Here is a 69,030-nt window from a genome sequence, read left to right as displayed (position 1 = left end):
GGGTCCTTGGACTTCCCGGAATCCTCTGACAAGTCCCTCACCAAAGGCGCTTAGCAAAGGAAGTTGTCCTGGGAGAAGAGGGCGGGTCCTCTCCTGGGTCACTTACTGGTGAATGAACAGGAAACAAAGGGCAGGAAGAAATGGTCAGTTTTCACAACGGGGTGAGGTAACAGCAGGGTCCCCCCATGGGTCTGTCCTGGGCTCTCTGCTGTTCCACATGTTCACTAATGAACAGGGAATGCCGGTGGACAGTGAAGTAGCAACATTTGCAGAAGGTAAAAAATATCTTTCAAGACAGGTATATGCGATGCTCAATGGGACCAGTGACAAAGGACCCCCCCCAAACCGAGTGACTGGGAAACACAAGGGCAGATGAAATTCAGTATTGATAACAAATAATCCCAAATGCACCTATAACCACAGAATCCCAGAGCAGGAAGAGGCCTCAGGAGTCACCAAGTCCAGCCCCCTGCCCAACCCCGACTCCATCATCCCAGCAAGGGCTTGGTCAAGCCGGGACTTAAACACCTCTAGGGATGGAGATTCCACCCCTCCCCAGGGAACCCAGCCCTGCGCTTCCCCACCCTCCTAGGGAAAGAGTTTTTCCTAATCTCCAACCTAGACCTGCCCCGCTGCAACTTGAGCCCATCGCTCCTCGTTCTGCATCTGCCACGCCGGAGAACAGCCTCTCTCCAGCGTCTTTGGAAACCACTGTCAGGAATCTGAAAGTTGCTATCCATATATAGAGAGATGATCTAAAGTACCTGGTACCACTGGGATGGATTTCCCCCGCCCCTCAGGGTGCCACCTGGAAGAGGGGTATTGCTGAGCTCACCTGACCCTGGGTTCCCTGTTCCACTGATCTGCTGTGACCAGCCGCCAAGCCCTCCCTAGGCCCCAGCCCCGCCCCCTGCTCACAGGCAGGGACACCCCCAGCTGCTTCTGCTCACAGGCTCACTGCCCAGCCCTTCCACGGGAAGGCCACAGATCTGGCCCCCTCCGCTTCTCAGGCACAGGCCCCCTCAGGAGGGTAAACCCCAGATTGTACCCCCTGGCACAAAGCAGGGTCCTGTACAGTCTAAGATCCCGCAGCTTGGAATAACCTACACAATGTGAGCTACGCAAATTGCGTCACTTATTTCAAGTCAATTTCAAAATAGCTGATTTCAAAATGTGGCGCTGTCTCTAATAACACGATGTTCTGAAATGTCCCTAGGTCCTGGTGGAAAGAGGTTTACAAGGATGTCGGAATAGCGAGCCCGTTAGATTTCGAAAGAACGGGCACATTCCAAAGACGCAGAATAGCTATTTCCTATCCCAAAACTGTGTGCAGTGCAGACGTAGCCTTACTGCATGAAGGGTGGTTGTTGTTGTTGTTCACTGTAATATAAAAGGAAATGTACACGTTTTATTTAAATGACTGTGTTTTCCAAAAATGCAGGTTTATTTTTATGAAGTTAATTTTGGCTTTGGCTTTCTTAACAAAAGGGATAGTTAACACTTCCCATTTCCACTTTTGGTATTTTTTTTCTGAAATGGGAATTCCCTCAAGTGTGTTTTTTCAACCCCGTGTTTTAACAAGAAAAGTCTATAGGTAATTTGGTTTCCAACAACGTTTTCGTCTCGTTTTCTGCATGCTGGATTTGGTGGTCCTAGCTCTTAGGGTTTAGGAGGAGTTTTCAAACCCTAGTCTTTTTTGTCAGAGGCTGGGAATGGCTGACAGGAGAGGGATCATCCCTGTTTCTGTTCCCTCCTTCTGGGGCATCTGGCATTGGCCACTGTCGGCAGACGGGATACTTGGCTAGATGGACTTTTGCTCTGACCCAGTCTGGCTGCTCGTATGTTCTTATTAATTTGACTGTGCCATAACGGAGCCCTACTCCCAATTTCTCTGTATTATCTCTTTTCTGGAAGGTTAATTGAGAAGCGATCCTATTGCAGGGAATTCCTGTTCTAGGGCAATCCTATTCCAGGTTCATCCTATTTTTCTGGCTCAGCTTGGTCCAGCCTCTGTCAACATTTACTCAGTTATGTCAGTTTCGAGGACTTGTACATGCTTTGGAGCAAAGGGAGCTGGACTTGATGACCTTCTGAGGTCTCTTCCAGCTTTATGGTTCTATGATTCTATGGTGCTTCTGTCTCTTTTCTGTTTGGTTTTATGAGAACCAGTCTCATTCCAGGCACATCCCGTTTTCCTGGTACAACTGAACCCACACAGTGCTCTCTCCCTGGGCAATTTTGCTTTTCTTCATTTGTTTGTTCCCTTCAGCTTACAGAAAGACTCACTTGGTCAGGCTGCCTTTGGCAGAGCGGGCAGTGTGATTACAGCCTTGCCAGTCCCAGGAGCTAAGAGACACAGAATGGATGAAGAAATAGCTTCGATTGCAGCAAAATCTGTTGGTGACGGAGGCAAACTTTCAAGCTAACACAGGTGAAGTCTAGTGTAACCACACCCCTGTTGTGCCAATGAAAACCTGGCTTTAATCTCCATCTCCCAAGGCATTTCCTGCTGTCTCCTTTAGTGGTACAGGGAGCTTAACCTGTAGCATCAACAACACAAATTGATCACCCGTTTCAGGATCTCTTTTGTTGTCACCCCATAAATGATGGGGTTTAACATGGGGGGAAGGAGAACATGGCTGTTGGCCAGGAGGTTGAGAATATAACCTGGGACAATGTGTCCAAACTGGTTTGTGAAATAAGAGAAAAAAGACGACATGTAGAATATCAGGATGACACAGACGTGGGAGCCGCAGGTGCGCAGAGCCTTGAGCCGGGGGCCCTTAGATGGGAGCTTGAAGACGGCCCTGAGGATCAGCACGTAAGACACAGCAATGAGCACAGCGTCCAAGCCAAATGCAAAAATCCCCACCGCTCTGCTGTACCACATGTTGACTGTGATGTCGTCACTGGCCAGCCGGGCCATGGCCAATTCCTGACAATAGGTGTGAGGCAGGAGGTTGGTTCTGCTGAACCTCAGCCACTTCACGAGAAAGATGTGAGGGACAAAGACGCTGACGCTCCTTGTGAGAACCGCCAGCCCGATCTTCCCGATCACAGGCTTGGAGAGCAGGGTGGTGTATCTCAGGGGGTTGCAGATGGCAACGTACCGATCAAACGCCATGGCCACCAGGATGCCTGACTCGGCGGTAAGACTGACATGGATGAAGAATGCCTGAGTGAGGCAGGCAGCAAAAGAAATTTCCCCTGCCCTGGACCAGAACAAGGCCAGCATCTTGGGCACTGTGGTGGTGGATAACAGCAGATCAGCAGCAGCCAGCATGGAGAGGAAAAGGTACATGGGCTCATGGAGGCTTCGTTCTGTCGCTATGATGAACAGGAGGAGAGAGTTCCCCAGAAGCGCCGCAACGTACATCAGACAGAAGGGGATGGCGAGCCAGACCTGAGACTCTTCAGTACCAGGGATGCCAGTCAGGATGAAGGTGACGGGGGTAAAAACGCTGTGATTGTCGGCTGGCATCATGCACCATCCCTTGGAGCTTCTATTCCGTTTCCAGGAACTAACAGCAGAAGAGAAAATCAGTGAGAACGGGAGGGGCAGCCGGGACTGGACTGTGTTTGGGGACAGAACCAGAGACCCCAGCAAACCTCCCTGGTGTGAGCAGCCTGTCGGGTGGGACCCTGGACCAGACTCACTCTCCTGCTACAGAACATCCCACCCCACCGGGAGGAGATGGGGAGGGGGGCTCTGGCCCTGGGGTAAGCAGGGGGCTCTCCTGGTGTTGGTGTCACAGCAGAGTCTCCAGCTGCTCCTTGCACCAAAGCAGCCGCACGCCACCTGCCCACAGGCAGCCACTCTGACATGCTGCACTGAGTGCAAGAGAAAACCTCCTCTCCGTCTTCCCCGCACCCTGCCCCAGCTCTGGGCTCTTGTATCATCCTCTGCCCTCCGGGAGCTCCTGCCTGTGCTGGGTTTGGTTGCTATCAGAGCAGGATGCTGGTGCCCAGGTTAAAGAAGTTTGCAGGCAGTGAAGTGCCTCCCTCCACATCGCTCTGCACCCCTCACAGCCCCCACCCCCTTTTAGCTTCTTCCGTTCGTTAGCCCAGGCCTCAAGCGGCGACTCCGGGAGTGAGTCGGGGCAGCCCCAGGACTGGCTCCTCGTGCCCTGGCCCCCGTGTCACACTCACGGCTGCGGAGTCACACCCAGGTGTTACAGGTGTGAGAGCAAAGCCCTTTGACTGGCAGCCCCCTGCTGGCTCCCACAGGTGCTGAGGCCTTGGCCCGCCCAACCCTCCCTCCTGCACCCAATAAACTCCCTCGCAAGCTGCTCCCACTGGCTGTATGAAAGGACTGGGTGTGCTGGTGACATTCCTAGTGTGTCTGGGGCTGTATTCAGAGCATGTGTGTGTGTGGGACTCCCCTGCAAGGCCAAGCACAACTGGTGTTTAACTCCAGTCTGGCCCTGCTGTCTGGCCATTTTACTCTCTTGTAGCCGATCGAAACGCTCTCCTGGGAGGGCCACTGCAGTGATCACCTGCACCACCATGAGCAGGAGGCTGCGTGTGTTTGAAATCCTGGTGCAGACACTGCTGCAGGGTGCCCCACAGCGCTGGGTGTGTAGAAGTCAAACAGGGTATGTCTACACTACCCCGCTAGTTCGAACTAGCGGGGTAATGTATGCATACTGCACTTGCTAATGAAGCCCGGGATTTGAATTTCCCAGGCTTCATTAGCATAAGCGGGGAGCCGCCATTTTTAAATCCCCGCTGCTTCGAACCCTGTGCAGCGCGGCTACACGGGGCTCGAACTAGGTAGTTCGGACTAGGTTCCTATTCCGAACTACCGTTACTCCTTGTGAAACGAGGTGTACCGGTAGTTCGGAATAGGCACCCTAGTCCGAACTACCTAGTTCGAGCCCCGTTTAGCCGTGCTGCACGGGGTTCGAAGCAGCGGGGATTTAAAAATGGCGGCTCCCCGCTTATGCTAATGAAGCCCGGGAAATTCAAATCCCGGGCTTCATTAGCAAGTGCAGTATGCCTACATTACCCCGCTAGTTCGAACTAGCGGGGTAGTGTAGACATACCCTTAGTGTGTTTACAATGGAATAGGGACCATGTCTCTTAAACACAAGTTATACTTTTGCAATTCTTGTACAGACATTCATCTTCACTTGCGGTGCAGTATTAGTATTTTGTACTAAATGGGATTCGTTACTTCTGAAAGAGATGCTCAATATCTAATACAAGAAGGTGGATTGCTTTTCCCGGCTCGGAACTATTTTTAATACAGAGGGAGGTAAATAGAGCCAAAGCGCGGTGGGGTGGATGAAAAGCAACATAGGACAGTAGCAAGACCTGAGCCAAGAGAGATTAGCTCTATAAAATTATCTATATAGTACAAGCAGCACCAGGGAGTTTAGCAAACTGAGAAAAGCGATAAAGGAACCAAGAACCAGTCTGTAGAAATGTTTGAGACAGAAGGCAGCTGAGAACGCAGCGGGTGGTTCCATGGGTGAAAGCAGTTGGGATCCTGCACCCTGGCTTTTTACTTACATTTGATTTTTCACTGTGAAATTCTTTTTTATTCTCTCCCCTGCAACAGTCCCCAACTGCACTCTGGTGAATATTCCTCTGATCTACCAGTTCAGTGCAGTGCTGTTTGCTACTTCTTCCTTCTGTTCCCTTGCGTGTCCTGCTCTGACAGGCACCAATGTAGGTCCCAATTTACATGTAACCAGAACTTGCTGTTTCTACCGGGGTGGCGGTTGCACTGCAGTGGGCCTTTTTCAACTTTTCACTTTGCTTCTCCAGACACATGCTGGCTACCTGCAGCCTGCTGGTGAGCACAAATATTTATAACAGGGGAGGGAACATCTATTTTCTGTAGCTTCTGACAGCTGTTTCCAATGCTTGATTCTGTCCCTGTGCAATAGGGCTCTCTCCTTTCTTCTGCTTCTTTCAATTTTTTCTCTGTTTCTGTTCCTTGCCCTGCCATTTCTCTGGCATTTTATGTTAACCATTTAACAGCCAGGGATGTAGTTTGCAATACCCCATGTTACGAAGTTACATTCACTGTCCCAGCCTTACAAATTCCATGACATGTTTCTTCCTCACTATATATATTTTTAATTATATGTGTCTCTTCCGCTAGCAACCCAGCATGTCCATTTTTTATTAAATGCTGAGGGGTTTTTTTAGGGAATGGTTTATGGGGGTTCTCTAACATATAGTTTTCTTAAAAAACAACAAATAGTCTGGTAGCACTTTAAAGGCTAACGAAACATGTTGGCTACCGCTACATTGGCAAGATTTGGCGCAAATACTTTTAACGCAAGAGTTTTTGCATTCAAGTATTTGCACAAGAGAGCGTCTACACTGGCATGTGCTTTTCCGCAAGAGATGTGCTTTTGCGCAAAAGCATCTGTGCCAGTGTAGATGGTTTCATGAGCAGGAAAGCTCCAATGGCCATTTTAGCCTTCGGGCTTTCTGGCGCAAGAAATTCATGTTGCCTGTCTACACTGGCCTCTTGCGCAAGAACAGTTCCTCCAGAGGGCTTATTCCTGAGCGGGAGCATCATAGTCCTTGCGCAAGAAGCCCTGATTTCACACATTAGAACGTCAGTGTTGTTGCACAAGAACTCCCCACCAGTGTAGAGAGGCAGCATGTTTTTGCGCAAAACCGGCCGCTTTTGCGCAAAATCATGCCAATGAAGACACAGCCATAGATGGTCTCATGAGCTTTCGTGGGCACAGCCCACTTCTTCAGATGACTGGAGTGTTGTATGTCCAGAACCAAAATGAATAGGGGAGAAGGAAGGGGGGGCAGGAAAAAATGGTAGGGAGGAACCAAAGGAGGCAGTAGGTGTATAAATATTAAAGGGAAAACTGAGCTGGTATGTAACAGGCAAAACTGTCTATAAGCACCTGCCATGTTAGACCATGAGTCCTACACACAGCGACATTCCTCAAGCAAAGTCCAGGGCTGAACACTCCCGGGCCCATCAGCAGGGCCGAGACATGGCAGGACGATACAATCTGCCCCTCAGCGCTACACGGGAAGGCCCAGCCCACGGCCCAGACGGGGTGTGGACGGCTGCAGGGCAAAGTGAGGTCACCACATCACAGTGTTTCGCCCACTGGCCCATCCACAGCTCGTGGGGGACACCTGCCCATGAAGGACAAGGTGCGAAGGCAGCCGGGAGAGGGCCTGGATCACGGGCGCTGGTGTCAGGGGCCTGGCAGGAGGCCTGGCCAAAGCAGGGTCCAAACAGGGCGAATACGAGGCAGAACCAGGCCATGCCCCAGAGGCCGGCTCTGCTCCCAGGCTGGGGCAGGAAAGGGGCGGCTGTTGCTGACACGCCCATGGCGAAGGGGCGCTGGGCGCAGAGTCTCACACACACACATCGCTGTGGGGCCGTACCAGAGCATCTCGCTACCCGCACATTCCCCAGAGATACAGGTGGGATGGGAGTGCGCAAGGTAGAGCCCTGGTCGGGCGCCGTCGTACCCTGACAGACCCTGAGCTTCCTGGGCTGGCTGGGGGTGCAGAGCGGGGGCAGCACAGGGAGAGCCCCACCCCCACCACCGAACATCACTCAGCATCTCGCCCCGCGCACCACTGACCTACCCTCCACCGTGCAGCTGCACCAAGGCAGCGTGTGCAGCCCAGCCCTGCCCGTCGCCTGCCACAGGGAACTGCAGCTGCAGGAGGGGAGCATCGGGCACAGGGCAGCCCTGGCTCTGAGGTGACTGGGACAGTCCCAGCTCTGTGCCTTGGCCCGGATAATTCCTGCACCCGCACTAGGCCCAGCCCTGAGCCCCAGTGACTGACGGGCCGTATCCCTGCGTGAAGCCCTGGGAGGGAGTGAGGGGATGACAGGGCCGGAGGGGATCCCAAAGGAGGTTCCCTCTGACCAGCCCCGTTAGCCGAGACTGGCCCAGCCCAGCGCCGCTGAGCCCCACAGCCAGCGCCCCCCTGACTCCTGTGGGCGAGGGTCAGCGTCACCCGCACCCGCGGCCTGACACTGCCCCTCCGCGCCGGGCCAGGGGCGTTTGCTCAGGGCCAGGGGCTGCCGTGCTGCCCTGCAGTGCGAGGGAGGCAGCCCCGTTCCAGCCAACCCCCCTTCCCACATTCCCTAGGGGCCAGGGGTTTCCAGCCGCCCCGGGGCAGATCCCTGCCCTGCCCAGGACTCACCAGGCTCCTGCCCCGGCCGGGATGAGCGGTCGCTGCCTGGACACAGGGAGCTGCAGGGCTGGGGAAGCCGCACTGCGCAGGGCGGAGGGACAGGGGTGTTTATACAGCAGCCCTGGGAATCCCAGCGGGGGCTCGGAGCCAGCAGGGAGCCCCCAGGACCTGGCCTCTGAGACTGACTCAGGTGGGAAACAGCAGCCGAGAATTAACCCTTTCCCCTCCCTGGCTGTGTCTGAGCTGGTCTCTGGTTGTACGTTATTCAGAAAGACGGATTTGTTCTCTCACACCCCCAGCCAAGAGTTTTCAGGTCTTTGCAAAGAACTTTCATTTCCCACCTGACAAGTGCACGGCCCCATCCCCAAGCTTTGGAGAATGTTTACCCCCAAAGAGCAGCATGGAAGGGGCGCTCAGATGGTTCCCAGGTCGCTGAGTTTCAGAACAGACGCAATCAAGTAATAGTTAGGACCTGGTTAGCCAGGCTCGTAGCACCAGACTCAGTCATCCAGCCTGGCTCCATCCCAGCGTAATCCATGGAACAGTCTCCATGAGAGTTGGAACCAGCTGGCCCCACTTAGAGGTCGCTGCAGGAGCCTGACAGCTGATGCCCTGCCCTGCCTGCTAGTTCAGACAACAGGCCGTGCTAGGGGCACACAGAGAGGGTTTGAAATATCAAAATCAAGAAAGGAAATACTTTCCCTCGGGTCACAGAATGAGCCTGTGGAACTCACTGCTGCAGGGTGTGTTGATGCTGTTTCATTGCATCCTGTATCCTTTATGAGAATAGGAATGAATAGGAATGTGCATAACTGGAATATGCTTGATTCATAATACATCTGGTATCAGATCATTAGTGAACTTACCATGTGCATGTTCCATTGGTGTGTGTGTACCAGTCCAGTGTTGGAGGTTAGAAATATGAAAGATGTACCTGTTTACTAATTTAGATGTGCTAAATGAAGGCCAGCAGCAGTACTCAGGGAACTTAATGGCATGGTGACCAAGACACTGATCTGTGAATACTCTTGTTTTTCCTGTAAACTTGGATTCTGTTTGGTCTTGCCAAGATATGGGGCCAGGTCATCTGATGCTCAAACCCATTTTGGATGTGGTACTTTTCACTGGACATTTGAGAAGATGGGAAACCAAACAATAGGGGCTGCCAGACTAGGACACCTCTGAAAAAGAACATTAAGAAAGATCAGGCCCAGGTTGGGAGGCTTCCCAGCTTGTGAGAGTAAAAAATACTAGAACTACTGTTAGGGTAAGAAATTGCATGCAACAAATTTCTTTGAGTGTTGTGCTGAGCTGGCAAGATTTGTTTTATTTTGCTTAGTAACTTTCTTTGATCTGAAACAAAAGACAGGACTATGCCTGAAAACTGGCATGACCATATATACCAGAGGGATACAATCAAAAAAAGTGAACACATATAAATTTGATTGTATCCTTTGGTATATATGGTCATGCCAATTTTCTTCCACAATTTGATCTGAGGAAGTGGGTCTGGCCCACGAAAGCTCATCACATAATAAACCATCTTGTTAGTCTTTAAAGTGCTACATAGTCCTGTCTTTTGTTTCAGCAAGACCAGACTAACACGGCTACATCTCTATTACTATTTTACTTTGATCTGTCTGCTATAACATGCAACCCCTTAAATCCTACTTTTTATACTTTTGTTTATTAATAAACCCCGTGTAATTAATAGACCTGACTGTGAAGGTGTGCAAACATTTGTGTGTGTCTCTCTCATTGATGAAGAGCAAGCAATGTCTGAGAGTGAGCAGTATAAAACTTTATAGAGAATAGGATGGATTTATCTGGGGTTCTGGTCCCATTGGGTGCCGAGACAAGTCCCCGTGACTGAGCTGTTCCGGAACGGAGCCAATTTCAGGTCTGTGTTGCTCCGCTGTAAGTTGTGACCCACCTCTGCCCTCGCTGGAGGAGAACGGAGGATCTGGCCCAATAGGACAGGGTAGTGGGACACCCCAGAAGACAGGGAGGTGGGCCCAGTGGAATGATCAGCCCTTCGGGTGACAGTCTCAAGGGGATCGCTGTGACTCAACCCATTTCAGAAGCCAAGACCTTAGTAAGAGGCAATAATGCTTTGAAAATACACATGGCTATCAAAGGGACCATAAGTTACCGCAATTAATGACAACACATATCTCAGAAGCCAGTCCCTGTTAGAGAAAAGGGCGGGGCGCAGAGTGGGGGGAGAGCTGATCCCATTTCTCCCTAATGAGAAATTCTCACAGCTTCTCCTGTAGCATCTGGCTCTAGCCACTTCTGGGGGGCGAGCTGCTGGGCTAGATGGATCCAGCTCTGATCCAGTTGGGTGGGTCCCAGGCTCCTCTGGTTAGGTGCAAAGCTGCTCATCTCCTACGCCCTGTGAGCGCTGACATTTCACCCTCGATGGAGCTGGCTGTGATGGCACTGGACTGTGATAGGACCGTATAGACCAGGGCTACTCAACATGCGGCCCATGTGCCCCGTTTGTTTGCGGCCCACGGTGCTGTTTGGGTTTACGTGGGGCTCACCACGCGGCCTGTGGGTGGAAGCCAAAACAAAAAAGTAATCAATAGAATAGTCTTATGTCGATAGGCATTTTCGCACTTAAATTCCTGGACTGTCATTGCTCATTAAAAGTGCTGTCAAATGGGTGGAAATCGGGTAAATATTGCATTGTTATTAATATCAGCAGAACGGTCTTAAATGGGGCCTGTGTGTTGTGTATTTTGCCGTAATCTTTGTATTCATACCCGTCATTGTGAAAGAAAGTATTTGCATATATATTTGCCTGTATAAGCAATCACACTTAAGTTGTGGCCCTCAGCATGTGCTGTATCATTGTGGCCTTCGGGGCTTCCAAAGTTGAGTAGCCCTGTTTTAGACCATTGTTGCAACCACAGTTCTGCATTTGCCACAAATCTCGTAGCGGTGCCGTCGAGTGAACTAGCGCTAGGGAAGTTGGGGTTTGCTGGTGGTGATTACGCCAGTGGTGGGCAGGTGTCACCTCTGTGCTTGGAGATCTGAACATTCGCTGGTCCCTGTATTTCAAACGTCAGACCCTGACGTGACGCCCACAGAGCAGCAGCCGGCATGTCTGGGACAGGCTACTTGGGTGGATTGTGCCGTGAAAAGGACGGAAGGAACGTTCAACGGGCAATGAAGCCTGGGAGGCGCCAACTAGACCGAATGGACTTTGCTGCAAACCTTCAACCTGGCCACCTGCAAAGAACTGAGTCGTGCATGGACAGGGGACTTGGTCACTTGTCAAAGTCCATCTTGGGACGCACTTTTAACCAGGAGAGCAATGGGAGCCCGGCACTTAGCAAAGGATGGAAAAAGGGCCCTTGAGGTTCCTCCATTTAGTCTTCACTCCTGCTTTTAACTTCAGGAGGATCTTCACTACAAACTGAAGCGCTAAACAAAGGACTGAACTGCCCATCCTAGCGGTGGATGTACTCCAGAGATTGGACTTATATCAGCAGCTTATTGCATGACTGCTACAAGCTGGCACTAAGAACTTTGCAACTGGTCTTTCTTTCTTTCTTTCTTTCTTTCTTTCTTTCTTTCTTTCTTTCTTTCTTTCTTTCTTTCTTTCTTTCTTTCTTTCTTTCTTTCTTTCTTTCTTTCTTTCCCTTCAGTATTGGCAATGCTGCTCTTTGAGTAGTATTCTAGGTTATAAATTGACTTTGGAATATGGTCTTTTGAGATCAGAAGAACATGAAATTGGTTTTCATACCCTCTTTTCTGCACAAGTAGTGGTGCTGGTGGGGACACAGGAGAAATGGAGGGTCTGAAGGAACTGCTTATGTGACTTCTTGCTGGACAGTGGAGTGAACAAACTTAAAAAACGTTTCAGAGGTGTAGCCATGTCAGTCTGTAACGGGAAAAACTTAAAAAACAAGGGATAGTCCTGCAGCACGTAAGGTTACGTTTAGACTACAAGCCTCTTTCAAAAAAGGCTTTTTTAAAAGTATCTTTTGAAAAAGCCTCTTTCGATAGAGAGCGTCTAGACTGCAACCACTTCTTTCGAAAAAGTGATCCGCTTTTTCGAAAGAGTGCTCCCAAGCAGTCCGGATGCTCTCTTTTGAAGAAGCCCTGTTTGGATTCAAGAACACCTTTTTTTGAAAGAGCACTTTTGAAAAAAGAAGTTCTTCCCATAAAATGAGGTTTACTGTGGTCGAAAAAACCACTGAATTCTTTCGATTTAATTTCGAAAGAACGCAGTGGCAGTCTAGATGCAGGGGAAGTTTTTTTGAAAAAAGGCCACTTTTTTTCGAAAAATCCCTGTAGTCTAGAAACAGCCTAAGGGTATGTCTACACTACAGCACTAATTCGAACTAACTTAATTCGAATTAGTTAATTCCAACTAAGCTAATTCGAATTAGTGCATCTAGACCTAAAAACTAATTTGAATTAGCGTTTTGCTAATTCAAAATAGCATGTCCACACTGAGTGGACCCTGAACCAAAGTTAAGGCTGGCCGGAAGCAGTGCCGGCAGGGCATCAGGTTAGGACTTAGAGCGTGGAGCTGCTGCCTCAGGCTAGCCAAGGTCTGTGCTTAAAGGGACCCAAACCCCAACCTGGACAGACAGTTCTCAGGGTTCCCCACTTGCTTGTTTACCTCCATGAGGGACAGCAAAGCAGTCCTGGCTTGGAGTGCCCTGAGTGTCTTCACTCGGCGCATCACAGCACTCGGCCATCAGCCCGGCTGCACTTTCTGAAGGCTGCCATCTGGAGGGGTCAATCGGGGGGCTGTCAGGATCCAGGAGGCCCTGCAGGAGAGCTTCCACCCCGAGGAGCCCGCAGAGCCACCCCAGTCCTCCCCATCGGGGGTTCGTGCCCCATTCCTCCCTCACCTCCTTCCACTTACCCCTCCCTAGGCCCCCTTCCTGATGTACAAAATAAAGGACACGTGTGTTCAAAAATAAAAACTCTCTTTATTTAACAAAACTGGGAGTTAGGGGGGGATTAACCTCTGGGGAGACTGGGAAAAGAAGGTGGGAGAGGGGAAGAGAAAGGGTGGGAGAGGCGAGGGGGAAACCTGGGAGGAGGGAGCTGAAAGGGGGAAGCCAGGGGAAGAAGGAGGGGGGGAAGTATAAAACTATGGTCCGCCATATCTTCAGTACTGTGTACAGATGTGGTCTCCTCACCTCAAAAAAGATGTTTTGGCCTTGGAAAGGGTTCAGAAAAGGGCAACTAAAATGATCAGGGGTTTGGAACAGGTCCCATATGAAGAGAGGCTAAAGAGACTGGGACTTTTCAGCTTAGAAAAGAGGAGACTGAGGGGGGATACGATAGAGGTCTGTAAAATCATGAGTGGTGTGGAGAGGGTGAATAAAGAAAAGTTCTTCATTACTTCCCATAATAGAAGGACTAGAGGACACCAAATGAAATGAATGGACAGCAGGTTTAAAACTAATAAGCGAGCATTCTTCTTCACACAGCACATAGTCAACCTGTGGAACTCCTTGCCACAGGAGGCTGTGAAGGCTAGAACTGTAACAGAGTTTAAAGAGAAGTGAGATAAAGTCATGTAGGTTGGGTCCATGGAGTGCTATTAGCCAGGGGGTAGGAACGGTGTCCCTGGTCTCTGTTTGTGGAAGGCTGGAGATGGATGGCACGAGACAAATCGCTTGGTCATTGTCTCCAGTCCATCTCCTCCGGGGTAGCTGGTGTTGGTCGCTGTCGGCAGACAGGTTACTGGGCTAGATGGACCTTTGGTCTGACCCAGTACGGCCGTTCTTATGTTCTTATGTTCTAAGCTCAGGGCTCAGGGTCGGGGGTCTCACTGGACCAACTTGATTTTCATGCAAATCTGCTCCTGGGTTTGCATGTGGCCTTTGGTGGCCAGGCTGGCAGCTCTCCTGCCCTAGACGGCCAATTTCCTGTGCCTAGTGCGGAGATTGTGGACGTTGGAGGCCTCCTCCAAATCTTGGATGAGGTCCACGATCTCCGCACTAGACCAGGTGGGTGCCCGCCTCTTGCGGCCCCGGGCAGGCTCCTGGGAGCCGCCAGCCTGGTCCTGGGAAGAGGCGGAGGGCTGGGTGGCAGCGGGTGGCTGGCTCATGCCGTGCCAGGTGCAGGGTCTGGTGGCTGGGTGCCGGCAGGCTTGCACCTGGCACGGGCACCATAGCCAGACCATGCCCCTTTAAGGGCTCCGGAGCAGGGACAGGGGCAGAAAAGTTTCCCTGGTGTTGGCCAGAGTGGCCACCATGGCAAGCTGGGGAGGGCTAGCCTCCCACTAGTTCGAATTAAGTGGCTACACAGCCCTTAATTCGAACTAGTTAATTCGAACTAGGCTTAGTCCTCGTAGAATGAGGTTTACCTAGTTCAAATTAAGCGCTCCGCTAGTTCGAATTAAGTTTGAACTAGCGGTTTGTATGTGTAGCGCCTATGGAAGTTAATTCGAACTAACGGCTGTTAGCTTGAATTAACTTTGTAGTGTAGACATACCCAGATGTACTGGAGTAGAAGCTTTCCTGGGCAAAGACCCACTTCCTCAGATGAAAGCTTATGCGCCAATACATCTGTTAGTCTCTAAGGTGCCACAGGACTCCTCGTTGTTCTTGCAGATTCAGACTAACACGGCTCCCCCTCTGTTTCTTATGCTGGCCACACTGGTGCAGGCAGAGAAGGAGTTTTCCCACCCTAGGGCAAGGGCCAGCTCCCACCAACACTTCTGTGTGGGAGTGACATTACACACGTGAGCAGCCCCACTGGACTTGCAGAAACTGCTGCAGAAATCTTACAACATGACACCTGTGGGATGTTATACGGTGCCTCCTTCAAACATCTCAGTTTGTGTATTTCTGTGTGTGTGTGTGTGTGTATTTCTAGGTGTGTGCTGTACGTGTCTGTGTGTTCGAGTTAAGTTTGAACTAGCGGTTTGTATGTCCAGTGCCTATGGAAGTTAATTCAAACTAACAGCTGTTAGTTCAAATTAACTTTGTAGTGTAGACATACCATAAGAGACTAACAAAAAATGTAGATAGTATCATAGGATACGTCTACACTACAGCACTAATTCGAAGTAACTTAGTTAATTCGAACTACGCTAATTCAAACTCACGCATCTAGAACTAAAAACTAGTTCGAATTAGCGTTTTGCTAATTCGAACTAGCGCGTCCACACTGATTGGACGCAGGGGGGCATTTAAGGGCAGCTGAAACCGGTTCTGGCAGGGCATCAGGTCAGTAGTTGCTTTGTGTGGCTGCTGTCTGAGGCTATCTGAGGCTCGTGCTTAAAGGGACCCCCCTGGACAGCCGGTTCTCAGCTTTTCCTGCTTGCTTGCCAACCTCGCCGAGGGACAGCAAAGCGTCGGTCTCTGTGCCCGTCTGTGTCGGTGCTTCCCTTCGGGGGGGCCGCCGCAGGTGGCAACATGGAGCCAGAGCTCGCCCTGCACCTTCTGGTGCACGTTCTGGACTTGCTGCTGCAAGCCTGCCAGCAATGGCTCGAGGCTGCCTGGCACCACCTGGGGAACGTCAGCCCCCTGCCTCTCCGCCTGGCCGCCCTGGGGGCCGTGGAGGAGCCGCGGTGGCGCCCTGGCACCGGCGTGCCCCGCCGTGTCTGGCGTCTGGACACCAGCACCGACTGGTGGGACCGCATCGTCCTGGAGCGCTGGGAGGACCGACAGTGGACCCAGAACTTCAGGATGAGGAGGGACACCTTCCTGGAGCTCTGCGAGTGGCTCGCCCCTGCCCTGCGCAGAAGGGACACTCGCATGAGACCTGCCATCCCCCTCCAGAAGCGGGTGGCCTTTGCCCTCTGGAAGCTCTCCACGCCGGACAGCTACCGATCCGTCGGGAACCAGTTCGGCGTGGGGAGATCCACCGTCGGAGCGGTGCTCATGCAGGTATGGCACTCGTCGGCCACTGCGCCGGGGGAGAGGGGGGCTGCAAGGAGGGGATGGGACGCCCCAGGGACAAAGGGGGGGCGGGAAGAGGCGAACGTGCCCCGCACCGGAGGGGTCGGGCTGTCCTGGCCGTACTACACGCCGCCAAGGGGGTTGCTTCCGGGAGTGGGGCGCGGGGCACTGCCAGGGCACGCACGCTCCCAGCCACCCGGGCGCCCCACTGATTGGCACTTTGCTGTGTCTCTCTCCGCAGGTGGTCAAGGCCATCAACCGGGTGCTGCTCCGCAGGGTGGTCCGCCTCGCCGACCCGGATGCTGTTGGCTTCCCCAACTGCGGGGGGGCCATCGACGGGACGCACATCCCCATCTGTTGCCCGGAACACCAGGCATCCCGTTATGTGAACCGCAAGGGGTACTTCTCCGTGATCCTGCAGGCCGTGTGTGACCACCAGGGAAAGTTCACGGACATTAATGTGGGCTGGTCCGGCAAAGCACACGACGCACGGGTGTACCGCAACTCCTCCGTGTGCCAGCGGCTGCAGGATGGGACCTTCTTCCCCGACCGCCACATCAGGGTCGGGGACGTGGACATGCCCGTGTGCCTGGTGGGGGATGCCGCCTACCCACTGCAGCCGTGGCTGATGAAGCCCTACACGGGGCACCTCAACCCCTCCCGCCAGGCCTTCAATGCCAGGCTGACCAGGGCCCGCATCGTGGTGGAGGGGGCCTTCGGACGACTGAAAGCCCGCTTTCGATGCCTCCTCACCCGTCTGGACCTGGCCGAGCACAACATCCCTCCTGTGGTGGCAGCATGTTTTGTGCTCCACAATTTATGAGAGCGAAAGGAAGAGGCTTTCCTGCCAGCCTGGATGGCTGAGGCTGACCACATGGCTGGACACTACGGTCAGCCCCGCACCGCCGCCATCCGGGAAGCCCAGCGGGGGGCCGTCCGGATCTGGGAAGCCCTGCGGGAGAGCTTCCAGGTGGAGGAGGAGGACTGACCTCTCCCTGCATGCCCCACTGGGGCCTTCTTCCACCCTACCCTCCTTCCCCTTTCCCCTCCCTACCTACTGTAAAATAAAGACACCTGTTTTTCAACCAAAAAGGTCTGTTTATTTCACATAACTGGGGTGGGGGAAGGGAGGAATGAGGGTGGAAGAGGGGAGGGTGAAACCTGGGACGAGGGAGCTGGAAGGGGAGCAGGGGGAGCAGCAGGGGGAGCAGTAGGGGGAGCAGGGAGAGCAGGGGGAGCAGCAGGAGGAGGAATTGGGAAGCGGTCCAGCAGGCTCTGGAGGTGGCCTCGCAAGGCACGGCCCTGCTCCTCCAGGGCCTCCAAACTCCTCCGGTGCAGCCTCAGGTCCTCCAGGACCCAGTGGTCCTGGAGACGGAGCTGTCGATCCAGGAACTGGAGGTGCCGCCTCTGGTAGTCCTCCTGGTTCCTGGCTGTCCTGCTTGCCCGGGCGCAGGCGGCTGCTGCAGGCGGGGTGGTGCGCCCTGCAGGCCCAGGTGCTGCAGCTGTGGTGCAAGAAGACCAGCGGTCAATTTCCCCAGGGGCCCAGGTGTATGAAACCCAGCTCCCCTCTGCAAGGCCAGGGCCCCTGCAGGATCCCCAGCTGCTGCTCCGTGGTGGGCAAGGCCCAGGCGCACGGTCCCGGGGCTCCCTCTCGCCCCAGCTCCCCATACACATAAGGGGAACACGAGGGTACTCACAGGTGGACGCCTCCCTGGCCTCGGACGACACAGGCGAGCGGCTCTGTGGGGTGCCTCGGGGGTCCCGGGTCCTGGGGAGGCTGCTCCCAGGCTCCTGGCTCTCAGAGCCCTCCTCCTCCTCCTCCGTCTCCTGGAGCGGTCCCTCTGCCCTGGGGTCTATCACGTCCCGGGGGGCAGGGACAGCATGAGCCCCCAGGAGGCGGTCCAGAGCCTGGAAGTGGGGGCAGGCCTCCGGGTCGGCCCCTGGCAGGCAGGCCCGGGAGTAGGACTGCCGCAGGTCTTTGATTTTGCAGCGGACCTGCTCCCGGCTGCGCTGGTGGCCCCTGGCGGCCAGGCTGGCAGCCATGCAGCCATAGACGGCCGCGTTCCTGTGGCTAGTGCGGAGATCGTGGATGTTGGAGGCTTCCCCCCAAACCTGGATGAGGTCCACGATCTCCGCACTTGACCAGGCGGGCGCCCGCCTCTTGCGGTCCCAGGCAGGCTCCTGGGAGCCACCAGGCTGGTCCTGGGGAGCAGTGGAGGGCTGGATGTCCTCGGGCGGCTGGCTCATTTCGTGGCAGGTGCCAGGTCTGCTGGCTGGGTGCTGGCACCCTTGCAACTGGCACAAACTGTGTAGCCAGCCCGTGGCCCTTTAAGGTCTCCGTGGCCAGGAGGGGGGCAGACAAGTTTCCCTGGTGTTGCCCAGAGTGGCCACCAGGGCAAGCTGGGGAGGGCTAGCCTCCCACTAGTTCGAATTAAGTGGCTACACAGCCCTTAATTCGAACTACCTAGTTCGAAGTAGGCTTAATCCTCGTAAAATGAGGATTACCTAGTTCGAACTAAGCGCTCCGCTAGTTCGAATTACATTTGAACTAACGGAGCGCTAGTGTAGCGCCTAGGAAAGTTAGTTCGAACTAACGTATTTTTTTTAAACCATCTGGCAACGCTACAGGTGAGCAGGGCGGTCGCCCAGGGCTGCCAATTGGTTAGGACCGGCCCTGTGTGCAGTTCTATAAGCCTCTGATGGGCTTAGGTCCTGTGATGATGTTGCTTATGCAGACAGAGTTGGCACCAGAGATGACTGCAGGTTTGGATTCCTGGGTGACTATGATGGAGGAGTGCTGCGTGGTTGTCCTCTCATCCCAGATTAAGGGGAGTCATTTTTCTCCCTCCTCCTTGGAACGCCCTTTCAGGTCCTTGTTACTTTTCTCTGGACTTTCGCCAATTTGTCTACACCCAGAACTGGACACAAGACCCCCTCTGAGGCCTAATCAGCGCAAAGTAGAGCGGAAGAATCCCTGTTCCACAGTCCAGTCCATAGACCCCTTCCTGGCAGCAGGGGGCGGAAGAGAGGAGGGGGGGGCTGCAGAAGCTCACCCCAAGGACTGTCGGTGCTGCCCATTCCCTGGCGGGAGCAGGACGTGGTGGGGCGACTCAAGCGGGGGGGGATCCTTTCCTCCAGGCTGTTTGTTGCAGGGGAATGTTGTGCAGGACACAAGTGCAACGTGGCGCAGCAAAGATTTAGATACGATCCTGCAGGACGGACCCTGCAAGGCGATTAGCCAGGGAGGCCCCTGCCGGCTCCGGGTGCTGCTGGCTCTGAGGACCAGAGCTGGGGCTGGACGAAGTCAATAATGAACTAGATCAATTCTCCGGTTCTGCTCATTCCCTGTGAAGCACCAGGCCCTGGCCCCTGGCAGACAACGGATCCTGGGCTAGATGGACCCTGGGTCGGACTCACGCCGGCCGGGACTCTGTCCCTGGGCAGGCTCCAGGCCGGGGGCAATTAGCTCTTGCTGCTGTACGAGGCGTCTGTGCCTGATTAGCCCCTGGTCACACCTCAGCCTCCGCCTGTGTCCCAGGGGCGGGGGGAGTCCCCGGCGCTGCTGCCAGGATGCTGGATAAATACTCCCGGCGCCTGGCAGGCTGCAGCCTGCGCTCCAGGCAGCCGGGCCCGGGGGCTTGTTCCTTCCACTGAAGATCATTGTCCTGCCCACCCGGTGAGTCGGCTGCGCGGAGAGACGGGGGGTGATTCTCTGACCCCTCTGTGGGGAGACTCCAGGGCAGAGACCAGCCCCACAAAGCTTCTCTAATTCTGCCCATTGCTTGTTAGTGACTCTGGACGATTTTCCTTATGGACAGACAACCCCCTCGCCAGCGTGCGCAGCAAAGCTCCCGTCACGCCCGGGCACAGAACCAGGGAAAGGGGTGGGGGGGGGGGGGATTTTTCCAATGAGTCTTTCAAAGCTGAGACCATCTCTGCTCTGCCTTGTCCCGGGCTCTGTCCTGAGAGGAGGGATTTGTCCCAGGGCCGCTGGCCAGGGTTCCTCTGCCCACTGCTGGGGGGGTTGGTGCAGGGGGTGGGTGGCTCTGGGGGCACTGGGCCATGGCAGGAGTGGGGAATCTCATCCAGCTCTCACTGTTCTCCCTGGTGTTCCCTGCTATCCCACCACCCCCCTCCGACTGCATCTCCCCTCTCTGGGAACATCTCAGCATGTCACATTCAGACAGACACACACACACACTCAGTCACTCATATTGACACTGACACAAACAGAGAAACAGACACAGACTGACACTCACACAGACACACATTCACTCACCCTGACACTGCCACACTAAGACTCACGCAGACAAAGTGTGATGCAGAAACACACAGAGACACAGGGACGCTCGCTCACACTCACGCGCTCACACCCTGCTGCAAGGGGCAGTAAAACCCAGGAGTGCCCAGGGAAGAGACACACAGGCCAGCACATTCCCCACCGGCTTCTTCCTTCCCATCTCCGCCTCCTGCCGCTGGCTTCTCCCCCGGCTTCACTCTGGCTCCCTCGGGTTCCCACACTAGGAGCTGGGCCCGTCCCTGGCCAGCGCTCGCAGAGACAGACTAGCTCCCAGCAAGCCGGGCGCGTCTCCATGGCAGGGTCTCTGGGCTCGCTCTGGCCGGTCACAGAGGCAGGGCTGATCCGTGTCCAGCCTAGAATCACAGGGGCAGGTCGGTTTGTACCCATCCCGGCTCAGCCCTGCCCTCCTGCCCGCCACACACCATGCTCTGGTTGGGCGAGAGCTGGCAGGGGAATCACACCCCAGCTCCTAGCGCCACCAGAGCCAGAGTGAGAAACCCTGCTGCCGTCCAGCCCCACTGAACCCTGCTCAGCCTGGGCCTTGTGAGTGCGCGTTGCTGGGCCTGTCTCGTCCCCCGTCCGTGCTGATGTGCCCCTGCGCCTGGGCCCGTCCCATGGGCCGTGAGAAATCTGTACTCCCGCTGCGCTCCATGCGCCTGAGAGGGCCAGCAAGTGCCCGGGCACTGCAGGGCTCAGGGACACTTTTCTGGCCCTTCCAGGCGTTCAATCTCCCGGCCGGTTACAATGTGACCTGAGGTCTGGCCTGACTGTGACTAGTGTGGGGCCAAGGTATCAACTTCCTCCCTAGCGATCGCTCTGGAGCTGCGGGCAGCAGAGCTGCGGGGGGCAGGATCCCTGGTTCCTTTGAAATGAGCTAGGGCTGGAAATCAGCAACTAAAGGGAGCTCCTTTTCTGGGGAGAGATGCCCCTGAGTTCCTGGAGCCTGGCTCCTCCGGCTCCATTCCAAACAGTCCCCACTGATACTTGTGAGAGCAGCCCCAGGCCGGCAAGAGAGGGCTCTTGTGTGTTGGGATTGGGCAAATCAATGTAGAACTGCACGTCCCTCCCCTGGTGCCAGGGGAACTCACAGGTTCATTTTGCATTGACACAGGGGTTGGGAGCTGGCCGGGACAGCGACTGCTCAGCATGGTGGGTTTCAATAGCACCAGCTTCCACCCTGCGACGTTCCAGCTGACCGGGTTCCCAGGCCAGGAGGCGGCTTACCACTGGATCGCCGTCCCCTTCGTTGTGTTATACGTCACTGCCATGGCGGGGAATTGCCTTGTTCTCTGCATTGTCTGGGTAGACCAGCGTCTCCACCAGCCCATGTATCTGTTCCTTTGCATGTTGGCAGTCAGTGACCTCGGGATGGCTCTGTCAACCCTGCCCACCGTGCTCGGCACCTTCTGCTTCTATTTCATAGACATCGCTTTCGATGCCTGTCTGGTCCAGATGTTTTTCATTCACTTCTTTTCCTTCATGGAGTCGGGGATTTTACTGGCCATGGCGTTCGATCGCTTTGTGGCCATCTGTAACCCGCTGCGCTACGCAGCCATCTTGACCAATCCCAGGATCGTGAGAATCGGGCTGGCTGTTGTATTTAAAAGTACTCTCATGCTCTTCCCTTTCCCCTTTCTGATTAAGAGGCTGCCATACTGCAAAAGCAACGTGCTGTCCCACGCCTACTGCTTGCACTCAGACATGATGAGGCTGGCGTGTGCAGACACCACCCTCAATAACATCTGCGGACTATTTGCCAGTCTCATCACATACGGCTTGGACTCACTGTTCATCACCCTCTCTTATATCATGATTCTGAGGACTGTTTTAAATGTTGCATCCCATGAGCAGCGCCTCACGGCCCTGAACACCTGCATCTCCCACATCTGTGCCGTCCTACTCTTCTATGTCCCAACACTTGCTGTCCCCATTATCCACAGGTTTTGGAAAAATGCCCCTCTTCTTGTGCATATTCTTATGTCCTATGTCTATATCTTTGTCCCTCCTGTGCTAAACCCAATCGTTTACAGTGTGAAAATGAAAGAGATCCACAAGGGGATTTTGCGACTATTCTCTAGAGGCTGAAAGTGAACTGACAGTTGTGTCAGTAAAGTTGTTATTGGGTAAGTTTTCTGTGCTTTGTTTGATGAGTGTTCAATCTTTCTGAAGAACATTTGAAACTCTCCAACAATAACATATCTGCATGATAGTTCCTGTCCAGTCTGCATGAAAATTGGAATATGAATATGCATAAGTTGGAGATGCTTTAAAGAAAATACCTCATGTAACCTATCAATGTGAATGTTACAGTCTGCTTGATTTGTATATCCTATTTTGGTGCATGTATCATTCTTGTATGTAAAGATAGAAATATGAAGTATATGACTTTATGATTTAATGTGCTAATGAGAGCCGTTACTGGTGCTCCGGAAGCCTGGATGATTGGATGATCAACTTAGCAACTTGTAAACAACCTTGTTTGTCTTGTAAGTCCAAAGGTGATTGGACTAATAAGACATGTGACTGTGCCACCTGGAACTGGGATTCCATTTTTTGACCCAGGTAGTTTTCATGGAAGAGAGAATATAGAACAAAAGATCCCCACCTTGGGGAGAAGACTATTCAAGCAAGGGGAAGCTCTTTGTCTTTGGCTGGTCAAGACAATCCTGGAAGAGTACAAAGAGTTGGGAATCCAGGTCAGAGTAAAATATCATCTTTGTCCTGAAGATTATGCCTAGATCAAGTATAGCTCTTTAGGGAAAGATTCTGATTACAATCTTCTTCTTAAACCATTGTACCCCGAGTAGAGCATAGATCATCTACAAGTCTCCTCCACTTCATTCTGTCTTGAGACAAAACTTCTAGCTGACTCCAGGAATACCCCAGTTGTTGCTGTCCTTCAGTCTCAGTAGATCTTCTCCACATTGTCCGAGGTCTTCCTCTTTTGCATTTTCCTTGTGGGTTCCATGTGAGAGCTTGACAGACTATGCTGGATGATGGTTTTCTCAGAGTGTGGCCTAGCCATCCCCACTTTTTTCTCTTGATTTGAATGTCAAGTGGTTCTTGTCCTGCTCTGTTCCAAAGCTCCTCATTTGTGACAAAGTCTTGCCATTTGATGTGAAGGATGTAACTCAGGCATCTCTTTATGAATGTCTGTAGCTTGTGGTTTGAAGACTTTTTAGTATGCAAGGTCTCACATCCATACAAGAGCACACTCTTCACATTTGTGTTGAGGATCTGCAGTTTCATGTTCACAGATATGATTTGTGAACTCCATATGGGTATGTCTACACTAGCTCATGAGTTCGAGCTAGGTAGGCAACTGAGAGCAACCGGAGTTGCAAATGAAGCCCGGGATTTAAATATCCCAGGCTTCATTTGCATGTTCCCAGACGCTGCCATTTTGAAATCCCCCTTAGTCCAAACTAACTGCCCGCGGCTAGACGCGGCAGTTAAACGTTAATTCGAACTGACTCCTTAGTTCAAATTAACTGTTACTCCTCGTCTAACCGCGGGCAGTTAGTTCGGACTAAGGGGGATTTCAAAATGGCGGCACCCGGGAACATGAAAATGAAGCCCGGGATATTTAAATCCTGGGCTTCATTTGCAACTCCGGCTGCCCTCAATTGCCCACCTAGCTCGAACTAACGAGCTAGTCTAGACATACCCTATGGGATGAAGAGTCTTGAATGCAGCTGCTGCTTTCCCTGTCCTAGCATTGATATCCTTGTGTGTTCCTCCATCGCTGCCCTTAATACTCCCCAAGAAGATGAACTGCTCACATCTTCCAGGTCATCCCCTCTCAGTGTGATGGTGTTGCTGTTGGACTGGTTGGACTCATTGTCTTGATCTTTCCCTTGTTAATGCTCAGTCCAAACATTGAGGCAGTTTTTTCTAGCGTTGGGACCTTTTCTTCCATGCTTTCATGTTGGTGTGAAAGGAGGGAGATATTGTCAGCAAAATCAACGTCCTTTAGCTGTTTGAAAAGTGTCCACTACATGCCCCGTTGATGGTCATTCATTGTGATCAAGAACAGGAAAGGTGACAACAGGCACCCTTGTCACACTCCTGAGAGCATGCTGAAGGATTCTGTCAAGATACCATTGTGGGTGGTCTTGCTTACAATATAGGGTGTTTTTAGTGAATTAGCACTAGCTATGTGTTTTCTTTTGAGCTTAGTAAATGACTTTTGTCTGGGTGCTTTCACTTTCATTGATAAAGAGGGCAAAGACCCTCATGAGTTTCCTTTGGGTAAAACTTTTACTCAGGGAACTACGGATTTATGTGGGGACGTGATCTCTTTTGAAATTTGGTTTCAAGCATACTTTACCCTGGCATTGCATTCTCCCAGGGCTGAAGAGCTTGAGAGTCTGCATTGCTCTTTGGGAGTCTGGTTACCCCAACTCTGTGCCTCGTCTGGGGGAGATCAGAATATCTGGCCCAGCAGAACATGATGGTGGTGTGATGGACACCCCCCATGCTTTATGAAATGGATTTATGGACATGAATATACATAAATCAAAAGTGCTTTGAGCAAATTATGTCGTGTAACCCATTAATCTTCATGTCACAATCTGCTGGTTCTGTTTACCTTACTTTGATGTAGGTATCAATTTTGTGTGCAAAATTAGCCTTCTTGAGTGGGAATACTTTGTGCATTTCAAATGTGTGAATGAGAGACATGGAGGGTGTTACCTTCAAGGTCTTGATGAGCAACTGTTGAACAATCTCTTTTGTCCTTACGTCCTAGCAGTGGTTGAGAGAGAGTGGCCTCGATTCCTTAACAAACGGAATAGGAAAGGAGAGGCCTTGGTCTTTGGGCTGGGCTGCACCTGAAGGAAGGAGCCTGTGACCCCAGGGTGGCAGAGACAGCCCTGGTTTGGAGGGGCAGCTGGAAAAGTGGTTCTAGGGTGAGTTTGAAGAGTTTGTGCTGAGGTTTCAGTGTAGAATTAGCCAAGTGGTTTTGTGTCTTTTGATTTGTAACCTACTTTGCTCTGCCTGTTTTCACTTATCACCACTTCAATCCTACTGCTTGTACTTAATAAAATCACTTTTACTTTCTATCAAACCCAGTGTAGTTGTTACCTCGGGAGGGGAAGGGGGGGGGACAACCAGTGTGCACAATATATTGTTAAAACCCCTAATTCGTTGGGGTCTGATCCCATGTGGGGAGTGCTCTCTCAGGAGGCTGGGCCCCAAACTGCACTCACCTTGGACCTGAAGTGGGTCAGTCTGTACTGCTTCTCGGTGGGGGCAGGGACCTCAGCTTGGGGCCTTGGCTGGGGGAGACCAGAGGAGCTGGCCCAGCAGGACCGGGCAGTGAGGAGCCCCAGACAGCAAGAAGGTGAGTGGCAGTGGCCGTGGCAGCACTCTGAGAGGCCCCCCGAGGGGTCATCTGTGACCCCCCCATTACAGGCGGGGAGCCCCAGAGAGCAAGGTGGCGGTGTCAGTGGCATAATCGACACGAGAGGGAAGAGGGTCTTTTGTTATCGTACCCTGTCACAACCTGCGTAATTAAAACGGTGTAAAGCGAGTGGCCTGCAAAAAGTTCTGCAATTTCCTTCTACATCTTTAAATTGCCGTCTTAGATGTAAAAGGAGATCAAAGCCTTTGGGGGAAGGACTGTGGGGTCCAGAGTCTGTGAGCAGCACCTGACACTTGCTGGCTGCGATCTGACTCCCATGGGCAGCAGGTGACGTTGGCAAGGGATGTAATTTCCCTCTACTCTGCGTGGGCACGAGGGCTGGGCTGCAGTCGGCACAGAAGGGCTGTGTCTACACTCGCGGCTTCTTGCGTGAGTCATATGCAAATGAGGCTAAGCGTGGAATATCGCGGAGCCTCATTTGCATACCTAATGAGCCCCCATTTTTTTCAGAAGAGGCTCTTGAGCCAGAAGGAGCATCCACACGGCCCCTTCTTGCGCAAGAAAACCCCTCTTGTGCAACGCCGTTCTTCCTGAAAAGTAACAGGTGTCACAGCGTTGCACAAGAGGGGTTTTCCTGCGTAAGAAGGGGCCGTGTGGATGCTCCTTCTTGCGCAAGAGCCTCTTCTGAAAAAAATGGGGGCTCATTAGGTATGCAAATGAGGCTCAGCGATATTCCACGCTTAGCCTCATTTGCATATGACTCGCGCAAGAAGCCGCGAGTGTAGACACAGCCAAGGGGCAGAGCCTTGGACAGAAGCAACGGGACTGGGGCTTTGCTCTCCAACCCAGCCTTCCACGCACCGCCCTTGCTGAATATAAACGGGAAATAGGAGGAAGGAAACACACCTGTAAAACAGAGAACTCGCTGGTCTCAGCTGACGTCCGTTCTGCCGCACAGACTCTGTGGTGTGCTCAGTGCCTAGTATGGCAGGGCTGGGTGAGGGGGACGGATAGCACAGTCCTAGTAGCCATGGATCACCAAGTGCTGTGACGGGGGGAGGCCACACGCTTTGTCACGTCTGCCAGCGGAATCCCTTGCGCACAGCAGGGACCGCGGGTGTCCGTCCGTCCCACCGCACACGCTCATTGCGTGTCTCCCTGAAGTCAGGCAACACCCCTTTCTTCCTGCTTCTCCGTTCTCTTCTTCCTACCAGAGACGTCATCCCAAGGGGCGACATTTCTAACTGCTGTGGATGGCCAGAGCTGAGACGGGGTCGTTATGCCGGGAGGTGTGTGTGGTTCGCATCCACTGGCTTCGGCCTATAGCCAATTTCAGAGGTGGCTGAGGCTGCCAGTTTTACAAAGCAGATGCCGAGGACTCTTCCTTGTGTTCCCCTTTGCTGCTCAGCAGTTCGAATTAGGGTGGCAGTGTAGACATACCCCCAGAGACAGCAGCATGGCCTAAGGGACATGGCGTTAGAATGGGCTTCAGGGGACACAGAGACTAGACCTAGTTCTGCCACAGTCTGAGTGTGTGACCTTGGGTTAGTCACTTCACCTTTCCATGCCTCAGTGTCCCCATCTATAAAATAGGGCTCACACTCTGCCCTCGTTAGGTGCTCGCCTTGTGATCTGCTGGTGAAAGGGGCCATGTAAGAGCTCAGGATTGTTAATCGTTAGGTCTGGCGGCCTGTGCCCTACAGAAATCCTGCTTCTGGCCTGGTTATGAAAGGGAGAAACCCCCAAGCCAGGCAAGGGTGAGCAGAGACTGAAATCTGGCCATGGTTGGCAGTGGCCCAGAGCTGGGAAGTGACTGGCAAGGGGCCTTAAAGTAAATCCCTCACACGCTGTACTGGTTTCTCCAGAGCAGGGAGGATTCAGGCTGGTGGGAGGGCAGGTGCCACCCACTGCCCTGCCCGGCAGGGAGGGAGACTCAGGGCAGAGGTGAGATGACAGCTTTTACTCCAGGCTTTTGGCTTGAAGGGCCTGTTGCACAGGCCAAAGCTTGACTGGGTTATCACACGTTCAGAAATGGCCCTGTGGGACGTATCCAGGGAAGGCGATTAGCCAGGGAGGCCCCCGCCTGCTCCGGGTGCTGCTGACTCTGAGGGCCAGAGCTGGGACTGGACGAAGTCAATAATGAACTAGATCAATTGTCCGGTTCTGCTCATTCCCTGTGAAGCACCAGGCCCTGGCCCCTGGCAGAGGATGGATCCTGGGCTAGATGGACCCTGGGTCGGACTCACACTGGCCCTGTCTATATCCCTGGGCAGGCTCCAGGCCGGGGGCAATTAGCTCTTGCTGCTGTACGAGGCGTCTGTGCCTGATTAGCCCCTGGTCACACCTCAGCCTCCGCCTGTGTCCCAAGGGCGGGGGGAGTCCCCGGCGCTGCTGCCAGGATGCTGGATAAATACTCCCCGTGCCTGGCAGGCTGCAGCCTGCGCTCCAGGCAGCCGGGCCCGGGGGCTTGTTCCTTCCACTGAAGATCATTGTCCTGCCCACCCGGTGAGTCGGCTGCGCGGAGAGACGGGGGGTGATTCTCTGACCCCTCTGTGGGGAGAGTCCAGGGCAGAGACCAGCCCCACAAAGCTTCTCTAATTCTGCCCATTGCTTGCTAGTGGTTCTGGACAATTTTCCCTATGGACAGACAACCCCCTCGCCAGCGTGCGCAGCAAAGGTCCCGTCACGCCCGGGCACAGAACCAGGGAAAGGGGTGGGGGGGGGGGGGATTTTTCCAATGAGTCTTTCAAAGCTGAGACCATCTCTGCTCTGCCTTGTCCCGGGCTCTGTCCTGAGAGGAGGGATTTGTCCCAGGGCCGCTGGCCAGGGTTCCTCTGCCCACTGCTGGGGGGGTTGGTGCAGGGGGTGGGTGGCTCTGGGGGCACTGGGCCATGGCAGGAGTGGGGAATCTCATCCAGCTCTCATTGTTCTCCCTGGTGATCCCTGCTACCCCCCAGCCCGGCGCCTCTGCCTGCTGCCCCGACTGCATCTCCCCTCTCTGGGAACATCTCAGCATGTCACATTCAGACAGACACACACACACACTCAGTCACTCATATTGACACTGACACAAACAGAGAAACAGACACAGACTGACACTCACACAGACACACATTCACTCACCCTGACACTGCCACGCTAAGACTCACGCAGACAAAGTGTGATGCAGAAACACACAGAGACACAGGGACGCTCGCTCACACTCACGCGCTCACACCCTGCTGCAAGGGGCAGTAAAACCCAGGAGTGCCCAGGGAAGAGACACACAGGCCAGCACATTCCCCACCGGCTTCTTCCTTCCCATCTCCGCCTCCTGCCGCTGGCTTCTCCCCCGGCTTCACTCTGGCTCCCTCGGGTTCCCACACTAGGAGCTGGGCCCGTCCCTGGCCAGCGCTCGCAGAGACAGACTAGCTCCCAGCAAGCCGGGCGCGTCTCCATGGCAGGGTCTCTGGGCTCGCTCTGGCCGGTCACAGAGGCAGGGCTGATCCGTGTCCAGGCCAGAGTCACAGGGGCAGGTCGGTTTGTACCCGGCACGGGTCAGCCCTGCCCCCATTCTCCCTCTGGTGCCCTGCGCTCTGGCTGGGTGAGAGCTGGCAGGGACCTGCCTACAGGTGCAGGGAATCGAACCCCAGCTCCTAGCGCCACCGGAGCCAGCGGGACAAACTGACCTGCGGTCCAGCCCCCTGAACCCTGCTCAGCCTGGGCCTTGTGAGTGCGCGTTGCTGGGCCTGTCTCGTCCCCCGTCCGTGCTGATGTGCCCCTGCGCCTGGGCCCGTCCCATGGGCCGTGAGAAATCTGTACTCCCGCTGCGCTCCATGCGCCTGAGAGGGCCAGCAAGTGCCCGGGCCCTGCAGGGCTCAGGGACACTTTTCTGGCCCTTCCAGGTGTTCAATCTCCCGGCCGGTAACAATGTGACCTGAGGTCTGGCCTGACTGTGACTAGTGTGGGGCCAAGGTATCAACTTCCTCCCTAGCGATCGCTCTGGAGCGGCGGGCAGCAGAGCTGCGGGGGGCAGGATCCCTGGTTCCTTTGAAATGAGCTAGGGCTGGAAATCAGCAACTAAAGGGAGCTCCTTTTCTGGGGAGAGATGCCCCTGAGTTCCTGGAGCCTGGCTCCTCCGGCTCCGTTCCAAACAGTCCCCACTGATACCTGTGAGAGCAGCCCCAGGCCGGCAAGAGAGGGCTCTTGTGTGTTGGATTCGGCAAATCAGTGTAGAACTGCACGTCCCTCCCCTGGTGCCAGGGGAACTCACAGGTTCATTTTGCATTGACACAGGGGTTGGGAGCTGGCCGGGACAGCGACTGCTCAGCATGGTGGGTTTCAATAGCATCAGCTTCCACCCTGCGACGTTCCAGCTGACCGGGTTCCCAGGCCAGGAGGCGGCTTACCACTGGATCGCCGTCCCCTTCGTTGTGTTATACGTCACTGCCATGGCGGGGAATTGCCTTGTTCTCTGCATTGTCTGGGCAGACCGGCGTCTCCACCAGCCCATGTATCTGTTCCTTTGCATGTTGTCAGTCAATGACCTCGGGATGGCTCTGTCAACCCTGCCCACTGTGCTCGGCACCTTCCTCTTCCATTTCACAGACATCGCTTTCCACGCCTGCCTGGCCCAGATGTTTTTCATTCACTTGTTTTCCCACATGGAGTCGGCGATTTTACTGGCCATGGCGTTCGATCGCTTGGTGGCCATCTGTAACCCGCTGCGCTACGCGGCCATCCTGACCCGCCCCAGGATCATGGGAATCGGGCTGGCTGTTGTGGTTAGAAACTTCAGCGTGATGTTTCCTGTTCCCTTTCTCATTAAACGCTTGCCGTTCTGTCGCTCCAATGCCCTCTCCCACGCCTACTGTCTGCACCCTGACGTGATGAAGCTGGCGTGTGCGGATATCTCAGTCAATAATATCTATGGCTTATTTGCTGTTCTCCTTGTCTTCGGAGTAGACCTATCGCTTATTTCCATCTCCTACGTTGTAATTGTGATGACCATCTTCAATATAGCCTCTGGGCGGGAACGCCTCAAGGCCCTGAACACCTGCGTCTCCCATGTCTGTGCTGTGCTAATCTACTTCATTCCAATGATCACAGTCTCTGTCATACACAGGTATGGCAGGAACACCCCTCACGTGGTCCATGCCCTAATGTCCACTTTTTACCTCTTCGTACCCCCTGTGTTAAACCCCATCATTTATACTATAAAAACCAAGGAGATTCGAAAATGCATCCTCAAAATCTTCTCTAGGTAACTGGGTGTGGGATGGTTTCTTGATGTAACTCTCTTTGGTTTGTAAGTACATGGATGGATGGGTAGATGGGAGAAATAGGGTGATGGATGAGAGATAGCTGGATGGAGGGATGGCTGGCTGGATGGGAGAAATGGGCTGATGGATGGATGGATGTTTTCAAGATACTGAAGTCACTAATAATTCGGGGGTCTTCTGTTCTGGGGCATCTCACTGAAGATACTGCACAGGACCTGGTTTTTTAAAGGGCTGGATTTTGGTTCTCCGAGAACTGGCACATGAAGACATCTCGGTTTAGGCATCTACACACTGAAGCCACCAACATCTCTAGTCCCCTTTCATATGTAGGACATTCCTTGTGTGTCAGGTGTCTGGCTGATCATGCAAAAAGAGACGACACCAACTCTGACATGAGGTGGGTGAACTGTGGCCTTGTGGGAGATGCTTTGTCTCTCATTCATTCTTTATGCACAATTCTTTGTGGGAGGCAGACGGTGCCCAGCGTGAATGTCCTCTGTATCACAGCTGCACACTCTGTCGCTGGAGCGAGGGGAGATTGCAAATGACTGATAAATAAAAGCCATGCAAACCCGACACACGACCTCGAGAGCCGTTCCAGCAGCCGATCATATGTGGGATTTCCTCCAGCAGCTCGGGCGTCAGCTCAGAGTTGCTCCTCCGTGATTTTCCGTCTGCCCCTGGCCGGCTGCCATCTCACCTCCCCCCGGTGTTAATGACACAGCTCTCAGGGCCAGACTGGGGCTGCTCCGTGCGCAAGGATGAACATGGGACCCCGCTCCCCGGAAGGCTCAGTGTGCTGGAGAGCTGGCAGGCCAGTGCCAAGCCCTGCGGGCCCCTTGGGTGCTGCCCTGGTGCAGATCCAAGGGAGGGTGGGAGGCATGTGACAGCGGGGATGTCCAGCCTGGCTGACGGGGTGTGAGAGCGAAGCCCTGCCCGGGGTCGCACTGCCAGGGTCCCTCTCTGGCCCCGCGCTCGCCCCTGGCTCACACGGAGCTCAGAGGGCTAGAAAGGTTAAGGGAGGAACTAGCGGTGCCTCTGGAGAGCTGGGAACGGGGTGGTTTTGGGGCAGTTTCTTTGCCGGAGACGCAGGGCACAGGACAGGGAGCCCAGGGAGCAGGGTTCTGCTCTACCAGTGACGCTTTGTGACTGTAGCAGGGTCTCTCTCTTGCTTGCTCCTGTTTGTGTGTGTGTGTGTGTGTGTGTGTGTGTGTGTGTGTGTGTGTGTGTGTGTGTTGGCGCGAGGTGTGTCTGCTCCGGTGTGTGCGCGTCTCACTGCCCAGCAGCTCGGGCCGAGGGAGGGCAGCGGCACCGTCATTAAACACCAGCACCAACAATGGGGTGTGAGCCGCTACACATCCATGGAACGGGCCAGCTCCCAGCCCGCAGGGGCTGCACGGCCTGGATCTTTTCTTTTCCGTGTGCCGGGCATCAGGCGCTGGGGAGGCTCCATTGCCACAGGCAGCGAATCCCTACGGCCGCCTGCTCAGCCCTTCTCTGAGGTGGGCCTGGGACAGGGCCAGTGAGGGGACATCCCCGTCCCAGAGTGCCCCAGACGCCGGGGACCCTCCCGGCCACTCACACACCCCCTACGGGTGCCACTGGGATTCCCCTCTGCCGCACACACACATACACACACACCATGGGTGGTGCTGGGATTCCCCTCTGCTGCACACCCACAGGGCGCTCACACACACACACACACACCATGGGTGCTTTTGGGATTCCCCTCTACTGCGCACGCACACACACACACACACACACACGCGCTGCTGGAATTGCCCTCTGCCGCACACACGCAGGGCGCTCAAAGCCAAGGCCAGACACAGACAGTCCCTCCCCTGTGACCCATGGTCTGCAAGGTGCCAGCCAAGCCACCCCTGCCTGGTCTCTGGGACTCCTTGTGGGCTCCCCTCCCGCATCCATGGCAGGGCCCTTCCCACCCTGAGGGGACACAAGCTCCCGGGGGGACGTGTGACCCTCCCACCTGTCCCCTCCTCACCCTGCACCCAGCCTGGGGCTCCCGTGCCCTCCCAGGGGTCCTGCCGTGGGGAGGAGCTCTGCCCTCCCGCTGCACCAGCCCCCCGGCGCATTCGCCTGCTCTTCCTGGCAGCCAGAGGGGGCGGGAAGGGGGTCGGAGCTGCCCCGATCCCTGTTCTGCGCAGCGTAGCCCGGTGCCTGGGAGGGAGCCAGGCTGGGGAGGGGCACTAGGGGCAGCCTGTGGGGTGGGGTGGGGGGGAGGCTCTGCCTCATTGGCTGCTGACCCCAAAAGCCGAGTCCGGACAGGCGGCAGCCAGGTGCTCTCCCAGTCCGATTTGACACAAGAGGCTCCAGTCTCACCCTTCCGCTCTGGTCCCGCCTCGGCCCCGTGCGCTGCCCACTCCCACCACCTCAGGGAGGAGGGGGAGTACCGGACCCTACACGTCCCCCCCCGACCCATCTCTGCCCGCCCCCTCACACTCATTGTTCCCACGGGCCGTGTGGGCTCCGGCCTGTTGCACTGGGGAGGATCCAAGGGACGGTGCAGACCTGTGGGCGCTGATGTTTAATTATTCCTTGTCCGGGGAGCCGGTGGGACTCTCGCAAAGGCAGAATTTTCCGGCCCACACCTGGACACATCTTTGGTGAAGCAGCCATGGCCAGATTTCAGTCTCTGCTCACCCTTGCCTGGCTTGGGGGTTTCTCCCTTTCATAACCAGGCCAGAAGCAGGATTTCTGTAGGGCACAGGCCGCCAGACCTAACGATTAACAACCCTGAGCTCTTACATGGCCCCTTTCGCCAGCAGATCACAAGGCGAGCACCTAACGAGGGCAGAGTGTGAGCCCCATTTTATAGATGGGGACACTGAGGCATGGGAAGGTGAAGAGACTCACCCAAGGTCACACACTCAGACTGTGGCAGAACTAGGTCTAGTCTCTGTGTCCCCTGAAGCCCATTCTAACGCCATGTCCCTTAGGCCACGCTGCTGTCTCTGGGGGTATGTCTACACAGCTACCCTATTTCGAACTAGGGTGGCAGTGTAGACATACCCTGAGAGAGGGGCATGATTCAGCTAAATGTGATGCAGAAGGCTGGGTCCCTAAATGACACGCAGGCGTCTCTGTCTGGTTCCCCATTGGAGTTTGGAAAGGCTAAAATCCTGCCTCGCTTTACGAGTGGTGAGCCAGCCCCACTGAGCCAGACGTGTGCATAGCTGCCCCACTCGTGTTCCCCCCCACCTGGGGTAGGTCCTCAGTACCCGCCGTTGGCTCTCCCCCGTCGTCGGGCGCTTGGTTCGACCGTTATTGCCGGGACGTGGGAGTAGGGGGCCCCAGCCCAGGGCCCTAAGGACAGGTTCGCTGGAACCTGCCCAGCCGGCCGGGCTAATGCCCACAACTCACCGGCTCACCGACTCCAAGCCCCGCCCTGGGCTACTTCCTGCCCCCCAGTCTCTCTCTGGTCCTACTGCCGCCCCGTGGGACCGGCTCCCGCCATGTGACTCCCTTCCCGGGTGTTTCCCCTCCCGGGCATCCTCCTTCCTCCCCGGGCGTCCTCTCCTCCCCGGGCGTTCCTTTTCCTGCCTCCCTCCCGGGTTTAAAATGCTGCGCCGCCGTCCTCCCGCCGTGACATCGCCTGCCGCGCACATCGCGAGTGATGTGTAGCTCCGCCCAGCCACGGTGCACCGGCTGGCGCTCCGCTCTGGCCCCTCCCCTGCCTCTAAGTGGGAGGTGGCGGTGGTACAGGGGCCGCACGCCACCCGCACTTCCCGGGCCGCACTGCGGCGGGAAGAACCGTGTGCAACATTGACATTGGTGTCGTTTATAAGAACTGGGTGGTAACGGGGGGTCACTCCCCTGAGGCGAGCAGCCCCCGTGGCCGAGTGCATGTGTCCGCACGCCCTGCTATGGCGGCCCCCCTGCAACCCAGCCCCCTGCCAAGGCTGAGCCCCTGGAGCTCCAAGGAGGAACTGCCTCTCTGTGCCTCAGCAGCTTCCTTTTACCTGGTTTGCTGGGCCCTGATTGGACGCTTCCTTGGCCCTATTCCATCTGCCCGGGGGGTTCTCAGTCTGTGGTTTGCTGGGCCAGTGTGGCAAGGCCAGAAGCCTCCAGCAGGGGGCTCTGTGGCCGGTTCACCCCAGCACGTGGCTGGACACGTGTGTCGGGGCAAACTGTGAAATATTCACGAACCTGGGGGGTACCGTGCCCGAGGCCTTAGGGACGAGTCAGAGCTGCCGTGCGCCCATCCCATGGCCCTGGGCTCGGGAGGGTGCCGGACGCGGGCTGCTCGGGGGGACGGTGCTGTTGGCGACGGGGTAACCAGGAAGGCGTCACAGGGGCTGTTCAGGTCTGGCTGGTGAATCTGAAGAAGGGAACAGCCACCAGCTGCGGGGAGGGGCTGCCCCATCCTGTGCAGCTTGGCCCTGCCTGAGTGCCCTCGGCTGGCTGCCTGGGATCCCTGGGCACACGCCGGCCGGGCCTCTGTTCCTGGACAGGCTCCAGGCCGGGGGCAATTAGCTCTTGCTGCTGTACGAGGCGTCTGTGCCTGATTAGCCCCTGGTCACACCTCAGCATCCGCCTGTGTCCCAGGGGCGGGGGGAGTCTCCGGCGCTGCTGCCAGGATGCTGGATAAATACTCCCGGTGCCTGGCAGGCTGCAGCCTGCGCTCCAGGCAGCCGGGCCCGGGGGCTTGTTCCTTCCACTGAAGATCATTGTCCTGCCCACCCGGTGAGTCGGCTGCGCGGAGAGACGGGGGGTGATTCTCTGACCCCTCTGTGGGGAGACTCCAGGGCAGAGACCAGCCCCACAAAGTGTAAAACGTTTCCTTTTCTCGTCTGTTCTGGGCAAATTCTGCGCCTCGCTGGCCAGTTGGTTCCAGGCAAGTTCCCTCGGGGCAGAGGAGCCCAAACGCCGGGTGCCCAGCAACGCCCCGTCACCCCCAGGGAGGAAACCAGGCAGCTGGGGAAGGGGCAGGGGGGATTTTTTTATGCACGATTTAAACACTCAGATCTCCTCCGCTCTATGTGAGAATCCACGTCCCTCGGCTCTGTCCTGAGAGGAGGGATTTGTCCCAGGGCCGCTGGCCAGGGTTCCTCTGCCCACTGCTGGGGGGGTTGGTGCAGGAGGTGGGTGGATCTGGGGGCACCGGGCCATGGCAGGAGTGGGGAATCTCATCCAGCTCTCACTGTTCTCCCTGGTGTTCCCTGCTACCCCCCAGCCCGGTGCCTCTGTCTGCTGCCCCGACAGCATCTCCTCCAATGCTCCGGCTGGGTGAGAGCTGGCAGGAGTCTGCCTGCAGGTGATGGGAATGACAATCCAGCTCTTTCTGCAGCTGGAGCCATATGGACAAATCCTGCTCCGACTGACCTACCGTCCGGCCCCCTGAACCCCACAGCCCTACTCAGCCTGGGCCTTGTGAGTGTTCGTCATTGGGCCTGTTTCGTTCCCCGTCCGTGCTGTGCTGATGTACCAGCAAGAGAGGGCTCTTGTGTGTTGGGATTCGGCAAATCAATGTAGAACTGCACGTCGCTCCCCTGTCACCTGGTCGCAGGGAAACTCATGGATTCGTTTTGCATGTACACAGGAGTTTGCAGCTGGCTGGTCATGGTGGGTTTCAATAGCACCAGCTTCCAGCCTGCGACATTCCAGCTGACCGGGTTCCCAGGCCAGGAGGCGGTTTACCACTGGATCGCCGTCCCCTTCGTTGTGTTATACGTCACTGCCATGGTGGGGAATTGCCTTGTTCTCTGCATTGTCTGGGCAGACCGGCGTCTCCACCAGCCCATGTATCTGTTCCTTTGCATGTTGGCAGTCAACGACCTCGGGATGGCTCTGTCAACCCTGCCCACCGTGCTCGGCACCTTCTGCTTCCACTTCACAGACATCGCTTTCAACGCCTGCCTGGCCCAGATGTTTTTCATTCAATTCTTTTCCTTCGTGGAGTCGGGGATTTTAGTGGCTATGGCGTTCGATCGCTTGGTGGCCATCTGTAACCCGCTGCGCTACGCAGCCATCCTGACCCACCCCAGGATCGTAAGAATTGGTCTCGTCATTGTGGTTAAATGTACCAGCATGCTCTTCCCTTTCCCCTTTCTGATTAAGAGGCTGCCATACTGCAAAAGTAACGTGCTGTCCCACGCCTACTGCTTGCACTCAGACATGATGAGGCTGGCGTGTGCAGACACCACCCTCAATAACATCTGCGGACTATTTGCCATTCTCATCACATATGGCTTGGACTCTCTGTTCATCATCCTCTCTTATATCATGATTCTGAGGACTGTTTTAAATGTTGCATCCCATGAGCAGCGCCTCACGGCCCTGAACACCTGCATCTCCCACATCTGTGCCGTCCTACTCTTCTATGTCCCAAGACTTGCTGTCCCCATTATCCACAGGTTTTGGAAAAATGCCCCTCTTCTTGTGCATATTCTTATGTCCTATGTCTATATCTTTGTCCCTCCTGTGCTAAACCCAATCGTTTACAGTGTGAAAATGAAAGAGATTCACAAGGGGATTGTGCGACTATTCTCTAGAGGCTGAAAGTGAACTGACAGTTGTGTCAGTAAAGTTGTTATTGGGTAAGTTTTCTGTGTTTTGTTTGATGAGTGTTAAATCTTTCTGAAGAACATTCGAAACCCTCCAACAATAACATATCTGCATGATAGTTCCTGTCCAGTCTGCATGAAAATTGGCTTATGAATATGAATATGCATAAGTTGGAGATGCTTTAAAGAAAATACCTCATGTAACCTATCAATGTGAATGTTACAGACCGCTTGATTTGTATATCCTATTTTGGTGCATGTATCATTCTTGCATGTAAAGATAGAAATATGAAGTATATGACTTTATGATTTAATGTGCTAATGAGCGCTGTTACTGGTGCTCCGGAAGCCTGGATGATTGGATGATCAACTTAGCAACTTGTAAACAACCTTGTTTGTCTTGTAAGTCCAAAGGTGATTGGACTAGTAAGACATGTGACTGTGCCACCTGGAACTGGGATTCCATTTTTTGACCCAGGTAGTTTTCATGGAAGAGAGAATATAGAACAAAAGATCCCCACCTTGGGGAGAAGACTATTCAAGCAAGGGGAAGTTCTTTGTCCTTGGCTGGTCAAGACAATCCTGGAAGGGTACAAAGAGCTGGGGATCCAAGTCAGAGTAAAATATCATCTTTGTCCTGAAGATTATGCCTAGATCAAGTATAGCTCTTTAGGAAAAGAATCTGCTTACAATCGTCTTCTTAAACCCTTGTACTCTGAGTAGAGCATAGATCATCTACAAGTCTCCTCCACTTCATTCTGTCTTGAGACAAAACTTCTAGCTGACTCCAGGAATACCCCAGTTGTTGCTGTCCTTCAGTCTCAGTAGATCTTCTCCACATTGTCCGAGGTCTACCTCTTTTGCATTTTCCTTGTGGGTTCCATGTGAGAGCTTGACAGACTATGCTGGATGATGGTTTTCTCAGAGTGTGGCCTAGCCATCCCCACTTTTTTCTCTTGATTTGAATGTCAAGTGGTTCTTGTCCTGCTCTGTTCCAAAGCTCCTCATTTGTGACAAAGTCTTGCCATTTGATGTGAAGGATGTAACTCAGGCATCTCTTTATGAATGTCTGTAGCTTGTGGTTTGAAGACTTTTTAGTATGCAAGGTCTCACAACCATACAAGAGCACACTCTTCACATTTGTGTTGAAGATCTGCAGTTTCATGTTCACAGATATGATTTGTGAACTCCATATGGGTATGTCTACACTAGCTCATGAGTTCGAGCCAGGTAGGCAACTGAGAGCAACCGGAGTTGCAAATGAAGCCCGGGATTTAAATATCCCGGTGTCACATTACCGAATTGGAGGGAAGCAGCCAGATCGCTGCTGCACCCCTAGGTGGGGGTGTTGGCCCCAGAAATTGATATAAAAGGGAGCCATGTGGGGTATTGAATGGGAGCTTGTTGTTTGCTGATCCTGTGTACACTGTTTATGTGAGTATATAATGTCTGTGTGTGTAGGTAGGAATCTGTAATCTGTGTGGAAGCTGAATATTTCTCTGAATGCGGTTAAGCATGGCTATGGACAGGCTGAGTAGCGAAGCCCTGTGGAACAATGGCACTTGATGGGCCAAAGACACACCTAAAGCAGGAGGGCGGAGACCTAAGAACTGCAAGCAGAGAGAGGCTGAGGACCAGGTGACCGGCTGAGACCAGAAGAGGCCAGGAAGGGGGTATAAAGAGGCCATGTGGTCGGTGCCATTTTGTTCTCAGCTCAGCACTTCATCCCAGAGGCAGCAGTGCAGGGATTGAAGAGCCCGGAAGACCTGTGAACCCATCCTGATCGTTGGATGTGCAATAAGAACTTTTAAACCAGCAGCTGCAACATCTCTGCTAAAGCCTGCATCGAGGACTGGGAGATTCGGTGCATGTAACGTACTGTACTTTAATAACCTTACTCTCTTGCTTTTCTTTATTGTAATAATAAACCTTTAGTTTTAGATTCTAAAGGATTGGCCCAGCGTGATTTGTGGGTAAGATCCAGAGGGTAAATTGACCAGGGATCTGTGGATCCTGCCGACTACGCCACTGTGACGGACCGGGCCGTGTCTGGGCACAGCTGAGGGCGTCCGCTCAGGGCGAATTGCTCCTTACAGCCCCCCTGACTGGTGACCTCTCCAAACAGGCCACAAACCAGTCCCACAGAGCGCTTCAGCAACCTGCCTGAAGCCTCACGAGCAAAACCCCTCTGACACCGCAGCAATATCCGTGCCCCAGATGGCCCCGGGCCTATACAGAGGTGGGGGTTCTTAGCACCCAATCCCACCTACCCCGAACAAGTTCTGTCCGGTTCCAAGAAACCAGCCACAGATCCCTGGTCAATTTACCCTCTGGACCGTACCCACAAATCACGCTGAGCCAATCCTTTAGAATCTATATCTAAAGGTCTCTAACCCAGCCTTTCACGCACCGCCCTTGCTGAATATAAAAGGGAAATAGGAGGAAGGAAACACACCTGTAAAACAGAGAACTCGCTGGTCTCAGCTGACGTCCGTTCTGCCACACAGACTCTGTGGTGTGCTCAGTGCCTAGTATGGCACGGGTGGGTGAGGGGGGACAGATAGCACAGTCCTAACAGCCATGGATCACCAAGTGCTGTGACTGGGGGAGGCCACATGCTTTGTCACATCTGCCAACGGAATCCCTTGCGCACAGCAGGGACCGCGGGTGTCCGTCCGTCCCACCGCACACGCTCATTGCGTGTCTCCCTGAAGTCAGGCAACACCCGTTTCTTCCTGCTTCTCCGTTCTCTTCTTCCTACAAGAGACGTCATCCCAAGGGGCGTGTCACATTGCTGAATTGGAGGGAAGCAGCCAGATCGCTGCTGCACCCCTGGGTGGGGGTGTTGGCCCCAGAAATTGGTATGGGGGGATTGAATGGGGATTGAATTGTTTGCTGATCTTATGTACGCTATTTATGTGAATGTATAATGTCTATGTGTGTAGGTAGGAATCTGTAATTTGTGGGGAAGCTGAATATTTCTGTGAATGTGGTTAAGCATGGCTATGGACAGGCTGGGTAGCAAAGCCCTGTGGAACAATGGCCCTTGATGGCCCAAAGACACACCTAAAGAGGAGGGCGGAGACCCAAGAGCTGCCAGCAGAGAGAGGCTGAGGACCAGGTGACCAGCTGAGACCAGAAGAGGCCAGGAAGGAGTATAAAGAGGCCATGTGGTCGAGGCCATTTTGGTTCTCAGCTCAGCACTTCATCCCAGAGGCAGCACTGCAGGGATTGAAGAGCCCGGAAGACCTGGGAACCCATCCTGATCGTAGGATGTGCAATAAGGACGTTTAACCAGCAGCTGCAACATCTCTGCTAGCGCCTGCATCGAGAACTGGGAGATTCGGTGCATGTAACGTACTGTACTTTAATAACCTTACTCTCAGGCTTTTCTTTCTTGTAATAATAAACCTTTAGATATAGATTCTAAAGGATTGGCCCAGCGTGATTTGTGGTAAGGTCCAGAGGGTAAATTGACCAGGGATCTGTGGCTGGTTTCTTGGAACCGGACAGAACTTGTTCGGGGTAGGTGGGATTGGGTGCTAGGACCCCCCACCTGTGTATAGGCCCGGGGCCATCTGGGGCACGGATATTGCTGGGGTGTCGGAGGGGTTTTGCTCGGGAGGCTTCAGGCAGGCTGCTGAAGCGCTCTGTGAGACTGGTTTGTGGCCTGTTTGGAGAGGTCGCCAGTCAGGGGGACTGTAAAGAGCCCCGGATTTGAGCAATTCGCCCTGAGCGGACGCCCTAAGCTGTGCCCAGACACGGCCCGGTCCGTCACAGGGCGACATTTCTAACTGCTGTGGATGGCCAGAGCTGAGACGGGGGTCGTTATGCCGGGAGGTGTGTGTGGTTCACATCCACTGGCTTCGGCCTATAGCCAATTTCAGAGGTGGCTGAGGCTGCCAGTTTTACAAAGCAGATGCCGAGGACTCTTCCTTGTGTTCCCCTTTGCTGCTCTGCTGTTTTTCTGAGGGCATCAAAATCCACAGGGCTGGGCCCATGGGTGACTAGAACATTCCCGGAAACTTTGGAATGGGTCAGCTGCAGCACTCAAAGGGCACCACCCTAGAGAGAGACAAATAAGCAGAGCCAGGCCATTGGGTCGTGTGTTTGACTCTCCTGCACCTGGCTATTAAGGTTCCCTGTCAATTAAATGGCTTGGAGGTATAAAGCAGAAATTCTGTGCAATAAAAGGACCCCTGCCGGAAATTGTATTAGGCTGTTACTTGCACTGAGAAACTGAAAACAACAGTGGTGAATAGTGTCATCTGTTGAACGCACTGGGCATCGGAAAGGCTGTTCACACAAGAGGGTGGGACAATTTTTCACTAATGGTCGCCAGTCTGAACATACTATTTGCAGAAGCACAGCTCACCAGATGTGTCAATTCTGATGAAATTTCCAATGGAGACGTGTAGAAACGAATTGTTTGTCATTCTGGTTTCATTTATCATCAAAGCCCAGTATTTATACATTTTAGTTATTTCTTACTATACAAAGGACCAGTCGGATGTTTGTCCATGACACATTTCCAGCATTTCCCTTGTGTGATTAAGGCTCAGGCCCGATTCACAGTCAAAGCGCCTGGTGGTGACTCGTCGTTGGTGGGGCCATGATGGAGATTTGTGCAGCACGTTTCCTGGGCATACACAGAGCTGCTCGTCCTGCTCGTCATGTGCCTGGGGTTCTGCTCTTCCTCCCCATCCATTCGCACAAGGGTATAGACCTAGAGAAGTGATTATTCCCCTTTATTCGGCACTGATGAGGCCACATCTGGAGTATTGTGTCCAGTTCTCCCACACACACGCACACTATAGAAAGGGTGTGGACGCATTGGAGAGGCTCCAGCGGAGGGGAAAAAATGATGAGGGGTCCGGAGCACATGACCAACAGGGAGAGGCTGAGGGATTTGGGCTTCTTTAGTCTGCAGAAGAGAAGAGTGAGGGGGGATTTGATAGCAGCCATCAGCTTCCTGAAGGGAGGTTCCAAAGAGGATGGAGAGAGGCTGTTCTCAGTGGGGGCAGGTGGCAGAACAAGGGGCAATGGTCTCAAGTTGCAGTGGGGCAGGTCTAGGTTGGATATTAGGAAAAACTATTTCCCTAGGCGGGTGAGGAAGCACTGGGCTGGGTTCCCTAGGGAGGGGGTGGAATCTCCATCCCTAGAGGTTTTTAAGTCCAGGCTTGACAAAGCCCTGGCTGGGATGATTGAGTTGGGTTGGTCCTGCTTTGGGCAGGGGGCTGGACTTGATGATTCCTGATGTCTCTGCCCGCCCTGGGATTCTATGATTCTATATTTTGTCCACACGTTACTGCTGTTGTTAAGAATTCTTGTGTCTCCTTCTACCTCCTTGTGCCACTGGCATATGAGCAACAATAATTTCAGTAGGGAAGAAAGCTAATTATGTCCCCTAGAAACACCTAGCTCTGAGATCACAGCGGGACAAGGCAGAAACGCTTTGGACCATGAGGTTTCAGGAAGTCAAGAGACGCCAGGGAGCTTCCCAAATGAAGCAGCGGCAGGAAGGAGAGAGGCAGCTAAATACTGGTGCTATCAGGAGAGGCTGCCACCCATCGAGCCCAGCTACACTAGGCTCAGGGGGTGATGTCAGGACAGCCCTGTGATGGAGTGTGGGCAGAGTCCAGGACAGCCTGGCAAAAACCACGGAACCTCAAGAGCCAGACGACTGGGACTGGAGTCAGAGAAATGCCCCACCCAGCCCTGGGGATGTGTGGAGCTGGAAGGAGAGAGCATCTCCACCCTTTCAGGCCCTCTCAGCGCCCTGCAGCAGAGAACTGCTCTTGTCTTTTGTAGGCTGCATTTTTAGGGACCCTGCTTTCTCCCCCATATCTGCCCCAGTGGGTATCCCCAGCCTTGAGACCTCAGCCTCCTTCAAAGAGAAAGAGGAGCGGCTGGTGTCCCCCGAGTCTAGTTTCTGGGGGGAGGTGCTCATCCACAGTGGCAGCCCGCAGGCTCTTCTGTGTGGGACCGACAGGACTGCATATGCCGGGTGGGCAGTGTGGGGGTCTGGGGATGGATTCCCAGCTGGAGTTACAGCCCTGGGGTCAGCGCCCTTCCCAGCAGGCTGGGCAACGCCCAACATTTTAGCCTTTCCAAACTCCAATGGGGAACCAGACAGAGACGCCTGCGTGTCATTTAGGGACCCAGCCTTCCACAGGGCCACATGGGATGAGACAGGAGGTATAACTCCAGCAGTCAGAATAGGGTAGCTGTGTAGACATACCCCCAGAGACAGCAGCATGGCCTAAGGGACATGGCGTTAGAATGGGCTTCAGAGGACACAGAGACTAGACCTAGATCTGCCACAGTCTGAGTGTGTGACCTTGGGTGAGTCACTTCACCTTCCCATGCCTCAGTGTCCCCATCTATAAAATGGGGCTCACACTCTGCCCTCGTTAGGTGCTCGCCTTGTGATCTGCTGGCGAAAGGGGCCATGTAAGAGCTCAGGGTTGTTAATCGTTAGGTCTGGCGGCCTGTGCCCTACAGAAATCCTGCTTCTGGCCTGGTTATGAAAGGGAGAAACCCCCAAGCCAGGCAAGGGTGAGCAGAGACTGAAATCTGGCCATGGTTGGCAGTGGCCCAGAGCTGGGAAGTGACTGGCAAGGGGCCTTAAAGTAAATCCCTCACATGCTGTACTGGTTTCTCCAGAGCAGGGAGGATTCAGGCTGGTGGGAGGGCAGGTGCCACCCACTGCCCTGCCCGGCAGGGAGGGAGACTCAGGGCAGAGGTGAGATGACAGCTTTTACTCCAGGCTTTTGGCTTGAAGGGCCTGTTGCACAGGCCAAAGCTTGACTGGGTTATCACACGTTCAGAAATGGCCCTGTGGGACGTATCCAGGGAAGGCAATTAGCCAGGGAGGCCCCCGCCTGCTCCGGGTGCTGCTGACTCTGAGGGCCAGAGCTGGGACTGGACGAAGTCAATAATGAACTAGATCAATTGTCCGGTTCTGCTCATTCCCTGTGAAGCACCAGGCCCTGGCCCCTGGCAGAGGATGGATCCTGGGCTAGATGGACCCTGGGTCGGACTCACGCTGGCCCTGTCTATATCCCTGGACAGGCTCCAGGCCGGGGGCAATTAGCTCTTGCTGCTGTACGAGGCGTCTGTGCCTGATTAGCCCCTGGTCACACCTCAGCCTCCGCCTGTGTCCCAGGGGCGGGGGGAGTCCCCGGCGCTGCTGGGAGGATGCTGGATAAATACTCCTGGTGCCTGGCAGGCTGCAGACTATGCTGCAGACAGCCGGGCCCGGGGGCTTGTTCCTTCCACTGAAGATCATTGTCCTGCCCACCCAGTGAGTCGGCTGCGCGGAGAGACGGGGTTTGATTCTCTGACCCCTCTGTGGGGAGACTCCACGGCAGAGACCAGCCCCACAAAGCTTCTCTAATTCTGCCCATTGCTTGCTAGTGGTTCTGGACGATTTTCCTTATGGACAGACAACCCCCTCGCCAGCGTGCGCAGCAAAGCTCCCGTTACGCCCGGGCACAGAACCAGGGAAAGGGGGGGGGGGGCGATTTTTCCAATGAGTCTTTCAAAGCTGAGACCATCTCTGCTCTGCCTTGTCCCGGGCTCTGTCCTGAGAGGAGGGATTTGTCCCAGGGCCGCTGGCCAGGGATCCTCTGCCCACTGCTGGGGGGGTTGGTGCAGGGGGTGGGTGGATCTGGGGGCACCGGGCCATGGCAGGAGTGGGGAATCTCATCCAGCTCTCATTGTTCTCCCTGGTGATCCCTGCTACCCCCCAGCCCGGTGCCTCTGCCTGCGCCCCGACTGCATCTCCCCTCTCTGGGAACATCTCAGCATGTTACACCCAGTCAGACACACACACACACACACACAGTCACTCATATTGACACTGACACAAACAGAGAAACAGACACAGACTGACACTCACACAGACACACATTCACTCACCCTGACACTGCCACGCTAAGACTCACGCAGACAAAGTGTGATGCAGAAACACACAGAGACACAGGGACGCTCGCTCACACTCACGCGCTCACACCCTGCTGCAAGGGGAAGTAAAACCCAGGAGTGCCCAGGGAAGAGACACACAGGCCAGCACATTCCCCACCGGCTTCTTCCTTCCCATCTCCGCCTCCTGCCGCTGGCTTCTCCCCCGGCTTCACTCTGGCTCCCTCGGGTTCCCACACTAGGAGCTGGGCCCGTCCCTGGCCAGCGCTCGCAGACGCAGACTAGCTCCCAGCAAGCCGGGCGCGTCTCCATGGCAGGGTCTCTGGGCTCGCTCTGGCCGGTCACAGAGGCAGGGCTGATCCGTGTCCAGGCCAGAGTCACAGGGGCAGGTCGGTTTGTACCCGGCACGGCTCAGCCCTGCCCCCATTCTCCCTCTGGTGCCCTGCGCTCTGGCTGGGTGAGAGCTGGCAGGGACCTGCCTACAGGTGCAGGGAATCGAACCCCAGCTCCTAGCGCCACCGGAGCCAGGGGGACAAACTGACCTGCCGTCCAGCCCCACTGAACCCTGCTCAGCCTGGGCCTTGTGAGTGCGCGTTGCTGGGCCTGTCTCGTCCCCCGTCCGTGCTGATGTGCCCCTGCGCCTGGGCCCGTCCCATGGGCCGTGAGAAATCTGTACTCCCGCTGCGCTCCATGCGCCTGAGAGGGCCAGCAAGTGCCCGGGCACTGCAGGGCTCAGGGACACTTTTCTGGCCCTTCCAGGCGTTCAATCTCCCAGCCGGTAACAATGTGACCTCAGGTCTGGCCTGACTGTGACTAGTGTGGGGCCAAGGTATCAACTTCCTCCCTAGCGATCGCTCTGGAGCGGCGGGCAGCAGAGCTGCGGGGGGCAGGATCCCTGGTTCCTTTGAAATGAGCTAGGGCTGGAAATCAGCAACTAAAGGGAGCTCCTTTTCTGGGGAGAGATGCCCCTGAGTTCCTGGAGCCTGGCTCCTCCGGCTCCGTTCCAAACAGTCCCCACTGACACCTGTGAGAGCAGCCCCAGGCCGGCAAGAGAGGGCTCTTGTGTGTTGGGATGCGGCAAATCAATGTAGAACTGCACGTCCCTCCCCTGGTGCCAGGGGAACTCACAGGTTCATTTTGCATTGACACAGGGGTTGGGAGCTGGCCGGGACAGCGACTGCTCAGCATGGTGGGTTTCAATAGCACCAGCTTCCACCCTGCGACGTTCCAGCTGACCGGGTTCCCAGGCCAGGAGGCGGCTTACCACTGGATCGCCGTCCCCTTCGTTGTGTTATACGTCACTGCCATGGCGGGGAATTGCCTTGTTCTCTGCATTGTCTGGGCAGACCGGCGTCTCCACCAGCCCATGTATCTGTTCCTTTGCATGTTGTCAGTCAATGATCTCGGGATGTCTCTGTCAACCCTGCCCACTGTGCTCGGCACCTTCCTCTTCCATTTCACAGACATCGCTTTCGATGCCTGTCTGGCCCAGATGGCTTTCATTCACTTTTTTTCCCACATGGAATCTGCGATTTTAGTGGCCATGGCGTTCGATCGCTTGGTGGCCATCTGTAACCCGCTGCGCTACGCGGCCATCCTGACCCACCCCAGGATCGTGAGAATCGGGCTGGCTGTTGTGGTTAGAAACTTCAGCGTGATGTTTCCAGTTCCCTTTCTCATTAAACGCTTGCCGTTCTGTCGCTCCAATGCCCTTTCCCACACCTACTGTCTGCACCCTGATGTGATGAAGCTGGCGTGTGCGGATATCTCAGTCAATAATATCTATGGCTTATTTGCTGTTCTCTTTGTCTTCGGAGTAGACCTGTCGCTTATTTCCATCTCCTATGTTGTAATTGTGACGACCATCTTCAATATAGCCTCTGGGCGGGAACGCCTCAAGGCCCTGAACACCTGCGTCTCCCATGTCTGTGCTGTGCTAATCTACTTCATTCCAATGATCACAGTCTCTGTCATACACAGGTATGGCAGGAACACCCCTCACGTGGTCCATGCCCTAATGTCCACTTTTTACCTCTTCGTACCCCCTGTGTTAAACCCCATCATTTATACTATAAAAACCAAGGAGATTCGAAAATGCATCCTCAAAATGTTCTCTAGGTAACTGGGTGTGGGATGGTTTCTAATGTACCTCTCTTTGGTTTGTAAGTACATGGATGGATGGGTAGATGGGAGAAATAGGATGGATGGATGGATGGATGGATGGACAGATGCACGGATGAATGGATGGATAGGAGAAATAGGGTGATGGATGAGAGAGGGAGGGAGGGATGGATGGATGGATGGGAGAAGTAGGGTGATGGATGAGAGATAGCTGGATGGAGGGATGGCTGGCTGGATGGGAGAAATGGGCTGATGGATGGATGGATGTTTTCAAGATACTGAAGTCACTAATAATTCGGGGGTCTTCTGTTCTGGGGCATCTCACTGAAGATACTGCACAGGACCTGGTTTTTTAAAGGGCTGGATTTTGGTTCTCCGAGCACTGGCACATGAAGACATCTCGGTTTAGGCATCTACACACTGAAGCCACTAAAATCTCTAGTCCCCTTTCATATGTAGGACATTCCTTGTGTGTCAGGTGTCTGGCTGATCATGCAAAAAGAGACGACACCAACTCTGACATGAGGTGGGTGAACTGTGGCCTTCTGGGAGATGCTTTGTCTCTCATTCATTCTTTATGCACAATTCTTTGTGGGAGGCAGACGGTGCCCAGCGTGAATGTCCTCTGTATCACAGCTGCACACTCTGTCGCTGGAGCGAGGGGAGATTGCAAATGACTGATAAATAAAAGCCATGCAAACCCGACACACGACCTCGAGAGCCGTTCCAGCAGCTGATCATATGTGGGATTTCCTCCAGCAGCTCGGGCGTCAGCTCAGAGTTGCTCCTCCGTGACTTTCCGTCTGTCCCTGGCCGGCTGCCATCTCACCTCCCCCCGGTGTTAATGACACAGCTCTCAGGGCCTGACTGGGGCTGCTCCGTGCGGAAGGATGAACATGGGGCCCCGCTCCCCGGCAGGCTCAGCGTGCTGGAGAGCTGGCAGGCCAGTGCCAAGCCCTGCGGGCACCTTGGGCACTGCCCTGGTGCAGATCCAAGGGAGGGCGGGAGGCATGAGCCAGCAGGGATGTCCAGCCTGGCTGACGGGGTGTGTGCGCGTCTCACTGCCCAGCAGCTCAGGCCGGGGGAGGGCAGCGGCACCGTCATTAAACACCGACAATGGGGTGTAATCCGCTACACACCCTGGAATGGGCCAGCTCCCAGCCCGCAGGGGGCTGCACGGCCCGGCTGTTTCCTTTTCCGTGTGCCGGGCATCAGGCCCTGGGGAGTCTCCATTGCCACAGGCAGGGAATCCTACGGCCGCCTGTCACCCCTTCTCTGAGGTGGGCCTGGGACTGGGCCAGTGAGGGGACATCCCCGTCCCAGAGTGCCCCAGACGCCGGGGACCCTCCCGGCCACTCACACACCCCCTACGGGTGCCACTGGGATTCCCCTCTGCCGCACACACACATACACACACACCATGGGTGCTTTTTGGGATTCCCCTCTACTGCGCGCACGCACACACACACACACACACACACACACACACACACACACACACACACACACACACACACACACACACACACACACACACACACACGCTGCTGGGATTGCCCTCTGCTGCACACACGCAGGGCACTCAGGGCCAAGGCCAGACACAGACAGTCCTTCCCCTGTGACCCATGGTCCCCAAGGTGCCGGCCCAGCCACCCCTGCCTGGTCTCTGGGACTCCTTGTGGGCTCCCCTCCCACATCCATGGCAGGGCCCTTCCCACCCTGAGGGGACACAAGCTACATGGGGGGACGTGTGACCCTTCCACCTGTCCCCTCCGCACCCTGCGCCCAGCCTGGGGCTCCCGTGCCCTCCCAGGGGTCCTGCCATGGGGAGGAGCTCTGCCCTCCCGCTGCACCAGCCCCCCGGCGCATTCGGCTGCTCTCCCTGGCAGCCAGACGGGGCGGGAAGGGGGTCGGAGCCGCCCCGGTCCCTGCTCTGTGCAGCATAGCCCGGTGCCTGGGAGGGAGCCAAGCTGGGGAGGGGCACTAGGGGCAGCCTGTGGGGTGGGGTGGGGGGGAGGCTCTGCCTCATTGGCTGCTGACCCCAAAAGCCGAGTCCGGACAGGCGGCAGCCAGGTGCTCTCCCAGTCTGATTTGACACAAGAGGCTCCAGTCTCACCCTTCCGCTCTGGTCCCGCCTCGGCCCCGTGCGCTGCCCACTCCCACCACCTCAGGGAGGAGGGGGAGTACCGGACCCTACACGTCCCCCCCCGACCCATCTCTGCCCGCCCCCTCACACTCATTGTTCCCACGGGCCGTGTGGGCTCCGGCCTGTTGCACTGGGGAGGATCCAAGGGACGGTGCAGACCTGTGGGCGCTGATGTTTAATTATTCCTTGTCCGGGGAGCCGGTGGGACTCTCGCAAAGGCAGAATTTTCCGGCCCACACCTGGACACATCTTTGGTGAAGCAGCCATGGCCAGATTTCAGTCTCTGCTCACCCTTGCCTGGCTTGCGGGTTTCTCCCTTTCATAACCAGGCCAGAAGCAGGATTTCTGTAGGGCACAGGCCGCCAGACCTAACGATTAACAATCCTGAGCTCTTACGTGGCCCCTTTCGCCAGCAGATCATAAGGCGAGCACCTAACGAGGGCAGAGTGTGAGCCCCATTTTATAGATGGGGACACTGAGGCATGGGAAGCTGAAGTGACTCACCCAAGGTCACGCACTCAGACTGTGGCAGAACAAGGTCTAGTCTCTGTGTCCCCTGAAGCCCATTCTAATGCCATGTCCCTTAGGCCATGCTGCTGTCTCTGGGGGTATGTCTACACAGCCACCCTAGTTCGAACTACGGTGGCAGTGTAGACATACCCTGAGAGAGGGGCATGATTCAGCTAAATGTGATGCAGAAGGCTGGGTCCCTAAATGACACGCAGGCGTCTCTGTCTGGTTCCCCATTGGAGTTTGGAAAGGCTAAAATCCTGCCTCGCTGTACGAGTGGTGAGCCAGCCCCACTCAGCCAGACGTGTGCGTAGCTGCCCCACTCGTGTTCCCCCCCACCTGGGGTAGGTCCTCAGTACCCACCGTTGGCTCTCCCCCGTCGTCGGGCGCTTGGTTCAACCGTTATTGCCGGGACGTGGGAGTAGGGGGCCCCAGCCCAGGGCCCTAAGGACAGGTTCGCTGGAACCTGCCCAGCCGGCGGGGCTAATGCCCACAACTCACCGGCTCACCGACTCCAAGCCCCGCCCTGGGCTACTTCCTGCCCCACAGTCTCTCTCTGGTCCTACTGCCGCCCCGTGGGACCAGCTCCTGCCGTGTGACTCCCTTCCTGGGTGTTTTCCCTCCCGGACATCCTCCTTCCTCCCCGGGCGTCCTCTCCTCCCCGGGCGTTCCTTTTCCTGCCTCCCTCCCGGGTTTAAAATGCTGCGCCGCCGTCCTCCCGCCGTGACATCGCCTGCCGCGCACATCGCGAGTGATGTGTAGCTCCGCCCAGCCACGGTGCACCGGCTGGCGCTCCGCTCTGGCCCCTCCCCTGCCTCTAAGTGGGAGGTGGCGGTGGTACAGGGGCCGCACGCCACCCGCACTTCCCGGGCCGCACTGCGGCGGGAAGAACCGTGTGCAACATTGACATTGGTGTCGTTTATAAGAACTGGGTGGTAACGGGGGGTCACTCCCCTGAGGCGAGCAGCCCCCGTGGCCGAGTGCATGTGTCCGCACGCCCTGCTATGGCGGCCCCCCTGCAACCCAGCCCCCTGCCAAGGCTGAGCCCCTGGAGCTCCAAGGAGGAACTGCCTCTCTGTGCCTCAGCAGCTTCCTTTTACCTGGTTTGCTGGGCCCTGATTGGACGCTTCCTTGGCCCTATTCCATCTGCCCGGGGGGTTCTCAGTCTGTGGTTTGCTGGGCCAGTGTGGCAAGGCCAGAAGCCTCCAGCAGGGGGCTCTGTGGCCGGTTCACCCCAGCACGTGGCTGGACACGTGTGTCGGGGCAAACTGTGAAATATTCACGAACCTGGGGGGTACCGTGCCCGAGGCCTTAGGGACGAGTCAGAGCTGCCGTGTGCCCATCCCATGGCCCTGGGCTCGGGAGGGTGCCGGACGCGGGCTGCTCGGGGGGACGGTGCTGTTGGCGACGGGGTAACCAGGAAGGCGTCACAGGGGCTGTTCAGGGCTGGCTGGTGAATCTGAAGAAGGGAACAGCCACCAGCTGCGGGGAGGGGCTGCCCCATCCTGTGCAGCTTGGCCCTGCCTGAGTGCCCTCGGCTGGCTGCCTGGGTTCCCTGGGCACATGCCGGCCGGGCCTCTGTCCCTGGGCAGGCTCCAGGCCGGGGGCAATTAGCTCTTGCTGCTGGACGAGGCGTCTGTGCCTGATTAGCCCCTGGTCACACCTCAGCCTCCGCCTGTGTCCCAGGGGCGGGGGGAGTCCCCGGCGCTGCTGCCAGGATGCTGGATAAATACTCCCTGTGCCTGGCAGGCTGCAGCCTGCGCTCCAGGCAGCCGGGCCCGGGGGCTTGTTCCTTCCAATGACGATCATTGTCCTGCCCACCCGGTGAGTCGGCTGCGCGGAGAGACGGGGGGTGATTCTCTGACCCCTCTGTGGGGACACTCCAGGGCAGAGACCAGCCCCACAAAGCGTAAAACGTTCCCTTTTCTCGTCTGTTCTGGGCAAATTCTACCCCTCGCTGGCCAGTCGGTTCCAGGCAAGTCCCCTCGGGGCAGAGGAGCCCAAACGCCGGGTGCCCAGCAAAGCCCCGTCACCCCCAGGCAGGAAACCAGGCAGCTGGGGAAGGGGCAGGGGGGATTTTTTTATGCAAGATTTAAACACTGAGATCTCTGTGAGAATCCGTCCCTCGGCTCTGTCCTGAGAGGAGGGATTTGTTCCAGGGCCGCTGGCCAGGGTTCCTCTGCCCACTGCTGGGGGGGTTGGTGCAGGGGGTGGGTGGCTCTGGGGGCACCGGGCCATGGCAGGAGTGGGGAATCTCATCCAGCTCTCAATGTTCTCCCTGGTGTTCCCTGCTACCCCCCAGCCCGGCGCCTCTGCCTGCTGCCCTGACTGCTTCTCCTCCAATGCTCCAGCTGGGTGAGAGCTGGCAGGAGTCTGCCTGCAGGTGATGGGAATGACAATCCAGCTCTTTCTGCAGCTGGAGCCATATGGACAAATCCTGCTCCGACTGACCTACCGTCCGGCCCCCTGAACCCCACAGCCCTACTCAGCCTGGGCCTTGTGAGTGCTTGTCATTGGGCCTGTTTCGTTCCCCGTCCGTGCCGTGCTGATGTGCCCCTGCACCTGGGCCCGTCCCATGGGCCATGAGAAATCTGTACTCTCCCCGCACTGCACATGCCCAAGAGGGCCGGCAATTCACAGCACCCTGCAGAGCTCAGGGACACGCAGGCCCCATTGGGCATTCCAGGTCAGTCCAAGGGGGAGTTCTCCCTGCTGGAAACAATGGGAGCTTAATGGCTACAGCCTCTTCCTTAAAAGGTTCTGGAGCGGTGGCAGCAGAGCTGCGGGGGGTAGAATCTCTTGGGGTATGTCTACACTATAAAGTTAGTTCGAACTAACGGACGTTAGTTCGAACTAACTTTAATAGGCGCTACACTAGCGCTCCGCTAGTTCGAATTTGAATCGAACTAGCGGAGCGCTTAGTTCGAACTAGGAAAACCTCATTTTACAAGGACTAAGCCTAGTTCGAACTAGCTAGTTCGAATTAAGGGGTGTGTAGACCCTTAATTCGAACTAGTGGGAGGCTAGCCCTCCCCAGCTTTCCCTGGTGGCCACTCTGGCCAACACCAGGGAAACTCGTCTGCCCCCCTCCCGGTCCCGGAGCCCTTAGAGGGGCATGGGCTGGCTACGGTGCCCGTGCCAGGTACAAGCCTGCCAGCACCCAGCCAGCAGACCCTGCACCTGGCATGGCACAGAGCCACCCACCCGATGTCCCCCAGCCCACCCCCTCTTCCCGGACCAGGCTGGCGGCTCCCGGGAGCTTGCCCTGGACCGCAAGAGGCGGGCACCTTCCTGGGCTAGTGCGGACATCGTGGACCTTGTCCACGACCTCCGCACTAGGCACAGGAAAGTGGCTGGCTAGGGCAGGAGAGCTGCCAGCCTGGCCACCCAGGAGCAGGTGTTCATGAAAATCAAGGGGGTCCACTGAGACCCCCGACCCTGAGCCCTGAGCTTACAATGGCCGTCCTGGGTCAGACCAAAGGTCCATCTAGCCCAGTAGCCTGTCTGCCTACAGCGGCCAACCCCAGGGACCCTGGAGGGGATGGACCGGAGACAGTGACCAAGCCATTTGTCTCGTGCCATCCCTCTCCAGCCTTCCACAAACTTTGGGCAGGGACACCACTCCTACCCCCTGGCTAAGACCACTCCATGGACCCAACCTCCATGACTTGATCTCACTTCCCTTTAAACTCTGTTCTAGTTGTAGCCTTCACAGCCTCCTGCAGCAAGGAGTTCCGCAGGTTAACTATTTGCTTTGTCAAGAAGAACAACTTTCTCTTACTAGTTTCAAGCCTGCTACCCATTCCTTTCCTTTGGTGTCCTCTAGTCCTTCTTTAGGGGAACTCAGGAAGAACTTTTCTGAATGCACCCTCTCCACCCAACCCCTGCTTTTAGAGACCTCTATCCTGTCCCCCCTCCGTCTCCTCTTTTCTAAGCTGAACAGTCCAGTCTCTGTAACCTCTCTTCATCTGGGACCTGTTCCCAACCCCTGATCATGTTAGTTGCCCTCCCTTCTCCCAGCCTTTCTCTTCCCCTCTCCCACCTCCTTTTCCCAGTCTCCCCCAGTTTTGTTCAATAAAGACAGAGTCAATGTTGGAAGAAACGTTATCTTTATTTTGTACATCAATAAGAAGGGGGGCTAGGGAAGGGTAAGTGGAAGGAGGTGAGGGAGGAATGGGGTACGAGCCCCCGATGGGGAGGACTGGGCTGGCTCTGCGGGCTTCTGGGGGTGGAAGCTCTCCTGCAGCCCCCCAATTGCCCCCTCTCCCCAGATGGCAGCCTGCGGCAAGTGCAGCCGGGCTGATGGCCGAGTGGTGTGATGTGCCCAGTGTGGGTACTCCGGGCAATCCAAGCCAGAACTTCTTTGCAAGCGGGGCACCCCTTAGAACTGTCTGTCCGGGGTGGGGGTCGGGACCATTTAAGCGCAGCCCTCGGCTAGCCTGAGACAGCATCTCCATGCTCTAAGTCCTCCTCTTATGCCCTGCCGGCACTGCTTCCGGCCATCCTTAAGCCCTGTTCATAGTCCACTCAATGTGGACTTGCTAGTTCGAATTAGCAAAACGCTAATTCGAACTAGTTTTTAGTTCTAGACGCGTTAGTTTGAATTAGCTTAGTTCGAATTAACTAATTAACTGCAGTGTAGACGTACCCCTAGTTCTCTTAAATGAGCTACTGCTAGAAATCAGCTACTAAAGCGAGCTCCATTTCTGCGGAGCGATGGCCCTGAGTTCCTGGAGCCTGGCTCCTCTGGCTCCGTTCCAAACAGTCCCCACTGATACCTGTGAGAGCAGCCCCAGGCCAGCAAGAGAGGGCTCTTGTGTGTTGGGATTCGGCAAATCAATGTAGAACTGCACGTCCCTCCCCTGTCACCTGGTCGCAGGGAAACTCATGGATTCGTTTTGCATGTACACAGGAGTTTGCAGCTGGCTGGTCATGGTGGGTTTCAATAGCACCAGCTTCCAGCCTGCGACGTTCCAGCTGACCGGGTTCCCAGGCCAGGAGGCGGCTTACCACTGGATCTCCGTCCCCTTCGTTGTGTTATACGTCACTGCCATGGTGGGGAATTGCCTTGTTCTCTGCATTGTCTGGGCAGACCGGCGTCTCCACCAGCCCATGTATCTGTTCCTTTGCATGTTGGCAGTCAACGACCTCGGGATGGCTCTGTCAACCCTGCCCACCGTGCTCGGCACCTTCTGCTTCCATTCCACAGACATCGCTTTCGATGGCTGCCTGGTCCAGATGTTTTTCATTCACTTCTTTTCCTTCATGGAGTCGGGGATTTTAGTGGCCATGGCGTTCGATCGCTTGGTGGCCATCTGTAACCCGCTGCGCTACGCAGCCATCTTGACCAATCCCAGGATCGTAAGAATTGGTCTGGTCATTGTGGTTAAATGTACCAGCATGCTCTTCCCTTTCCCCTTTCTGATTAAGAGGCTGCCATATTGCAAAAGTAACGTGCTGTCCCACGCCTACTGCTTGCACTCAGACATGATGAGGCTGGCGTGTGCAGACACCACCCTCAATAACATCTGCGGACTATTTGCCATTCTCATCACATACGGCTTGGACTCACTGTTCATCACCCTCTCTTATATCATGATTTTGAGGACTGTTTTAAATGTCGCATCCCATAAGCAGCGCCTCACGGCCCTGAACACCTGCATCTCCCACATCTGCGCCGTCCTACTCTTCTATGTCCCAACACTTGCTGTCCCCATTATCCACAGGTTTTGGAAAAATGCCCCTCTTCTTGTGCATATTCTTATGTCCTATGTCTATATCTTTGTCCCTCCTGTGCTAAACCCAATCGTTTACAGTGTGAAAATGAAAGAGATTCACAAGGGGATTTTGCGACTATTCTCTAGAGGCTGAAAGTGAACTGACAGTTGTGTCAGTAAAGTTGTTATTGGGTAAGTTTTCTGTGCTTTGTTTGATGAGTGTTCAATCTTTCTGAAGAACATTTGAAACTCTCCAACAATAACATATCTGCATGATAGTTCCTGTCCAGTCTGCATGAAAATTGGAATATGAATATGCATAAGTTGGAGATGCTTTAAAGAAAATACCTCATGTAACCTATCAATGTGAATGTTACAGACCGCTTGATTTGTATATCCTATTTTGTGCATGTATCATTCTTGTATGTAAAGATAGAAATATGAAGTATATGACTTTATGATTTAATGTGCTAATGAGAGCCGTTACTGGTGCTCCGGAAACCTGGATGATTGGATGATCAACTTAGCAACTTGTAAACAACCTTGTTTGTCTTGTAAGTCCAAAGGTGATTGGACTAATAAGACATGTGACTGTACCACCTGGAACTGGGATTCCATTTTTTGACCCAGGTAGTTTTCATGGAAGAGAGAATATAGAACAAAAGATCCCCACCTTGGGGAGAAGACTATTCAAGCAAGGGGAAGCTCTTTGTCTTTCGCTGGTCAAGACAATCCTGGAAGAGTACAAAGAGTTGGGAATCCAGGTCAGAGTAAAATATCATCTTTGTCCTGAAGATTATGCCTAGATCAAGTATAGCTCTTTAGGAAAAGATTCTGATTACAATCTTCTTCTTAAACCCTTGTACCCCGAGTAGAGCATAGATCATCTACAAGTCTCCTCCACTTCATTCTGTCTTGAGACAAAACTTCTAGCTGACTCCAGGAATACCCCAGTTGTTGCTGTCCTTCAGTCTCAGTAGATCTTCTCCACATTGTCCGAGGTCTTCCTCTTTTGCATTTTCCTTGTGGGTTCCATGTGAGAGCTTGACAGACTATGCTGGATGATGGTTTTCTCAGAGTGTGGCCTAGCCATCCCCACTTTTTTCTCTTGATTTGAATGTCAAGTGGTTCTTGTCCTGCTCTGTTCCAAAGCTCCTCATTTGTGACAAAGTCTTGCCATTTGATGTGAAGGATGTAACTCAGGCATCTCTTTATGAATGTCTGTAGCTTGTGGTTTGAAGACTTTTTAGTATGCAAGGTCTCACAACCATACAAGAGCACACTCTTCACATTTGTGTTGAAGATCTGCAGTTTCATGTTCACAGATATGATTTGTGAACTCCATATGGGTATGTCTACACTAGCTCATGAGTTCGAGCCAGGTAGGCAACTGAGAGCAACCGGAGTTGCAAATGAAGCCCGGGATTTAAATATCCCGGTGTCACATTACCGAATTGGAGGGAAGCAGCCAGATCGCTGCTGCACCCCTAGGTGGGGGTGTTGGCCACAGAAATGGGTATAAAAGGGAGCCATGTGGGGTATTGAATGGGAGCTTATTGTTTTCTGATCCTGTGTACGCTGTTTATGTGAGTGTATAATGTCTGTGTGTGTAGGTAGGAATCTGTAATCTGTGTGGAAGCTGAATATTTCTCTGAATGTGGTTAAGCATCGCTATGGACAGGCTGAGTAGCGAAGCCCTGTAGAACAATGACACTCGATGGCCCAAGGACACACCTAAAGCAGGAGGGCGGAGACCTAAGAACTGCCAGCAGAGAGAGGCTGAGGACCAGGTGACCGGCTGAGAGCAGAAGAGGCCAGGAAGGGGGTATAAAGAGGCCATGTGGTCGATGCCATTTTGTTCTCAGCTCAGCACTTCATCCCAGAGGCAGCATTGCAGGGATCGAAGAGCCCGGAAGACCTGTGAACCCATCCTGATCGTAGGATGTGCAATAAGAACTTTTAAATCAGCAGCTGCAACATCTCTGCTAGAGCCTGCATCGAGGACTGGGAGATTCGGTGCATGTAACGTACTGTACTTTAATAACCTTACTCTCATGCTTTTCTTTCTTGTAATAATAAACCTTTAGATATAGATTCTAAAGGATTGGCCCAGCGTGATTTGTGGTAAGGTCCAGAGGGTAAATTGACCAGGGATCTGTGGCTGGTTTTTTGGAACCGGACAGAACTTGTTCGGGGTAGGTGGGATTGGGTGCTAGGACCCCCCCAACTGTGTATGAGGCCCGGGGCCATCTGGGGCACGGATATTGCTGGGGTGTCGGAGGGGTTTTGCTTGGGAGGCTTCAGGCAGGCAGCTGAAGCGCTCTGTGGGACTGGTTTGTGGCCTGTTTGGAGAGGTCACCAGTCTGGGGCTGTAAGGAGCCCCGGATTTGAGCAATTCGCCCTGAGCGGACGCCCTCAGCTGTGCCCAGACACGGCCCGGTCCGTCGCAGTGGCGTAGTCGGCAGGATCCACAGATCCCTGGTCAATTTACCCTCTGGATCTTACCCAGAAATCACGCTGGGCCAATCCTTTAGAATCTAAAACTAAAGGTTTATTATTACAAGAAAGAAAAGCCTGAGAGTAAGGTTATTAAAGTACAGTATGTTACATGCACCGAATCTCCCAGTCCTCGATGCAGGCTCTAGCAGAGATGTTACAGCTGCTGGTTTAAAAGTTCTTATTGCACATCCTACGATCAGGATGGGTTCACAGGTCTTCTGGGCTCTTCAATCCCTGCAGTGCTGCCTCTGGGATGAAGTGCTGAGCTGAGAACAAAATGGCATCGACCACATGGCCTCTTTATACCCCCTTCCTGGCCTCTTCTGGTCTCAGCCAGTCACCTGGTCCTCAGCCTCTCTCTGCTGGCAGTTCTTAGGTCTCCGCCCTCCTGCTTTAGGTGTGTCCTTGGCCCATCAAGTGCCATTGTTCTACAGGGCTTCGCTACTCAGCCTGTCCATAGCCATGCTTATCCACATTCAGAGAAATATTCAGCTTCCACACAGATTACAGATTCCTACCTACACACACAGACATTATATACTTACATGAACAGTGTACACAGGATCAGAAAACAACAAGCTGCCGAGGACTCTTCCTTGTGTTCCCCTTTGCTACTCTGCTGTTTTTCTGAGGGCATCAAAATCCACAGGGCTGGGCCCATGGGTGACTAGAACATTCCCGGAAACTTTGGAATGGGTCAGCTGCAGCACTCAAAGGGCACCACCCTAGAGAGAGACAAATAAGCAGAGCCAGGCTATTGGGTCGTGTGTTTGACTCTCCTGCACCTGGCTATTAAGGTTCCCTGTCAATTAAATGGCTTGGAGGTATAAAGCAGAAATTCTGTGCAATAAAAGGACCCCTGCCGGAAATTGTATTAGGCTGTTGCACTGAGAAACTGAAAACAACAGTGGTGAATAGTGTCATCTGTTGAACGCACTGGGCATCAGAAAGGCTGTTCACACGAGAGGGTGGGACAATTTTTCACTAATGGTCGCCAGTCTGAACATACTATTTGCAGAAGCACAGCTCACCAGATGTGTCAATTCTGATGAAATTTCCAATGGAGACGTGTAGAAACGAATTGTTTGTCATTCTTGTTTCATTTAACATCAAAGCCCAGTATTTATACATTTTAGTTATTTCTTACTATACAAACGACCAGTCGGATGTTTGTCCATGACACATTTCCAGCATTTCCCTTGTGTGATTAAGGCTCAGGCCCGTCTCACAGACAAAGCGCCTGGTGGTGACTCGTCATTGGTGGGGCCACGATGGAGATTTGTGCAGCACGTTTCCTGGGCATACACAGAGCTGCTCGTCCTGCTCGTCATGTGCCTGGGGTTCTGCTCTTCCTCCCCATCCATTCGCACAAGGGTATAGACCTAGAGAAGTGATTATTCCCCTTTATTCGGCACTGATGAGGCCACATCTGGAGTATTGTGTCCAGTTCTCCCACACACACGCACACTATAGAAAGGGTGTGGACGCATTGGAGAGGCTCCAGCGGTGGGAAAAAAATGATGAGGGGTCCGGAGCACATGACCAACAGGGAAAGGCTGAGGGATTTGGGCTTCTTTAGTCTGCAGAAGAGAAGAGTGAGGGGGGATTTGATGGCAGCATTCAACTTCCTGAAGGGAGGTTCCAAAAAGGATGGAGAGAGGCTGTTCTCAGTGGTGACAGATGGCAGAACAAGGAGCAATGGTCTCAAGTTGCAGTGGGGCAGGTCTAGGTTGGATATTAGGAAAAACTATTTCCCTAGGCGGGTGAGGAAGCGCTGGGCTGGGTTCCCTAGGGAGGGGGTGGAGTCTCCATCCCTAGAGGTTTTTAAGTCCAGGCTTGACAAAGCCCTGGCTGGGATGATTGAGTTGGGTTGGTCCTGCTTTGGGCAGAGGGCTGGACTCGATGATTCCTGATGTCTCTGCCCGCCCTGGGATTCTATGATTCTATATTTTGTCCGTACGTTACTGCTGTTGTTAAGAATTCTTGTGTCTCCTTCTACCTCCTTGTGCCACTGGCATATGAGCAACAATAATTTCAGTAGGGAAGAAAGCTAATTATGTCCCCTAGAAACACCTAGCTCTGAGATCACAGCGGGACAAGGCAGAAACGCTTTGGACCATGAGGTTTCAGGAAGTCAAGAGACGCCAGGGAGCTTCCCAAATGAAGCAGCGGCAGGAAGGAGAGAGGCAGCTAAATACTGGTGCTATCAGGAGAGGCTGCCACCCATCGACCCCAGCTACACTAGGCTCAGGGGGTGATGTCAGGACAGCCCTGTGATGGAGTGTGGGCAGAGTCCAGGACAGCCTGGCAAAAACCACGGAACCTCAAGAGCCAGACGGCTGGGACTGGAGTCAGAGAAATGCCCCACCCAGCCCTGGGGATGTGTGGAGCTGGAAGGAGAGAGCATCTCCACCCTTTCAGGCCCTCTCAGCGCCCTGCAGCAGAGAACTGCTCTTGTCTTTTGTAGGCTGCATTTTTAGGGACCCTGCTTTCTCCCCCATATCTGCCCCAGTGGGTATCCCCAGCCTTGAGACCTCAGCCTCCTTCAAAGAGCGGCTGGTGTCCCCCGAGTCTAGTTTCTGGGGGGAGGTGCTCATCCACAGTGGCAGCCCGCAGGCTCTTCTGTGTGGGACCGACAGGACTGCATATGCCGGGTGGGCAGTGTGGGGGTCTGGGGATGGATTCCCAGCTGGAGTTACAGCCCTGGGGTCAGCGCCCTTCCCAGCAGGCTGGGAAACGCCCAACATTTTAGCCTTTCCAAACTCCAATGGGGAACCAGACAGAGACGCCTGCGTGTCATTTAGGGACCCAGCCTTCCACAGGGCCACATGGGATGAGACAGGAGGTATAACTCCAGCAGTTAGAACTACGGTAGCTGTGTAGACATACCCCCAGAGACAGCAGCATGGCCTAAGGGACATGGCGTTAGAATGGGCTTCAGAGGACACAGAGACTAGACCTAGATCTGCCACAGTCTGAGTGTGGGACATTGGGTGAGTCACTTCACCTTCCCATGCCTCAGTGTCCCCATCTATAAAATGGGGCTCACACTCTGCCTTCGTTAGGTGCATGCCTTGTCATCTGCTGGCAAAAGGGGCCATGTAAGAGCTCAGGGTTGTTAATTGTTAGGTCTGGAGGACTGTGCCCTACAGAAATCCTGCTTCTGGCCTGGTTATGAAAGGGAGAAACCCCCAAGCCAGGCAAGGGTGAGCAGAGACTGAAATCTGGCCATGGTTGGCAGTGGCCCAGAGCTGGGAAGTGACTGGCAAGGAGCCTTGAAGTAAACCCCTCACACGCTGTACTGGTTTCTCCAGAGCAGGGAGGATTCAGGCTGGTGGGAGGGCAGGTGCCACCCACTGCCCTGCCTGGCAGGGAGGGAGACTCAGGGCAGAGGTGAGATGACAGCTTTTACTCCAGGCTTTTGGCTTGAAGGGCCTGTTGCACAGGCCAAAGCTTGACTGGGTTATCACATGTTCAGAAATGACCCTGTGGGACGTATCCAGGGAAGGCGATTAGCCAGGGAGGCCCCCGCCGGCTCCGGGTGCTGCTGACTCTGAGGGCCAGAGCTGGGACTGGACGACATAAATAATGAACTAGATCAATTGTCCGGTTCTGCTCATTCCCTGTGAAGCACCAGGCCCTGGCCCCTGGCAGAGGATGGATCCTGGGCTAGATGGACCCTGGGTCTGACTCACGCTGGCCGTGTCTATATCCCTGGGCAGGCTCCAGGCCGGGGGCAATTAGCTCTTGCTGCTGTACGAGGCGTCTGTGCCTGATTAGCCCCTGGTCACACCTCAGCCTCCGCCTGTGTCCCAGGGGCGGGGGGAGTCCCCGGCGCTGCTGCCAGGATGCTGGATAAATACTCCCGGTGCCTGGCAGGCTGCAGCCTGCGCTCCAGGCAGCTGGGCCCGGGGGCTTGTTCCTTCCACTGAAGATCATTGTCCTGCCCACCCGGTGAGTCGGCTGCGCGGAGAGATGGGGGGTGATTCTCTGACCCCTCTGTGGGGAGACTCCAGGCAGAGACCAGCCCCACAAAGCGTCAAACGTTTCCTTTTCTCGTCTGTGCTGGGCAAATTCTGCCCCTCGCCGGCCAGTTGATTCTAGACAAGTCCCCTCGGGACAGATGAGCCCAAAAGCTGGGCACTCAGCAAAGCCCCGTCACCCCCAGGCAGCAAACCAGGCAGCTGGGGAAGGGGCAGGGGGGATTTTTTATGTGAGATTTAAACACTTGGAGCTTCTCCGCTCTCTGTGAGAATCCACGTCCCTCGGCTCTGTCCTGAGAGGAGGGATTTGTCCCAGGGCCGCTGGCCAGGGTTCCTCTACCCACTGCTGGGGGGGTTGGTGCAGGAGGTGGGTGGATCTGGGGACACCGGGCCATGTCAGGAGTGGGGAATCTCATCCAGCTCTCACTGTTCTCCCTGGTGTTCCCTGCTACCCCCCCAGTCAGGCACCTCTGTCTGCCCCCCCCCCCCCGACTGCGCCTCCTCTCCCCTCACTGGGGCTACGTCTAGACTGCATGCCTTTTTCGACAGAGGTTTTGTCAACAGATACTCTCGACAAAGCCTCTGTTGAGAAAGAGCGTCGAGACTATGATCAGTATTGTCGACAAAGCAAGCGGCTTTTTCAAAAGAGAATCCAGACGCTCTCTTTCGAAACAGAACAGTTTGCATGCAATAGCGCCTTTTTTTGAAAGAGTACTTTTGAAAAAAGGCATCATTCCTCGTAAAACGAGGTTTACCGCTCTCGAAAAAACTGCTGCTTTCTGCCTACTTACTGTCGACAGAAAGTGGAGGTAGTGTAGACAGAGGTATAGTTTTGTCAACAAAAGCCAACTTTTGGCAACAAAACCCTGTAGTCTAGACACACCCTAGGAACATTTCATCATTTTCCCCACAGACAAATGGATGGACACACAAGCCCCCCCCCCCCACATACTTTCACACAAGCACACTCTCATATTGACACAAACACAGAAACTGTTGCATTTAATTTCAAAAAGGGGATCTACTGAAAACGAGGAGGTTCAATAGAAATCCCTGCAATCTGCATAGAGACTTTTCAAAGACACCATAATAATGGCTCAACCTAAATGTATTTCCCAAATTAAAAAACACAATAAGGAACCCAAAAAAGTGCCATTGTGGCTTAACAACCAAGTAAAAGAAGCAGTGAGAGATTAAAAAAAGGCATTGTTTAAAAAGTGGAAGTTAAATCCAAGTGTGGCAAATAGAAAGGAGCATAAACGCTGTCAAATTAAGCATAACAATATCATAAGAAAAGCGAAAAAGGAGTTTGAAGAACAGCTAGCCAAAAACTCCAAAAGTAATAACAAAATGTGTTTTAAGTACATCAAAAACAGGAAGCCTGCTAAACAACCAGTGGAGCCAGCCACTGGGTAATCCAGATGATAAAGGAGCACTCAAAGATGATAAGGTCACTGTGGAGAAACAAATAAATTCTTTACTTTGGTCTTCATGACTTAGGATGTTAGGAAGAATCTCAAACCTGAGACATTCTTTTTAGGTGACAAATAGGAAGAATTGTGCCAGATCGAAGTGTCATTAGAGGAGGTTTTGGAACAAACTGATAAACATAACAGTAACAAGTCACCGGGACCAGACAGCATTCACCCAAGAGTTCTGAAAGAACTCAAATGTGAAATTGAGGAACTGTTAACTATGGTTTGTAACCAAACTCCGTCCATCTGAAGAAGTGGGCTGTGCCCACGAAAACTCATGATACCCACTACATGTTTTGTTAGTCTATGAAGTGCTACCAGACCTTTTTTTTTCTTTACAGACTAACTCAGCTACTCCCTGAAGCTTATGGTTTGTAACATCCTTTAAATCAGCTTTCGTACTTACTGATGAGAAGATAGCTAATGTGACACCAATATATAAAGAGGGCTCTAGATGTGATCCTGCCAATTACAGACTGGTAAGTCTAACATCAGTACCAGGCAAATTAGTTAAAACTACAGTTAAGAATAGAATTGAAAGACACATAGATGAACATAATTTATTGGGAGAAAGCCAATATGGTTTCTGTAATGGGAAATCATGCCTTACTAATCAACGAGAGTTCTCTGAGGAGGTCAACAAGCATGTGGATAAGGGGGACCAGTAGATATAGTCTAACAACATTTCCAGAAAGCCTTTGACAAGTTCCCTCTGTGACGGCGCGTTGGGGGTCCCCCGTCTCCTGCACCCCGAAATGGCACAAACAGACTGCACCAGCCGGTGGAATAGAGGAAGTTTATTGCCTCTCCAGGATACAGCACAGCACAGATGGAATCTGGTCACAGAGCTGGGCTAAGATGCCTCAGGCCCCCTTGAGATGGGGGAGACTGGGCCCCTAAACTCCAGCCCCTTTCCCTAGGCTGTCTCCTCCATGCTCCCAGACAGCAACTAACCAACACTCTTCCAGCCCTGCCCCCCAGCCAGGGCAGCATTCCCCCTTCCTTTGTTCCTCTCCATAGGGGGTGTCTGGCCACTGGTTTGCATAGTGACTCATCCTGTTTTGCTGGGTCGTGGTACCCACGGCAGCCAGTGGGGCTTACCCCAGAGCCAGCAGCATAGAAACCAGCCAGGTACCCCCACTACGTCACACCCTCACCATAGGATCTTAAGTGAAGTCATGGGATAAGAGGGAAGGTCCTTTCATGGATTGATAACTGGTTAAAAGGCAGGAAACAAAGTGTAGTAATAAATGGTAAGTTTTCATAGTGGAGAGAGGTTACTAGTTGTGTCCCCCAACAGTCCATTCTGGGACCAATCCTATTCTACCTATTTATAAATGATCTAGAGAAAGTGGTAAAGAGTGAGGTGGAAATATTTGCTGATGACACTAAACTGCTCAAGTTAGTTAAGATCAAAGCAGACTGTGAAGGGCTTCAAACGAATGTCACGAAACTAGGTGATTGGGCAACTAACTGGTACATGTATTTTAATGTTGATAAATGCAAAGAAATGCACATTGGAAAAAATAACCTCAACTATACATACAATATGATAGGGACTAATTTAGTTACAATTACTCAAGAGAGAGATTTTGGAGTCATTTTGCATAGGTCTCTGAAAACATCCACTCAGTGTTCAGGGGCAGTCAAAAAAAGGAAACCGAATGTGAGGAATCATTTAAAAAGGGATATAGAATAAGAGAATAAGAGATTGCCTCAGTAAAAATCCATGGTATGCCCACATCTTCCATACTGTGTACAGATGAGGACACCTCATCTTAAAAAGATATCTTGGGATTGGAAACAGTAGAGAAAAGGGTAACAAAATGATTAGGGTTTTTTTTGTAATGGGTCCCATATGAATAGAGATTAACAAGAGGGGGACTTTGCATCTTAGAAAAGAGGAGACTAAGGTGGGATATGATAGAGTTCTTTTTCATGCCTGGCATGGAAAAAGTGAATAAGGAAAAGTTATTTATTTGTTTCCATAACATAAGAACTAGGGGTCACCAAATGAAATTCATAGGTAGCAGGTTTAAAACAAACCAAAGGAAGTATTTCTTATGCAGTGCACAGTCAACCTATGGAACTGCTTGCCAGAAGAGGAAGTTGTGAAGGCCAGGACTTTAACAGGGTTCAAGAAAGAACTAGATACATTCATGGAGGTTAGGTCCATCAATACTTATTAACCAGGATGGGTAGGGATGGTGTTCCTAGCCACTGTTTGTCCAGGGGCTGGAAATGGATGACAGGAGCAGGATCACTTGATCATTCCCTGTTTCTGTTCATTCCCTCTGGGGCACCTGGCATTGGGCACTGTGCGCAGACAGGACACTGGGCTAGATGGACCTTTGGTCTGACCCAGTATGGCCGTCTTTATGTTCTTAAGGAATAGACACAGAGAGACACACTCACACAGTCACATTGACATTGTCACAGACAAACTGTGATACACACACACACACACACACACACACACACACTCAACTACTAAAAGGGAAATAATATCCAATAATGCCCAGGTCACAGAATTACCAGCCAGCACATTTCCATACAATCGTCTTCCTTCCCATCCCCAACTCCTTCTCCGGCTGCACTCTGGCTCCCTTGGGCTGCTCACATTAGGAGTTGGGTCAGTCCCACTCGCAGACACAGACTAGCTCCCAGCAAGCCAGGTCTGTATCACTGGCAGGGGCGCTGGGCTCACTTGGGCCAGCAATAACCCATTCCAATAATAATCTGTGCCAGGGATCTATCTCCAAAATACCAATTACTGATCATGTCCATGCAATGTACTTAACGTCCAATGAACACCCCTTTACTGAACAAGCTCAGAAAACAGGGTTTACCCAACTGAGATTAATGTTCCTCTGGATGTAACCCCCCCAGTGTGCAGTTGGATAAACTCAATGTACAGATACAGGTTACAGCTATAAAAGAAATGCCTCTACCCGGCATTTCCACAGCCATCACTCACCTCCACCCACCCCAGGGTGCACCCTGCTCTGGATTTCAGAGTCCCAGGCCCCGGGGTGTGGGCGCTGAAAGATCTGCAGTTGGAGTAGAGGCAGAACTGTGCAGGATCTGTGGGTCAGTCCAGCCAAGCATGCACCGCCCCTCTGAAGCCTGGAGCTGCTCCCGCCCCCACGGCAGCAGCTCTGGATCACTGGGCACATCGCTCGGCCTCTCCTCAGATCAGACTCAGGCTCTCTGCTGTGCTCCTTTGCAAGCACTTGCCCAAACCACAGTCCCAGTTACTCCCAGTTCCTTCCCGCAGGCCCTTCTCAGTCAGATCCAGGAAAGGCCAGGGTCTCTCCCCTTCTGGGACAGCCACCAACAGCCTCTGACACTCCCTGGTCCATCAAAGCCCCGCAGGCTCTCAGCATCAGCTCCTGGTGTGGACAGAGCTCCACCCCTGCCCTCTAGCTCCTCTCTGCAAAATGGAGCCAGCGCTTGCTGTCTCTGCACCTGGCACTCCTGGAGAAGAGCAATACCCCACTAGATTGAAGGCATCATGGGAGTTGTAGTCTCTCAGGTGAGTTGGCAACCCCCCGGATCTTCCCAAGAAAGGGCAGAGGCTTCTGTAGTAAGCCCATGGATTTGTTCCTTTGTTCGTCCTGCCAGAGAGTCAAAGATGTAAGGCCTGAAGGGACCATTCTGAACAGCTGCTCCAAGGTCCTGTGTAGAACAAGCCAGACACCTGCCCTGAATTAATTCCTGTTCCAGTTGAAGCATGGCTGATGGAAAAACTGCTCAGTTACCAGCAATGGGGAATTCATAGTTGCCCATGGAAAGTTGTTCCAAGGGTTAAATTTCCTTTCTGATCACAAAGGGCAGAACTGTTGAGAGCAGAATCTCTTGCTTCCCTCTCAATGGGTGTGTCTACACGGTGTCTACACTTCCCCTGCATCTAGACTGCTGCCGCGTTCTTTCGAAAGTAAATCAAAAGAACGTGGCAGATTTTTCAACCGTGGAAAACCTCATTTTACAAGGAAGAACCCCTTTTTCTGAAAGTGCTCTTTTGAAAAAAGGCGCTATGTCATGCAAACTGCTTTTTTGGAAGAGAGCATCCAGACTGCCTGGGTGCTCTCTTTCGAAACAGCAGCTTGCTTTTTCAAAAGTACTGGTCGTAGTCTAGATGCTCTTTTTCTAAAGAAGCTACTTCGAAAGATACTTTCGAAAAAGCCTCGTTTGAAATAGGCTTGCAGTCTAGATGTAGCTAATGAGGGAGTGTAGAAAATATATTCTTGGAGCCTGGTTCTTTTGTATTGATTCCAAACAAGTCCTCACTAATTTCCCTGGGGAAGGCAGGCCAAGGCTGGCAAGAGAGGGTTTTTATGTATTGGGATAGGGCAAGTCAGTGTGTAACTGCAAGAACATTCCAAGTCCCCTGGTCCCAGGGGAACTCACAGATTTATTTTACATTTACACAGGGGTTGGGAGCTGGCCAGGACAGCGACTGCTCATCATGAGGGGTTTCAATACCACCAGCTTCCAGCCTGCAATGTACCAGTTGACTGGGTTCCCAGGCCAGGAGGCGGTTTACCACTGGATCGCCGTCCCCTTCGTTGTGTTATACGTCACTGCCATGGCGGGGAATTGCCTTGTTCTCTGCATTGTCTGGGTAGACAGGAATCTCCACCAGCCCATGTATCTGTTCCTTTGCATGTTGGCAGTCAACGACCTCGGGATGGTTCTCTCAGCCCTGCCCACCGTGCTCGGCACCTTCTGCTTCCATTCCACAGACATCGCTTTCGACACCTGCCTGGCCCAGATGTTTTTCATTCACTCCTTTTCCTTCATGGAGTCGGGGATTTTAGTGGCCATGGCGTTCGATCGCTTGGTGGCCATCTGTAACCCGCTGCGCTACGCAGCCATCTTGACCCACCCCAGGATCGTGAGAATCGGGCTGGCTGTTGTGATTAAAAGTACCAGCATCCTTTTGCCTTTACCCCTTCTGCTTAAACGGCTGCCTGTCTGCAAAAGCAACATCCTCTCCTACAGCTACTGCTTGCACTCGGACATGATGAGGCTGGCGTGTGGAGACACCACCATCAATAACATCTACGGACTATTTTCCGTTCTCTTTACTTATGGCTTGGACTCAGTGTTCATCATTTTCTCTTACATTAGGATTCTGAAGACTGTTTTAAGTATTGCATCCCATGAGCAGCG

At 53.9% G+C, this 69,030-nt stretch overlaps 7 protein-coding genes across 7 annotated transcripts in view; 6 read left to right on the top strand and 1 right to left on the bottom strand.

The window, feature by feature from the left end:
* Positions 1 to 1,346: 1,346 nt before the first annotated feature.
* LOC102443683 (olfactory receptor 52B2-like) lies at positions 1,347 to 3,484 on the bottom strand. The gene is made up of 3 exons (XM_075934119.1): positions 2,559 to 3,484; positions 2,287 to 2,394; positions 1,347 to 1,380 (listed from the first exon to the last, which is right to left on the bottom strand). Exons 1-3 carry the CDS (start codon positions 3,482 to 3,484, stop codon positions 1,347 to 1,349), a joined length of 1,068 nt encoding a protein of 355 aa, XP_075790234.1.
* Positions 3,485 to 21,474: 17,990 nt separating this feature from the next.
* On the top strand, positions 21,475 to 22,413 carry LOC142827380 (olfactory receptor 51I1-like). Its single transcript, XM_075922700.1, has one exon. The coding sequence runs from the start codon at positions 21,475 to 21,477 to the stop codon at positions 22,411 to 22,413; it is 939 nt and encodes a 312-aa protein (XP_075778815.1).
* Positions 22,414 to 30,000: 7,587 nt separating this feature from the next.
* Positions 30,001 to 30,939, top strand: LOC102448071 (olfactory receptor 51I1-like). Its single transcript, XM_014571426.2, has one exon. It carries the CDS (start codon positions 30,004 to 30,006, stop codon positions 30,937 to 30,939), a length of 936 nt encoding a protein of 311 aa, XP_014426912.2. The 5' UTR covers positions 30,001 to 30,003.
* A 5,595-nt stretch (positions 30,940 to 36,534) lies between these two features.
* On the top strand, positions 36,535 to 37,554 carry LOC102448255 (olfactory receptor 51I1-like). Its single transcript, XM_006124647.3, has one exon. It carries the CDS (start codon positions 36,535 to 36,537, stop codon positions 37,471 to 37,473), a length of 939 nt encoding a protein of 312 aa, XP_006124709.2. The 3' UTR covers positions 37,474 to 37,554.
* Positions 37,555 to 46,590: 9,036 nt separating this feature from the next.
* LOC102448318 (olfactory receptor 51I1-like) lies at positions 46,591 to 47,530 on the top strand. Its single transcript, XM_075922673.1, has one exon. It carries the CDS (start codon positions 46,591 to 46,593, stop codon positions 47,524 to 47,526), a length of 936 nt encoding a protein of 311 aa, XP_075778788.1. The 3' UTR covers positions 47,527 to 47,530.
* Positions 47,531 to 55,000: 7,470 nt separating this feature from the next.
* On the top strand, positions 55,001 to 56,052 carry LOC142827378 (olfactory receptor 51I1-like). The gene has a single exon (XM_075922662.1). The coding sequence runs from the start codon at positions 55,069 to 55,071 to the stop codon at positions 56,050 to 56,052; it is 984 nt and encodes a 327-aa protein (XP_075778777.1). The 5' UTR covers positions 55,001 to 55,068.
* Positions 56,053 to 68,323: 12,271 nt separating this feature from the next.
* Positions 68,324 to 69,030, top strand: part of LOC102443427 (olfactory receptor 51I1-like) — a 945-nt gene continuing 238 nt past the window's right edge. The window contains exon 1 of the mRNA XM_006129877.3: positions 68,324 to 69,030. This exon is cut by the window's right edge and continues 238 nt beyond it. Within this exon, the coding sequence (XP_006129939.2) occupies positions 68,324 to 69,030 (707 nt within the window).

The sequence above is a fragment of the Pelodiscus sinensis genome, chromosome 1 (genome assembly GCF_049634645.1).
Source record: "Pelodiscus sinensis isolate JC-2024 chromosome 1, ASM4963464v1, whole genome shotgun sequence".
NCBI lineage: Eukaryota > Metazoa > Chordata > Testudines > Trionychidae > Pelodiscus > Pelodiscus sinensis.
Note: the sequence above shows the minus strand (reverse complement) of the source record. Positions and strands in the feature narration are given on the sequence as shown.

What these genes read in the sequence shown, in the direction of transcription:
- LOC102443683 (XM_075934119.1), bottom strand. Translation starts at nt 3,484, where the DNA reads ATGATGCCAGCCGACAATCACAGCGTTTTTACCCCCGTCACCTTCATC. An exon ending in CTGAAACGGGTGATCAATTT is followed by an intron (nt 2,395 to 2,558) that starts GTGTTGTTGATG and finishes CGTCACCAACAG; the next exon opens with ATTTTGCTGCAATCGAAGCT. An exon ending in GCCAAAGGCAGCCTGACCAA is followed by an intron (nt 1,381 to 2,286) that starts GTGAGTCTTTCT and finishes TTTATATTACAG; the next exon opens with TGAACAACAACAACAACCAC.
- LOC142827380 (XM_075922700.1), top strand. Translation starts at nt 21,475, where the DNA reads ATGGTGGGTTTCAATAGCACCAGCTTCCACCCTGCGACGTTCCAGCTG.
- LOC102448071 (XM_014571426.2), top strand. Translation starts at nt 30,004, where the DNA reads ATGGTGGGTTTCAATAGCATCAGCTTCCACCCTGCGACGTTCCAGCTG.
- LOC102448255 (XM_006124647.3), top strand. Translation starts at nt 36,535, where the DNA reads ATGGTGGGTTTCAATAGCACCAGCTTCCAGCCTGCGACATTCCAGCTG.
- LOC102448318 (XM_075922673.1), top strand. Translation starts at nt 46,591, where the DNA reads ATGGTGGGTTTCAATAGCACCAGCTTCCACCCTGCGACGTTCCAGCTG.
- LOC142827378 (XM_075922662.1), top strand. Translation starts at nt 55,069, where the DNA reads ATGGATTCGTTTTGCATGTACACAGGAGTTTGCAGCTGGCTGGTCATG.